The sequence below is a fragment of the Equus caballus genome, chromosome 6, assembly GCF_041296265.1.
Source record: "Equus caballus isolate H_3958 breed thoroughbred chromosome 6, TB-T2T, whole genome shotgun sequence".
NCBI classification, from domain to species: Eukaryota; Metazoa; Chordata; class Mammalia; order Perissodactyla; family Equidae; genus Equus; species Equus caballus.
The window spans coordinates 50,400,078-50,472,166 of record NC_091689.1 but is presented as its reverse complement, the minus strand read 5'-3'; the positions used below and the strand labels follow the sequence as shown (position 1 = coordinate 50,472,166).

General features: G+C 34.2%; 2 protein-coding genes across 5 annotated transcripts in view; both read left to right on the top strand.

Annotated features, from left to right (window-relative positions):
- The window catches only part of LOC100062618 (NKG2-A/NKG2-B type II integral membrane protein-like), a 13,152-nt gene extending 8,175 nt beyond the window's left edge, over positions 1–4,977 (top strand). For 2 of the 4 annotated variants that reach the window (XM_070269868.1, XM_070269867.1), the window contains exons 5-6: positions 3,042–3,145; positions 3,374–4,977. In XM_070269868.1, the coding sequence (XP_070125969.1) occupies positions 3,042–3,145; positions 3,374–3,494 (225 nt within the window). In that variant the 3' untranslated portion in view covers positions 3,495–4,977. The remainder of the gene's footprint in view (positions 1–3,041; positions 3,146–3,373) is intronic. The other 2 variants (XM_070269870.1, XM_070269869.1) reach the window with 2 other exon arrangements.
- A 21,278-nt stretch (positions 4,978–26,255) lies between these two features.
- LOC106783293 (NKG2-A/NKG2-B type II integral membrane protein) lies at positions 26,256–38,852 on the top strand. Its single transcript, XM_014740734.3, has 6 exons — positions 26,256–26,460; positions 26,970–27,068; positions 27,574–27,627; positions 28,147–28,298; positions 36,866–36,969; positions 37,201–38,852. The coding sequence occupies exons 1-6, from the start codon at positions 26,391–26,393 to the stop codon at positions 37,319–37,321; spliced, it is 600 nt and encodes a 199-aa protein (XP_014596220.1). The 5' UTR covers positions 26,256–26,390; the 3' UTR covers positions 37,322–38,852.
- Positions 38,853–72,089: the final 33,237 nt, after the last annotated feature.

Genomic DNA, 72,089 nt, shown 5'->3' with positions numbered 1-72,089 from the left:
GCAGTGTAAAAGGGTTCCTTTTTTTCCACCTTCTGAGCAATACTGGATACTTTCTGTTTGTTTTTTTAATAGTAGCCATAATAATGGATATAAGCTGATATCGCATTGTGATTTTGATTTGCATTTCTCTAATAATTAGTAGTATTGAACATCTTTTCATATGCCTGTGGACCATTTATATGTCTTCGTTGGAAAATTGTCTATTCACTTCCCTTGACAATTTTTAAGTGGGTTATTTGATTTTTTGTTGTTGAAGTGTAGGAGTTTCTTATATATTTTGGATATTAAGTCCTTATCAGACATACTTTGGAAATATACTCTTCTGTTCTATACCTTGTCTTTTCAATCTTGATTGTGTCCTTTGATGCACAGAGTGTTTTAGTTTGATGCACTCCCATTTGTCTATTTTCACTTTTGTTGCCTGTGCTTTCAGTGCATATCCAAGAAATCATTGCCAAATACAGTGTCATTTACATTCCCCTCATGTTTTCTTTCAGGAATTTTAGGTCTTACGTTTAGGTCTTTAATCCATTTTGAGTTACCTTTTGTATATGGTGTAATGTAAACTTCCAGCTTCGTTATTTTGCACGAAAATAGCTAGTTTTCCCAGCACCATTTGTGGAAGATGCTGTTCTTTCCCCATTGATTGGTCTTGACGCCTTGTAGAAAATCATTAGACCTTGTAGAAAATCATTATAAATGGGTTTATTTCTGGATATATTGTTGAGTTGCTGTTTCTGTGAGGGAATGAGGGCCTGTGGCTTCCTGTTCCTCGATCTTGCTAATGTCACCCCCCTCCAATGTGGAATAGTTTTCAGGAAAATGTGGATTTTGTGTGAGGTAATTTGACCTATGTGTTGCTAGAGATGGGAGATATCTCATTCATTCTCTGATTGGCACATTGACTCAAGTCATCTAACAATCCTGCCTGTTCCCTCAAGGTTATTTCTTTGTCTTTGTCTTCAAATGTTCTTCAGTCATTTGATTGTGCTGTTTTGAGATGTGGATTTCAATGTGCTGAGTCTATTAGTATTTGCTGAGCCCCTTGGGTCTATAAATATTTTTAAACTCAAAATTAGGAATTTGTTCATTCATTGTCTTATAATTGTTTTTCTGTCCTTTTCTGTCTCTCTTCTTCTCAGACTATATTTACTCCTATCTGGGTTTTCTTAATACTGTTTCAATAGTCTCTGAATTGTGTTAATTCTTCTCGCTCATCTTCTGAGATGAATAATTTCTATTATTCTGTCCTCAATCTCATCAGTTCTTATTCTACATCTCAGATTTTCTGTAGAATCAATTTAGTGAATTGTTCATTTCAGGTAATGTATTTTTCAACTCAGAATTTCTATTTGGTCCATTTATATAGTTTTTATTTCTCTATTGATATTTCCTACTTGTTTTGTCACTACCATCATGTTTTCATATAATTATTTGAACAGTTTTCTTTATAATTTACGTATATTTGTAATAATTACTATATATATATTTTCTAATAAATCTAACATCTTATCCCAGTAAAAGATTCCATTGTCTGATTTTGTCCCTAAGTATGGCAAACAATTTTTGTTTCTTTGCATGCATTCTATATTTTAAGTAGAGATTTTTGATAATATACTGTAGTAAACATGGATTTTGCTTCAATTTCCTTATATTCATTATTACTGTTGTCATTAAATTTGGTGAGGAAGATTGGCCCTGAGCTAATATCTGTTACCAATCTTCTTCTTTTTTTGTTTGAGGAAGATTGGCCCTGAGCTACCATCTTTGTCAATCTTCCTCTATTTGTGTGTCACTCCCACAGCATGGCTTGATGAGCGATGTGTAGGTCTGTGACTGGGATCTGGACCCACAACCCTCAGGGTGCCAAAGTGAAGCACAGGAACGTAACCATTATTCCACTGGGCCAGCCCCACCTTACACTTATTACTTTTTGTAACTTGTGTAAACTTTTGCTGCATCATCTTCTCTAAAGTGTGCCTGGATATTTCTGCTCAATTTTTTAAAGTTCTTATTGTTTTTTTTTTTTCTTTTTAGCCTGACCTCTTAGGGATTGCCCTTGTGATTGCATAGCTTAGTTGTCAACCAATGATTTTTTTAAAGGCTTCATTCAAATACCATAAGTCAGTAGAGCTTCCATCTTCTCCCATTTGATGTATATGTGTTTGTGTGTGTGTGTGTATGTGTGTGTGTCTGTGTGTGTCTCTGTTTGGAGAATGCTGAAAACTTTGCAATCAGATCTCAAATCTCCCTTCATTTTTACTTTTTACTAGTACCATTTTCTTCTCTTCTCCACGTGTATACAGTTTTTCCATCATCCAAGAATGTGTAGATCTGATGTCATCTCTTCTATTGTACTCTGATTTTTAGTACCTTCCCATTATATTTGTGGTGGCACTATGTTTGACACAAAGGAGACCACAAACTTGGACTTAAAAAAGGATGGTTTCCCTCATTAATTACCAAGGAAATTCGACACCTTGAAGTGAAATATTAGTGGGCTATTTAATGATCCATTCCCCTCTGCTAATCAAATCTGCCCTGTATCAGCAACATCATTGATTTCTTTCAGCCTTATGCAAATTGTAAAAACTACAATTCTTCTTGCTCTCTGAGCTGGCCTGGGCAGGAGTCCAGGTGTGAGATCAGTCCTAGGCAAAAAGATTAGAAGTTTCCTCCATTTTCACTTGAACACTAGAAATCTAATTTGGGTCTTTTTTATATATTTCTTGTCTCTACATAATTTTTGAACATACATAAAATATTTAGCATAACTATTTTAATGCTCATTTTTCCAATAATAAATAATTCACAAATTATTAACCTTTGATAAGTTTTCAGAGCCCTGAAATTGTTATTGTTTCAATGTATCCTCCTCATTTTGTCATAATGCATTTTTATAACATGTCCAGTGTGTAACATTATGTTGTAAATTGAAAGACTCTATAAAATAGGAAAGAATTAACTTTATTTGTTATTACAAAATCCAAAATAGTATAAAAGTTTTTATTTGAATTCTAGTAAAATTTCTTTCCTCATAGAACTTTTTGATCTCCTTGAGTGTTTTTTCATGGATTGCACTCTCCCACAGAACCAGTAATAATTCATGGGTTTGGTCAAATGGCTCAACTTTCTCTTCCAAACTGTAAGTTTCTTAAGAACTCATATTTTGCCTTGAAGGAATTAATCTTAGAAGGAAAAGAAGAAATATATCAACAATTATATAAACACAATTATTTAACTGTTTCCATAGAAATATATATGGGAAATCTTCAGATTTAGATATGAGACTATTGGCCTAAATATATTTGTTGATCAAAATAGGAAGTTATTGATTATCAATATTAATAATGTATTATTCTTTGTATTTCAGGTTCCCAGTATCTTTAGAGAGAGACAATAACTGTGCATATTTTAATTATCAGAAAAACACACTTTCTTCTGCATCCTGTTTGGAAATAAAAATATATGTTTGTAAGCACCAGGCAATTTAGCTTACCTAAATTTGGTATAATGTTACTCTCACCATCAATAATGAACATATTTGTAGTTTCTTCAAAAGCCATACAATTATTTTCTTGTAATTATTTAAGATACTATATTTTAGAGCAGGTTTAGGTTCATAACAAAATTAAGAGGAAGATACAGAGATTTCCCATATCCTTTTGGGTCCACACATGCATAGCATTCCCCATTATCAATATCACTCATCAGAATGGATATTTGTTACCAACAATGAATCTATATTATTGCATCATAAGCACCTAGTGTCCATAGTTTGTGTGAGGCTTTACCCTTCATATTGGAATTATTTTGAAATATTTGTGTATATTAATTCTTAAAATATATACTCAGGTACATATTATACAATTCTTAAGCTTCTGTTATTTATTAAAGTAAATCATGTATAAATTGTAAATCATAATATCAAGAAATGTTATTTCTATCTACAATAAGTTGAATAATTCCCCTCATGTTTTCAAATTAAATAATTTGTCCTAGTCTTTGAAGATGCTGAAAAGAGAACACAACAACCTGGAGTGGTAGGGTATATAAGTAAGAATCGAGTCAGGAGACAGAAATCAGGGAAAGTTTGATGTAAAGAATTATTAGCTGTTTATAGGGGGTAGCCTAGTAAGAGGAGGCAAAAGAAAATTACAAAGAATACTTTAGGATTAATGGAGAGTATCCACAGAAGGAATCACTCTGCACCAAGGTTACTCCCTGAGGATGGGTTTCAGATATCATTGAAAAGAGTGTGGCTGCAGATAACTCCATGGCAGACATGTTCACTGGATTGCCCTGGGACACAGTGGTTCCTCAGTCAGCAGGCTGAAATTGGTGAAGATAGATCTCAGGCTGTGACTGACAAGCAGGAACACCCCATTGCCAGAGTGTCAGCAGGTAGGAGCTGGAAGACAGGGAACTATGAATGAGACTGCACACAAAAACTTGCTGGAGGGTGGATACCACAGGACTTCCTGCATACATACTGCTGGTAGCCACACCACAGTAACTAAAGGAGAGAAAACAGCATAAAGCCATGAGGAAGAGCCCGATCTCCTGCAATGTCTCTTCAGTGCCTTTCACTGACAAAACTTAACATCATACAAGCTGACAAAGGAGAAAAGTTTACAGGATCCAGCTCCATTATCTCAGGACAGGCAGTGAAGGATAGATTTGGACATGAGAGTATTAAATTGTTAATTGGCAGTCAAGGTTACTATGCAACAACCACAAGGTTGCTGTAACAAGAGACATTTGGATCTGCCCCACTTCCTGGGACCAACGTGTATCTTCTGAATCTGTTTTAGTGCAGCAGTATCAATGAGTAGATTTATTTTTGGTGGAGATTAGTATTTTCATTGGGTGATAATCAGTGTCCTTTGATATTTTTTACATGTATGATTTTTTCCCTACTGTATTTCAGATATTTTAGAAGGTATCTTGTTTTATTAAATTTTCTATCTTCCTCCATCTGTGACTCTTTATTATCATGCTTAGAAAATACTTTGATGAAAAACTAAAATGTTAAATAATGAAGAAAACAAGAATTGAAATGATAAAAATATTTGGGTGGGTCAAACAGCTAATTATTGAGAGAATTTGAGATACAGCTTAGTAATTTGACAATGATTTAGAGATATTTCTACCACAATTCAATTACAAGAGGGAGAGAGCTTGTATCTGATTATTATTTGGAGAATAAATTAATATTTCATATTCATTTATCTCTTGAATATATACATATTATTTATATTTTCTATTCTCTTTCCTTATATTCATATAAAGAAAATATATAAATACTCAAATTAATTATATATATATATATATATGTGATATGTAAATGGCAGCTGTAACGAATTCCTACAGTTGTGTTACAAAAACCCAGGTTGGCAATGACATTTAAAAATAAGCATTCATTTCTCATTCACTCATTTGGCATCTGGCTGGGTTTTAGGTGATGTAGTCTGGGAGTATATAAGCTTGACTCCAGACCATAGTTTAAGCTCAGACCTTTTTTATATATTTTATTTTCAGAATACTCTGGGTTACTTGGTACATGACCTTCTATCTAACGATGAGCAGGTCTGTGAGCGGCAAGTAGAATGTACCTCTTAATGCTCCCACTGACATTGTATTGTCAGAAGAAGTCTCGTTGCCAGACCTATCACTGATTGTCTGAAAATATACTCTTCTCATAGTGGTTAGAGGAAGAAAATGTAGATTCACTGATAAATAATTTATCATAATACCCATAGGAATATTTTCCTCATTATATTTCATGAGATAGATAAGTTTGTAAAAGAAATATATTAGGAGATAGAACAAAAATTGGGGGTTTCCAAGATGGAAGGTATCAAGATGGCAATGTATGCAGACTCTGATCTCTCCTCCTCCCATGAACACAACCAAGTTACAGATATTTTTGGAACAATTACCCCTCAGACAGAATTGAAAACTGGATAAAAAGAAACCCCTACAACAAGAGACGGTCCTAACTGAGGTAGAAGAGGCAGACATTCCTGTCTAGAAAGAAAAAAGCCAACTTGATGAGCTACCAAGCACCACAGCAGGCTGGCTGGGAGCAATCCTACAGTTTAAAGCCTTCCCTGGAGGATTGGGGGACCTGAGCAGGGGAGTGTTACCAATATAAGCATCCTTTGGACTCAGGACAACTGAAATGAGAGTCATAATATCTGGACTTTGCTGGCTTTTAACTGTGATGGGGAATATCCCTAAGAAAGCTAGCAGACATAAGCAGAAAAAAGCCAGCTCTTAAAGGACTCATACACAAACTCAGCCATTTCAGAAAGCAACCTAAAATCACCAGAGAGAAAGGGGCACGGCCCTTTGGTAAAAAGGAGACTCACCCAATTGGCTCTGGGTGCATCTCAGTGAGAGGTGAGACCTCACCAGGGACTGAGACACTGGCATCAGCCATTATTGTGACCTATTACAGGCAGGCTGTCACAGATGCTGGAAGATCCCATTGGAGTTCTCCCCTGCTATATTAGCCCAGGGCCTGCTCCATCTACTAGAGTGCTGATTTAATCAAGCTCAGCAAAGGCAGGCAGCCCACCCTAGGGACTACCCCCACCCAACAGCAAGCCCTAAGGCAACTTTTTGGCCTGCATAGACTGGGTGCTTGGATCCTTTGCAGGTGGGCAAGTGGGGCAAGGGATGCATGAAGAGAGGGTGGAGGTTGTGGGGGCATCATCAGTGTAGTGGCAGGGTCCACTCCAAGGGGTCAGAATGTGTGCATGAACCAGGACTGTATTGATGGTGAGTGTGGACCTGTGGGCCATGGGGCATATCAACCAGAAGACCTGTATTTCTCAAACAGCCACATAGGGGATTGGCTCCACCTTCCAAAGCCTGAAACAATTGGGTACTCTTGTGCCTGGGACAAGCCCCACTCAGCTGCAATCCTGATAGAGCTGAGAACAACCTTGCAGGCCAGATGCCTACAGCAATTGTAAGCCATTGAGCCTAGGAACTGGGTATGCTGAGGGCCTACTCACTTAACAGAAAAACCACAACAGGAATGTGCTATGAGACCTTGAAGCCAACTGTGCTGGGGCTCATCAAACCCAATAAACTGACTGAAGGGTCCATAGAAGCCAAATGCAGCTGAACACTAGCACCAGCTAGTCAGGAGGACAACCTACACTCTCTTGGCACCTGCAGCAAGAGCAACCCTGCCCTCAATATAAGGACACATGTACCTGACACAGGGGTCACTCTCGGAACTCTTGGAACTGAGAATGAAGAGGAAGCACAATGCTGGACCTCAAAAGATGTCTCCTACATAAGGATCAGGAGACATAGCTGACTGATCTAATATGTAGATATAAGCACAGAGAAAGGCAAAATGAGGAGGCAAAGGAATATGTTTCAAGCAAAGGAACATGACAAAACCCCAGAAAAAGAACTAAACAATCTACATAACAAAGAGTTCAAGCAAAAAGTCATAAGGATGCTCACTGCTCTTGGGACAAGAATGAATGAACAAAGTGATTACATCAACAAAGAAATGGAAACTATAAAAAAGAACCCATCAGAACTGAAGAATACAATAATGGAAATGAAAAAGTCACTAGTGGGACTTAGTAGCAAATTAGATGATGCAGAAGAATGGATCAACGAGCTGGATGAAAGACTCGAGAAAAATCACCCAAGCTGAACAGATAAAAGAAAAATAATTAAAAGGAATGAGAACAGTCTAAGGGAACTGTGGGACAACATCAAGCACACTAACAACCCTATTATAGGTGTCCCAGAAGGAGAAGAGAGAGACAAACTGGCAGAGAATCTATTTGAAGAAAAAATAGCTGAAGACTTTCCTACCTTAAAGAAGAAAACAGATGGCCAAGTACAGGAAGCACAGAGAGCATCAAATAAGATAATCCCAAAGAGAACCATGCCAAGACATATTATAATTAAAATTTCAAAAATTAAGTATAGGGGCTGGCCCCGTGGCCGAGTGGTTAAGTTTGCGCGCTCCACTGCAGGCGAGCCAGTGTTTCGTTGGTTCGAATCCTGGGCGCAGACATGGCACTGATCATCAAACCACGCTGAGGCAGCGTCCCACGTGCCACAACTAGAAGGATCCACAATGAAGAATATACAACTATGTACCCGGGGGCTTTGGGGAGAAAAAGGAAAAAATAAAATCTATATAAAAAAATATTAAAAAAAAATTAAGTATAAAGACAGAATCCTAAAAGCTGCAAGAGAAAGGCAAAAGGTGATGTACAAATGAAAGCCTATAAGGCTATCAGCTGACTACACAGCTCAAACTTTATAGGCTAGAAGGGAGTGGGATGATATATACATAAAGTTCTGAGAAAAAAAATAACTACCATCAAGAATAGTCTTCTTGGCAAGGTTATCATTCAGTATAGGAGAGATAAAGAGTTTCCCAGACAAGCAAAATTAAAAGAGTTTATCACCAAGAAACCAGTTTTACAAGAAATGCTAAAAGGACTTAATTAAGTGGGAAAGAGAAGACCACAAACAGGAATCAGAATATTATCAACAACAAAAAAAGGCAATAAAATCACTGGTACAACAAAAAAGAAAGTAAAGGTAGCAGATCTACCACCTATGAAAATAATATGAAGATCAAAAAGCAAAAGTACTAAAATTACCTATTTCAATGATAAGAGGGAAATGGATACACACAAGGTAAAAGGTTAAATATGATATCAAAATCATAAAATGTTGGAGAAAAGAAGTAAAAGAGTAGAAATTTTACAAAGAGGTCAAACTAAGGAGGTCATCAATTCAATATACAATTCTATATACATAGATTATTATATATGAACCTCATGGTAATCACAAACCAGAAACCTATAACCAATACACAAACAATTAAGAGAAAGGAGCCCCAACATAATATTAATGAAAACCATCAACCACAAGAGAAGAGGTCAAGAGAAAAAGAAAGGAAGAGAGAAGAACTACTAAGATATCCAGGAAAAAAGTAACAAAATGGCAATAAGTACATATTTATAAATAGCTACCTTAAATGTCAATGGACTAAATGCTCCAATCAAAAGGCATAGGGTGGTTGATTGGATGAAAAAACAAGACCCATATATATGCTGCATTCAAGAGACACACTTCAGACTTAAAGGCACTCACAAACTGAAAGTGAAGGGATGGAAAAAGATATTCCATGCAAATGGAAAATAAAAGAAATCAGGGATAGCAATACTTATCTCAGACCAAATAGACTTTAAAACAAACACTGTAATAAGAGACAAAGGACACTTCATAATGATAAAAGGAACAATCCAATAAGAGGATATAACACTTGTAAATACCTATGTACCCAAGATAGGAGCATCTAAATATATAAAGCAATTATTAACAGATATAAAAGGAGAAATAGACAGTAACACAATAATAGTAGGGGACTTTAACACTCCACTTACACCAATGGATAAAACATCCAAACAGGAGATCAATAAGGAAACATTGGCCTTAAATGACACATTAGACCAGATGGACTTAGTAGATATATATACAACATTCCATCCAAAAAACGCAGAATACACATTCTTTTCAAATGCACATGGAAAATTCTCCAGGATTGATCAGATGTTAGGCCACAAAACGAATCTCAATACATTTAAGAAATTGAAATAATACCAAGAATCTTTTTTGATCACAAAAGTATGAAACTAGAAATCAACTACAGGAAGAAAATTAGAAAAGCCACAAATATGTAGAGATTAAACAAAGTATAAGTGAACAACTATTGAATCAATGAAGAAATCAAAGGATAAATCAAAAAGAATACTTAGAGACAAACGAAAATGAAAATACAACATGCCAAAATCTATGGGATACAACAAAACCAGTTCTAAGAGGGAAGTTTATAGCAATACAGGCATACCTCAACAAACAAGAACAATCTCAAATAAAAATCTAATACACTTAAAGGAACTGGAAACAGTAGAACAAGCAAAGCCCAAAATCAGTAGAAGGAAGGAAATAATAAAATTCAGAGCAGTAATAAATGAAATAGAGACAAAAAAAAATCAATGAAACTTAAAGCTGGTTCTTTGAAAACGGAAACAAAATTGACAAACCTTTAGCTAGAATAACCAAGGAAAAAAAGAAAGAAGGCTCAAATAAATAAAATGAGAAATGAAAGAGGAGAAATTGCAGTAAACACCTCAGAAATACAAAAGGTTATAAGAGACTACTACAAAAATCTATACACCAACAAACTGGATAATCTTGAAGACATGGACAAATTCTTTGAATCATCCAACCTTCCAAAACTGAATCAAGATGAAATACCGAATTTCAATCAATCAGAGTAAAGAGATCAAAACAATAATCAAAAACCACACAAATAATAAAAATCTAGGGCCAGATGGCTTCCTAGTGAATTCTACCAAACATTCAAAGAAGACTTAATACCAATGCTTCTCAAACTCTTCCAAAAATTTGAAGAGGAAGGGAAGATTCCAAACTCATTCTACAAAGGCAACATTAGCCTGATACCAAAACCAGACAAGCCCAACACAAGAAAAGAAGACTAGAACCCAATATCACTGATGAATATGAATGCAAAAATCCTCAACAAAATACTAGCAAATTGAATACAACAATCCATTAAAAAGATCATACAACATGATCAAGTGGGATTTATTCCAGGGATGCAGGGATGGTTCAACATCTGTAAATCTATCAACGTGATACACCACATCAACAAAATGAAGAATAAAAATCATATGATCATCTTAATAGACACGGAGAAAGCATTTGACAAGACTCAGTATCCATTTATGACAAAAACTCCGAATAAAATTAGTATAGAAGGAATGTACCTCAACAAAATAAAGGCCATATATGATGAACCCACAGGTAATATAATACTCAATGTAGAAACACTGAAAGCTATCCTTTTAAGAATAGGAATGAAACAAGTATACTCACTCATTTAAAATAGTGATGGAAGTCTTAGCCAGAGCAATCAAGCAAGAAAAAGAAACAAAATAGATCCACATTGGAAAGGAAGAAGTGCAGCTGTCACTATTTGCAGATGATGTGATTTTATATTTAAAAAACTCTAGAGAATCCACTAAAAACTTTTAGAAATAATATATAAAGACAGTCAAGTTGCATGATGCAAAATCACCATTAAAAAAATCAGTTGTGTTTCTATACACCAAACAAAGAAGCAGAAAGAGAAATTAAGAATACAACCTCACTTACAATTGCACAAAAAGAATAAAATGCCTAGGAATAAAAACCAAAAAAGTGACAGATCTGTACACCAAAGGCTATAAAACATTCTTGAAAGAAATCAAAGAAGACACATAGAAATGGAAAGATATTCCATGCTCTTGGATTGGAAGAATTAACATAGTTAAAATGTCTGTACTTTCTAAAGGAATCTACATATTCAATGCAATCCCTATCAAAGTTCCAATGACATTTTGCACAGAAATAGAACAAAGAATCCTAAAATTTATAGGGAACAACAAAGGGCCCCAAATCGGCAAAGGGTTCCTGAGAAAAAAGAACAAAGCTGGAGATATCACACTCCCTGATTTCAAAATATACTACAATGCCATAGTAACCAAAACAGCATAGTACTGATACAAAAACAGACACACAGGTCAATGGAACAGAATTGAGAGGCCAGAAGTAAACCCACACATGAATGGAGAACTAATATTCGACAAGGGAGCCAAGAGCATACAATGGAGAAAGGAGAGTCTCTTCAATAGATGGTGTTGGGAAAACTGGACAGTCACATGCAAAAGAATGAAAGTAGAACATTATTTTACACCATACACAAAAATTAACTCAAAATGGATTAAAGGCTTGAATGTAAGACATGTAACCATAAAAACCTTCTAGAAGAAAATATAGGCAGTGCGGTTTTTGGCATTAGTCTTAGGAGCATACTTTCAAGTACCATGTCTGGCCAGTTAAGGCAAACAATAAAGAGTATAAACAAGTGTGGCTATGTCAATCTAAAAAGCTTCTTCACAGCAAAGGAAATCATCAATAAAATTAAAAGACAACCTAACAACAGGTAGAAGATATTTGCAAACCGTATATCTGATAAGCAGTTAATATCCAAAATATACAAAGAGCTCATAAATCTCAACAACAAAAAACTAACAACTCAATTAAAAAATGGGCAGAAGGTGTGAACAGACATTTCTCCAAAGAAGATGCACAGATGGCCAACAAGCACATTAAAGGATCTTCAACGTCATTGACTATCAGGGAAATGCAAATAAAAACTACTATGAGACATCAACTCACTCCCATCAGAATGGCTATAATTAAAAAGACAGGAAACAATAAGTGTTGGAGAGAGTGTGGAGAGAACAGAAGCCTCATAAACTGCTGGTAGGAGTGCAAACTTGTGCAGCCATTATGGAAAACAGTATGGAGATTCCTCAAAAAATTAAAAATAGATCTACCATATGATCCAGCTATTCCATTGATGGGTATCTAGCCAAAAACATGAAAACACAAATGCACAAAAATATATGCACCCCTATGTTCATCACACTATTATTCACAATAGCCAAGACTTAGAAGCAAGCTCGCTGTCCACCAAAGGCCTAATGGATAGAGAAATGTGGTATACATACACAGTGGAATACTACTCAGCCATAAGAAATGATGAAATCCAGCCATTTGTAACAACATGGATGGGCTTTGAGGGCATTATGCTAAGTGAAATAAGTCAGAGGGAGAATGTCAAATAGCATATGATCTCACTCATAAGTAGAAAATTAAAACAACGACAAACAAACACACAGAAACAGAGATTGGATTGGTGGTTGTGAGTGGGGAAGTGGGGAGGGAAAATGTCCGATGGGGTGATTAGGCATATGTGTGCAGTGATGGATTGTAATTAGTCTTTGGGGAGTGAACATGCAACCTACACAGAAGTCAAAACTTATAACAATGTTCACCTGAACTTTATATAATGTTATAAATCACTGTTACCACAATTAAAAAAAAAGAATTAATTCTCTTTTTAAATTGGTACTTTCTTAAATTCCTGTCGAGTTTCTTTTCCTCTCCCTAATTCTGATAGCTTGGTACAGTGGTAAAGATTGTCATATGGAGGCTTTCACCAAGGTCCTTGATCCGTGTACAAATAAGGAGTAAGCAATACGGAATAAAGTTTAAGGACATGGCCAATGAAACCAGGTCACTTGTGTGTAAATCCTACACGCACCCTATTAACCCTGTGACCTAGTTACAGAATCGTTCTGGCTCAGTTTTCTCTTCTGTAAAATCTGATAGAAATAGTATCTTATTTGTAAAGTTACTAGAAGATTATTTGAAAGGCACTTCCTGGCACATAACTATTCACTAAATATTAGTCATTGTTACTCAAAAACTTCATGCTTCAATTCCTTCACCTGTGATACAATGACCGTAAATATAGCCACCTAATAGAGTTGCTCAGAGGAATAAATAATATAATGCCTGAAGATCCTTAAAATAAATCCTAACTACATTGTGTTTGCAATATGTGATCTTTTAATATTTTGCTTCCCCAAACACTCAATAAAGTCTTATTTCCAAGAGAACTCAACCTCCAAAACTTTGTCTTCTTTCTTTCACCTATCAAAATCTCTTGTTTCAATAAATTCATTTTATCCAGGCATCACAAATATAATCTTTTTACTGGAAATGGATTTCCATTATGGAAATTAAGTTACGATTACTGTTATTTTTCTTATTGGTTAAGAACCCGATTCTCCTTCCCAAGTGTGATATTTTGGACATATATAAATGCTATCTTTTTTTGGAATTGCATAAATTTTGAAAGGAATTGTCAAGTTTTGGCAAGATAACCTCTAACACTTCCTAGACTTTGGAGAAGATGAAAGTTTTACAGGGTCCTGGGGAAGAAGAGACTGAAATGTCCTTTTCCTTCCAAAGTTGGAGCATCTCATTCGCATATGTGCACCTCTTACAGTTGAGAATGGAGAAAAGTAATAGAGAAGCTTCTTAACACATTCTGATGAGGAAAACCTCACAATTTTCTCCAAAACTATTTTTTACATATTTAAATCTTGCACAGAAAAGATGCCTGAAGTTTTACATGGGTCCATAATAAAGCCATGGGAATTACTTTGTGGGGTGAGCTTAGATCATAGCCCCCAAAAAACCACTCTTTTTTTCCCTGATGAGTCTAGCTAAAGGTCTGTCAATTATGTTTATCTTTTCAAAGAATCAACTCTTACTTCATTGATGTTTTCTATTTTTTTGTCATCTCTATTTCATTTATTCTTATTTTTATTATTTCCTTCCTTCTACTGATTTGGGATTTTTTCTTCTTTTTCTAGTTCCTTTAGGTGCAATTTTAGATTGTTTATTTGAGATTTTTCTTGTTTGTTGAGACAGGCCTGTATTGCTATCTACTTCCCTCTTAGAATCACTTTTGCTGTATCCCATAGATTTTGGTATGTCCTATTTTCATTTTCATTTGTCTCCAGGTATTTTTTGATTTCTCTTTTCATTTCTTCATTGACTCAATTGTTATTCAGTTATATTTTGTTTAATCTCTACATATTTGTGGCTTTTCTGATTTTCTTCCTGTATTTGATTTCTAGTTTCATAACTTTGTATTCATAAAAGATTGTTGGCATTATTTCCATCCTCTTAAATGTTGTGAGACATTTTTGTGGGCTAATATCTAATCTATCCTGTAGAATGTTCCATTTGCTTTCTAAAAGAATATGTATTATGTGGTTTTTGAATGGAGTGTTCTATATTTATCTAAGTCCATCTTTTCTAATGTGTTATATAAGGCCAATGTTTCATAATTGATCTTTTGTTTGAGTGCTTTATCCATTGATGTAGGTAGAGTATTGAAATCTGCTACTATCATTGTGTTAGTGCCTGTTTCTCCACTTATGTCTGTTAATAATTGCTTTATATATTTAGGTGCTTTTATGTTGAGTGCATAGACATTTACAGTATTATATCCTCTTGGTGGATTGTTCATTTTATCTCTATGTAGTGCCCTTCTTTATGTGTTGTTATAGTTTTTGTCTTAAAGTCTATTTTCTCTGACATAAGTATTGCTACCCTAGCTTTCTTTTCATTGCCAGTTGCATGGTGTATCTTTTCCTATCCCTTCACTTTCAGTTTGTGAGTGTCGTTATGTCTGAAGTATGCCTTTTGTATGCAGCATATAGATGGATCTTGTTTTTTCATCTGATCAGCTTCCCTATGTCTTTCAATTGGAACACTTACTCCATTGACATTTAAAGTAGCTATTGATAAGTATGTACTTATTGCAATTTTGTTACTTTATTTTCTTGATGTTTTAGATGTTTTTCTCTGTTCCTTTCTTCCTGTGCTCTCTCCCCTTGTGGTTTCATGGCTTGCTTTAGTATTATGTTTGGGTTCCTTTCTCTTAATTTTATTGTGTATTTATTATTGGTGTCTAGTTTGTGATTACCATGAGGTTCATATATAATAAGCTACACAAATAGCAATCTATATATTTTTTCTATTTTTTTTTAGGAAGATTAACCCTGAGCTAACTGATGCCAATCCTCCTCTTTTTGCTGAGGAAGACTGGCCCTGAGCTAACATCTATGCCCATCTTCCTCTACGTTATATGTGGGATGTCTACCACAGCATAGCTTGCCAAGCAGTGCCATGTCTGAACCTGGGATCCAAACTGTTTGTTTAGTTCTTTTTCTGGGGATTTCTCCTATTCCCTTATTTAGAACATCTTCCATTGTCTCCTCATTTTACCTATTTCTCTGTGCTTATATGTATATTTTAGATAGGTCAGCTGCATCTCCTTATCTTGAAGAGGTGGCCTTATGTAAGAGACTCTTTATAAGTCTCAGCAATGTGCTTTCCTCTCATCACCAGTTCCAAATGTTCCAGGAGTTTCCCCTGTGTGGGCTATGTGTGTCTTTTTATTATTGTAGGGTTGCTCTTACTGCAGGTGCACAAGAATGCTAGGATGTCTCCCTGGCCAGCAGGTTTCAAGGCTCAGCTGTGTGCTGCTGCTACAGCCCCAGTAGAGTTAGCTGCAAGGTCTAACAGCACATTCCTGCTGCAGTTTTCCTGTTAAGTGAGTGGGCCCCCAGCATAGCTTGTTGTCAGGCTCAGGGACTTACAATTGCTGTAGGCCTCTGCCCTGCAAGGCTGTTGTCAGCTTTCCCAGTAATGCAGCTTTGTGGGGCTGGCCACAAGTGTGACAGTCTTTCTCTGTGCACACACCCCACCCCACTGAAACAGACCTACTCACCCTGCCCCACCCACACACTCCGCCAACACTTGTCCAGCTCTAGCATACTCTCTGTCCTGCAAATATGGACCCATTCACCTCATTGCAGTGGTCCCACACACCTTACCTATGCAGGCCTACAAGTTTCCTGAAGGCTTTCTGGTCAGTAGAGCCCATCTCTAGGGCAGGCTGCCTGCCCTGGGTGAGCTGGATTAAATGACTGTTCTGCTGGATAGGGCAAACTCCTGTGCTAAGAGATCAGGGAAAGAACTCCAATGACGTCTTCCAATGTGTGTGTCAGCATGCCTGACTAGGTCATATTAATGGCTGTGGCTAATGTCTTAGTCCCTGGGGAGGTGGTCCCAGCCACATCCTGCCTCACTGAGAGGTGCCCAGAGCCTATCAAGTGAGTCTCTTTTCACCAAAGGACTCTGCACCTTTCTTTCTGGTGATATTTTGTTGCTTTCCAACATGGGTAAATTTGAGCATGGGTCCTTTAAGAACAGGCTTTCCTTTCTTTTATGTTCAACAGCTTTTCTGGGGGTATTCCCCTTTGTTGTTGATAATAGCCAGCAGAGCCAGTTATGACACTCATCTTGGTTGTGCTGAATTCAAAAGCTGCTTATTGTGGCATAGCTCTCCCACTCAGATCCCCTCTCCTCCAGGGAATGCTTTGTACCTTAAGATTGCTCCTAGTCATGAAGTGCTGTGGCTAGAATGTGGCTTTTTCCTCTCCAGAAAGATATTTCTGCCTCTTCCACCTCAGTCAGCATTGTCCTTTGTTGTGGTTGTTCTTTTTATCTAGTTTCTGGTTCTTTCTCAGGGGTAACTGTCCCAAGGGTAGTTGCAAATTTGCTGTGTCTGTGGGAGGAGGTGAGTTCACAGTCCTCCCACACCATCATCTTGCCTGCAATCTCTTTTTGAACCTTTAAAAATAAAAAGCAAGAGACTTTTCCCTGTTACTGTGGCTCTGAGGCAAAGGCTTTCTGCAATGTGATTTTTGGCTTAGGAGGTACCAGATTTTGTGCTAAGTTGGGTGAAGAGAGTAGCATGCCACCAGCTATGACCACCTGCAGGAGGTATGAAAATCCCAGAAGTCAGAATATAAGATATCCACATAGCCTGTCCAGCTACATAGTTTTTCCCATGATTTTAATATTGTCAGAGATAAGCTTCTTTGCATAGTACCTGAGTTAGTTAACAAATTAAAGAAATACTATTCCATGATAGAAAAACATTGCCTAGATTTAAAGTGCCAGTTATTAACATGAATAGACAAATAAGAATCACCAAACTTTTTGAGGAAAAAATCACCAACTAGAAGTATAGGAGAATAAGTCTAAACAGGAAATTAAAGGATCAAAGACAAGATTTCCAAACAAAAGTAACTAGGGTTCCTGGGAGTATATTGGGGAAATGATGGTTTTTGTGTGTATTGTTAAATCTGTCTTCATCTCAACAGCTGCTATTCTGGTATAATACAGCAACTAGAACAAGCAGCATGTAATGATTGAAGAGTTTGAGTCTGAACCCTTCTCCTCTTCTTAGATATTCAGCATAAATAACAAATAGAAAAATAAGAAACAAGGCATGAGGGATGGGGAATCCCCTATAAACCATCAGGAAGATTGAAATTTTGTGAAGATTGGTGGCAAAATATAAATACAATACTATAAATATAAGTTATAATTATAATATGTGAATAAAAAATAGAAATAGAAAACTTCTAGAGATATTCTCAAACCAGCTGTGTAGGATTTGGAAGCCACAATTGAAAATTGCAAGTCATGTTAAAAAATAAAAGATACTGAATGATGTAATTATTGAATACAGATTATAAACTATAATTATTTAAAGTGAATAAAATATAAGAGATAGAAATAAACACATTGAAAAAGAAGTTAGTGTCTAAGAGTCGAGGTTGGGAGGAGGCAGAGAAATTTGGAAAAGTCACAAATAGGAATTCTAGAAATTAAAGCAAAATCTTTCTAGTGAAAATCAGTGGAGTGATTGAAGAACAAGGTTAAAAATGTTTACAAAGAAAGTAAGTGAATTGAAAGAACAATCGAAGAAAAGAGAAATTGTAGAAACTACAAAAGATACTAAGACATGAAGGTTAAAATTTCCAGGATGGAAAGACAGGAAAAATGAGGACAAGTAATAGAAGAGACCACAACTGATTTTATTCAGGATTGATAATGCATATGATACTCAGATTCAAGAAGCACAATTCACCACTATCAGAAAACAAACATTTACAAAACATCTGGCTGCATTATAGTAAAACTGCTTCAAATTCCTCTCCTATTTTCTTTTAAATCTGTCACATCAGATTGTTGCCCCAATGGCATGCTGAAACTATTTCACATTTTGTAAATCCATTAACAAATTCTCATAGTAGTTGAATTAGCAGCAGCTTTAGACACGGTGGATCACTCCTGCCTCAGGGAAAACTTTTCTTCACTTGGCACCCAAGGCAATACATTTTCTTAGGATATTTATTCTTATCTTGTTGCTATGCCTTTCAGCCTTACTGCTGATTTCCACTCTTCTTACCTCTGAGTGTCACAGGACTCAGTCCTTGGACTTTCTCTTTTTTGCATCTACATTAATTTCCTTGGTGACATTATCAATCCCTTTGCTTTAAGCACAATATATAATCTGAAAAGCCCAATTTTTTACTTTCTAGCCGAAATCTCACCATTTAACTCAGAACTTAGATATCTGAGCTCTTATTCAACAGTTCCACTTATATGTTTAATAGATAATTCCTACTTGACATGTCCAACCTAAAAACAAACTCCTAATCTCTCTATCCCACCCTCACTTCATGCATATTCTTTCCCAACTCATTTAAGAGAAACACATTTCCACTTCCTCAAAGCAAAAATCGTACTTCTTGACTCCTTTTTCTTTCTTTCTCAGACAACATTTTACATAAAAGAGTTCTGCTAACTCGAACTTCAAAATATGCCAGGCTCTGATCACTTCTCACCATTTCCACCGTTTACCCTGGTCCAAGCCACCGTCATCTCTTGCTGGAGTTATTTTAAGGACCTCCCTATTTCATACTTTAATCTCTGTATTTCATGTCTGTAGCCAAATTGACACCATTAAAGTAAGTCAGATCATGTCACTCATCTGTTCAAACCTAGGAGTTGCTCTCCATGCTTCTCCATGAAGAAGATAAAGCCTTACAAAAGTCTGGATGATCTGAGCCCTGTCACCTCTTACATCTTATCCTCTAGTACAGTGTTTTCAACATTTTTTTCATTACCACCCCCAACCTCAACTCACTAAGTAGCCTTTACAGACATATTTTCTTAACCCATTCCCATGAAAATTCAAAACCACAAATATACTACACCATTCTTTATGTACTTTACATATATCTGTGCTTTATACATTAAAATTAAGGATCTTTTCAATACCTTCAAGAATCAATTTTTGTCCCCTTGTCAGTGATATCACCTCTATTGAGAATGCATGCTCTAGCGCTATTCCCTTCGTTCACTCTGCTCCAACCATATCAGCCTCCTTGCTGGTTCTTAGGTATGTCAGGCATGCTTCTTCAATAGGAAATTTTATTAGTTATTTGCTCTATGAGACATGTTCTCCATTTATCTACATTACTAATTTCCTCACCTAATTCATGTGTTTGTCTTAGTGTTACCTCCTCAGGGAGTCACACTTGAGTAGCAGTTCCCTCTCACAGGTGGCTCCCACAATTCCTCTTACTCTTTACATCTGCAAAGACTCTATTTCCAAATAAACTCATGTTCACAGGCTCTGAGTGGACATTAATTTGCTGGGGAAAGGGAGCATGACCTTGTTGAGTACAGTGTGAAAACCAGAAAATGACCAAAAATAGCAGGTCAATGTGCAAGTCTTTCATTTTAGTATCATTGTAACTGGAAATACTATTTGCTTTGGTGTTTGTGAAAACTTGATTTCAACATATATATATTAAATGTTGTCAGAGTGATGTGAAGGCTCTCAGAAGAGAGAGGGAAAAGTGTCCAGAACATGAAATCAGAAGCAACAGTTCACCTAGTATTCATCTCTCCATGGCATTTCAAATCTTTAAACATTCTTAACTCTTTGAAATATAACAACCAGAAAACCAAATATGCTAATTTTAGTAGATAGTAATGATAAATATTTTGGAATAATTACTTCATACACATGTACACATATATCACATTTTGTATGACACATTTCTGAATTTTATTAACATTGTATGTTTTCTTCTTTCTACAGATTAAACTCTTCTCTCATTTTAGGGGTCAATAAAACATAGTATACAAAATTCAAATGACACAGACCAATATATGAGTATAGCAAAAGATGAAAGATAATAGACATCAGTCAACTAGAATTTCTTCCATAAAGGGGTGGGTAAATCCACAAGATATGGATCTGATGATGTAAAATTACAGGATTTCATCTGTGTAGAAATTATTTAGCTGTTTTATGGCTAATACAAAATAATGCAATATGATTTTCCTTAACTAGACTATGATTTCTCTGATAGTCAATTTCTGTTTAGAAATTGTCAAAATATTAATTTGATTTAGAGATAAATCGTATTTGTAATATACTTCATTCTTCTAAGAATTAGGTTTATAATTTATACCATTTACAATGTGTTTCTTTCATTACCTGCTGAAGCTGTTCATCTGTTCTTCTAAGTCATCACTTGTCAATACTGATTTATTTGAGTTACATTTAAACTAACCTGATCCAAAGCAGAGAGACTTGACTGAATTGTAATTTTTTGCCGATTTGTGTTTGCGAGTTTTAGAAGACCATGTTTACGTTATCCTATAACATTTAATGATTCTGATAGCTTAGGGACAAAGAGAAAAGGCAGAGGAGAGAAAACATAACTAGAAAAAGAATGGCAAAAAACCACAATGATGGGCCGGCCTGGTGGCGCAGCAGTTAAGTTCTCAAATTCTGGGGTTCAGATCCCAGGTGCGGACCTACTACTGCTTGGCAAGCCATGCTGTGGCAGCCACCCCACATATAAAGTAGAGGAAGATGGGCACAGATGTTAGCTCAGGGCCAGTCATTCTCAGCAAAAAGAGGAGGATTGGCAGCAGATTTTAGCTCAGGGCTAATCTTCCTCAAAAAAAAAAATACATAAAAATTTTAAAAAGATTTTTTAAATCATGATGAGTAAACATGATACCTGAGGTTACGTAATTTTCTTTTTTAGTGAATATTTCCCACATAAGTCATTTTAGACTAACTACACAGCAAGGCCAATTGGTTAAAAAGTAAACACATCGATCAGATTTTTTCTCTGTCAAATGATGTAATGGAAATAATTTCCTTGGTGCCACAAACACATTTCTTCATTTTATTAGTTTAAAAAATTAGTCATGGCATTAAGATCAAACTTATAACTCAAAATAACTCAGCCTTTTTGTCTTATAATAGGATAACTTCTGCTAACCTTTTTTCCTAATGAGCAAGCATATTATTCACTTAGGGAAAGTTGATCATGTTAGCTTTTTTGTTCTTTTGTGTTGATGAATTGCAGATTTTTAAGACCCTGTTACAGAACCTGAAGTAAGTTTGCTCACCCATTGTGCAGCAAGCCAATCTCTGACAGCGGGTGTGGTGGAAGAAAGTAGGAATTTTATTTTTGCACAGCACTGAGCAAGGAGACAGGGCAGCTAATGCTTAAATCCCAAACTCTCCGAAGAGCTAAAAGGAAGGGTTTTTATTTGGGGTTTTAGGTAAGGGAGGGGAAGTCTATGGCCTTGCTGGTCGGAGCTTTCCCACCAGCCTGTCTTTGGCCTTGAGACCGTTTGCAGAGAGGAGGAAGCCTGTGACTTTGCCGGTCAGCAGCTTTCCCATGAGCCTGTATCTCTCTGCCTGGAGGAGATAATCCAGGTGCTTGTCCTTGACGGTGTCTGTCTCCATGGAGGATAGTGGATTCTGGAGCCAGGAAGCCAGAGAGTAAGCAGGGAATGAGTGTTTTGGTTTTAACCCCATATATTCTGGGTTTAATGTGGGGAAACTGATATCCGCGTCAGTATCAACCCCGTACTTTTATGACATAATTTTCTGACCTCGATTTTACTTCTCAGAATACAACACGGTAATAAGTAATGGAATCATTTGTAAGGCTTTTATAAGGTACACTTAAAGAATGAGATAAAACATATTATGTGATTTTCTACTAGAGCTTTGTATTCAGTAGGATTGCATATCAATTGGATTGTTTTTAATCTGTGAATTATGTCTTTACCTTTTTGTGGGTGAAAATATTTAAGTTCTACTCTTTTAGTAAATTTCAGTTATGAACAATACAGTATCATTGACTATAGCGACCATGTTATACACTAGATCCACAAACTTTATTCATCTTATAACTGAAAATTTGTACTCTTTTACTAGCCTCTTCACTATTTTCTCCACCCCCAGTCCCTGGCAACCATTTTTCTACTCTTTGTTTCTATGAGTTGGATTTTTTTTTTTTTTTTTTTTAGATTTTATATATAAATGTTACCATGTAGTTTTTGTCTTTCTTCGTCTGGCTTATTCACTTCACATAATGCCTTCTCAGTTCATCCTTGTCACAAATGACAACAGTTCCTTTTTCTTATGGTTGAATAACAATCCATTGTATACATAGCCACATTTTCTTTATCCATTCATCCATTGATAGACACTTAGGTTGTTTCCATACCTCGTTATTGTGAATAATGCTGCAATGAACATGGGAGTACAGGTATCTCTTGGAGATAATGGAGTCATTTCCTTGGGATATATGCCCACAAGTTGGATTGTTGGATCATAAGGTACTTTCCATTTTTAATTTCTTTAAGAATTATAGGTAAACATTCCCTCTTTCCTTGATACAAGATGAGGAATGATAAAAATAATTCTATTTGATACAAACTAGGTCATGTAGATATAATGTTTTCTTTCTTTTGATGTTCATGTGTCATTTAAGATTTTTTTTGAGGAAGATTAGCCCTGAGCTAACTGATGCCAATCCTTTTTTCTTTTTTTTGCTGAGGAAGACTGGCCCTGAGCTAACATCCATGCCCATCTTCCTCTACGTTATATGTGGGATGCCTACCACAGCATGGTGTGCCAAGCAGTGCCATGTCCGCACCTGGGATCTGAACCTGCGAACCCCAGGCTGCCGAAGCGGAACATGCAAACTTAACCGCTGCGCCACTGGGCTGGCCCAAGATGTTCTTTTAAAAGCCTACTTTTTCGGCCACTCCCACTTTTTGGTTAACTTAGATTTTCAAAAATTATCTTTCTCTTCCCCCTACATAGTTAGACTTGGGCTTTTGTCATTTACCACAAATATTACTATTAAAATACAGACAATTAATTATAATTGGAGGATGAATCAATGAATAATATTTCAATCTCTGCCATGGTGATATAGTTCAATATTGTTTAACCTGTTAGCCTTCCCAGAGACATTTTTTTTTCAGGGGATATCTAAATAACTTATTTATGAATAATCAAATTGAATGCAGGAATTTTAAATACTAACGCAGAGAAATTGAGACAAAGATGTTTGGGAATTGATGATCATTGTGACAGTTACAATAAGGTTGAAAATGGAGTCATTCTTCTGAATAATTAGTGACAAATATCATTAAATATCTATTGTTAATGGGATTATTATTTTAGAATTTTTTCCACTATAATAGAAATGACATTGAGAGTAAAGGAAAAAGAGTATGAAATCCCAAAATTTAGCAATCTTGTTTAAAAGTAGAACTTAAACATCTAAGATACTCTCAACAAGGTCTAAGTTTTTAGTGTTTGTGATTGAGATGGAAGCAAGTTAATACCACAAATGATGAAGGCTGTCCCTTGATATCTTTTAGAATATAAAAACCATTTCTCAGAGGCACTTGCTGATGGACTCACTACAAGCTCCGTCTCCTCTATTCTGACAGTGTGTGAGGAGATAAAATGCCTTCAAAATAGCCCAAGTGTAAGAATTTCCTGTTCAAACCATAAGTACCACATTGATGAGAAATCTACTTTGTCCACTGTCTCCACTCTGAGCCTTCACAGGGCAGTCTGTGAAGACCACAGCTATCGTTTGCTTGAAAGTGTAACCTCGTCTCCAACTAGAGAATGCACGACTCTCTGGCCAACAGAGGTATGTGACATTACTCTCCTTTCTCTCTACTAGCCCTTTCTCATTTAGTGAGAGGTTACAAATGCTACATATGATGCCACAATTAATATGTAATCAAATCAAAAAGAAAATCAATATCTTTATTTGAATAATTCAGGGCCAAAAACAAGCATAAAATATGAAATATTTTGAAGGATTTCATAAATATTGAAATTCTTGCCTGCAGAGAACTAGTCAAGTGCATACACATATGCATAATTAGATTTATAAATCAATATAATTTAAGGAAGAATCCCATAAGGATCATGACAATGAATAGCTAATGTATATCTTATAATCAGTATAGATATTATTTTATATTTAGCCAGCTTTTAAAAATAGATTCTTAAGATGCTCTCATCCTAAGGTGAAACATAATCCTCCATACACTTATTTAGAAACAATAAAAGTAGTGCGATTTTTAATAAAAATCAGAATGAAGTATTTCCAGAAAATGCTGATTTAAACTAATTATAAAAAATCAAAAGACTTTAAAAAATTGACCGAAACATTGCAAAAAAAAAAAAGGGTACCACACTGATAAAGAGACTCCTGTCTAATGAATTGTTATATTGTCTAACTGATACGGTTCAGAAATAATAAATTGGTAACTGTTAAAACAATAATTAAAATAACTAACATATTATTGAGACGTTATAATGCCAGACTATTAAGTGTTTTACATGCATTATATCATACATATATTTATTCTCATTTTAGGTTATAAAACTAGGTTTCTAGTTTTATAGCAACTTTTTCTTTTTAAAGATTTTATCTTTTTCCTTTTTTCTCCCCAAAGCCCCCTGGTATATAGTTGTGTATTCTTAGTTGTGGGTCCTTCTAGTTGTGGCATGTGGGATGCCGCCTCAGCATGGTTTGATGAGCAGTGCCATGTCTGCGCCCAGGATTCGTAACAACGAAACACTGGGCCGCCTGCAGCAGAGCGAGGGAACTTAACCACTCGGCCATGGGGCCAGCCCCCTAAGCAACTTTTTAAAGATCACATGTTGTAAGTTTCAAACCCAGAATTAATTCCAGATCTAACTGACTACAGAGCTCATTAACTGAATTATTAAATTGCGTTATCTGATTTATTACAATTGCTTGCACAACTTAAGCTGCACTTACTGACTTTGACAGCTGTAGAATCTTTCTGCAAGTTTGCACAAACTGTGTTCTTCCATAAATATCTACACTTTTATCATTTTATGGTTTCATATCTTCGCTGTTAAATCAATTGCCAATTACTTGTGCAAAATAATATTTTTCTAAATTCCTTTTTATATTGTTTTGTTTTCCTTATTTATTAGGTTTTGGATAAGTTTAGCGTGTCATGTATAAGTGTTAAACATATAAAATATTTCTTTAAAATCGTAATGGTTCCTCAAAAATACACAATTATTCAAAATAAAACATCACTTGGTAACACCTCATCCACTTTTAATAAAGAAATGTAAGTCACTAAATAAAAGTAATTTAGTGCAGGAATTACTGTATATGCTAACACTACTATTCCCGCAACTTTAGAACACTCAATCTTTAACCATTAACATGTTTAAAAATTGGTGCTTTTTTTTCCCAATGCAGCATTTTAATTTTAACAGTTATTCTAATACTGTTAAAGTGTTTCTGTGGAATCCGACTTTAAATTAATAAGGATATTATTATGCATCAACTTCTTTATTCCTCTCTAATTTATTGCTCTTCATTACTCGAACCAAGAATATTGTGTCAAATATAGTATATCATTTTAAAAACTATCTGAGCAACCCTATCATGAAACACTTATGTAAACCCTAAGGAAATTAGAACGAGACTTTTACATTGTTCAACTGCAGAATGAGTACTATTACTCACCCCACACTCATTTGACGATACTAGAGATCTCGTCATTGTATACATCATCTATTAACTAAAGTTATCATTGAGGACAGCCTTTGTCATTAGTCAGCTGCAGAGATGGATAACCAAAGAGAAAACTGTTCAGAACTGAAACCGGTTATGGACTCAAGGAGATATCAAATGAAAGGTAAGAACACTAAGATCCATTTCAGTAACTGAACAGGAAATAACTTATGTGGAATTAAACCTTCAAAATGTTTCTAGGATCTTCAAGAGAAAGACAAGAATGACCACTACAAAGGTAAAACATTTGATAGACACACAGTATAACTGTTCTAGGATGTGCAGCTGGGGTGCAGAGGTTTGGGAAAAGGGTAGAGAATAAGCTCAGGTAGTTTTTATTTGTGAGGATCAGAGCTTGAAGCAGGAACACAATATTCTAAGATGAAATCTGAGGACTAATTTTTTTCAAGCATTGTTGTAATTTGTAGTCTTTGACCAACAATTCCTGGAGGATTACATTTGCTGAAAATGCTGTAGAATATTCTGAAAGAAAGATTACAATGGTAGATATGGGTTTTGGATCCAAGTTTTCTGTATGTGATCCCCTGTGAATGTGGGTTCTCTTGTATGTAAACTGTCTAAACAAATGCCTCCCTCTCTCCTTTCTCAGTGTTTTGATTTCTCTCCCTGTAGATTTACCACCATCTCCAGAGAAGCTAATTGCTGGGATCTTGGGAATCATCTGCCTTGTCTTAATGTACACTGTAGTACAAATGATACTCTTTAGTCACTGTAAGTAAATTTTGAAAAATTATACGAAGATTTTTCACTTTATTGATGGTCAGTGCCTCTATCCATTTCATAATATTGTGATATAGAATTCTCATTTTAATGTATGCATTTAGACTAAGTGTAGAATGAATATTCTGAATTTGTCAAATTATAAATAACAGGATGGTTGCAGAGAGTATTATACATAAATATATATATATATATCTGATTTCTTAACTCAAAGACATGCTTTAGGAGACTGAACAACCTTATTGAGAAACGTAAATTAATTCTTGAGATTGGTTAAACCAAGTAATGCAAAAGATGGTGAAGTTGGTCCTTTAGGATTTTGAAATATTTTTCCCCCAATCTTCGTTACTTCATTAGTTTTTTGGTAAAGTCATATTTTTCCAGATTATTCTAATTCTAAACAATACATCAATTTCAAGGTAAGAAACTAAAATTATTATGAGTTATTTAGATCAATCAATATTAATTTTTGTAATAATTACTTTAATATTTCTAGCTACTGTAATCTTGGAGCGGAATAATTCATCCCTGATAACAAGGAGCCAGAAAGGTATACAATAATTTTCAAAGTTCTGATATTAGTATAGTTTTTATTTTGTCTCTATCTTACGCTAGTGAAGAGTGATAATAGATTTTTTGGGGACAGTGAATTGTCAGGTAACAAATATTCATAAAAATGATGAGAGTAGAGTATTCCTTCTTATGCAACAATATGAAGATATATTCATTTAAAATCACAATACCCATTGTTTTAGATTGGCCTAAATTTTCTACTGATAAGAGATAACACTACTACTCTAAAAAGTGGTTTTGTTTATTGAATTTCAGGACATATGTAGAGTGAATATTTTTGTGCATTTACTTTTTATGAGCATATAAATTAGGGGATGAGAGGCTGACCCTTCTCTGTACGTGTGTGTATGAGTGTGATCTGTTTTATATATACAAGCCTGTGAGTTTGAATAGGTGTTATGTACATATATGTTTCTACCTATGGAAATATGTAAGTTAATTTTCATTTATTAAAATTCAAATTGTTTTTAGATAATAATTCATAACCTTTCTTCAGCACATCATTGTCGTCGTTGTCCAGAGGAGTGGTTAACCTATTCCAACAATTGCTATTTCATTAGTATTGAAAGAAAAGCATGGAATGAGAGTCTGATGGCCTGTACTTCTAAGAACTCTAATCTGCTTTATATAGATAATGAAGAAGAAATGGTAAGGTTGTTAATGTTTTTAACATTTTATTAAAAGCAAATTTCAGTTAATGTGGTATTTGTAGGTCATCCATAACTTTGTACATATTTGTAGTTTTTATTTTAAAGTCCGTTACTATTCCATAGTTGGACTTAATAATATTTTACTTATATGTTTATATCACTAATGTGCATTTAATAATTTCCAGGTCTCACTTTTCATAGAAAAGCTGTTTTGAAAAATGCCTTTTGTTCTAAAATAAATTTTACTGTTCAATTTTACCATACATCAAGGAAACTCAACATATCACAATTGTTCAGGTTGATTACAAAGTGAATAGAACCATGTAATTACAAATAAGGTCATGAAATAGATGTCCAGACCTCCAGCAGCCCCACCCCTGAGTACTGTCATCACTTCTCTTCCCTCCTCACTTAGCCACTATTCTGATTTTTAATATTATAAATTATCGTTGCTTATTTTTAAACTTTATATAAATGGGACATTCAGTATACATTTTTATATGTGTCTCCTTTTACTCCCACATGATATATAGCAATTCATTCATATTATTACATTTATCTTAGTTCATTAATTTTCACTTCTGTATTATGTTATATTAATGTGACATTTTTAATCTATTCTGCCGAGATAGAAATTTAGTTGCTTTTTAATATCTAGCTATTATAAATGCCTATATAATGAAAATCCTCGTGTATGTATTTTCCCATGTATATTGTTTTTGTAATTTATGTATTATATACAAATGAATCAGATATAATAAACTATATTATAGAATATAAATATACTTACAATAATATAATAATAATTTACAAATACACTTACATTATTTAATTGTATTTCTGTATAGTTATAATATATTATCCTCTGCACCATAGTGAAATTGCAGGGTCATAAATATATGTATATGTCAAATTTATTAAATTATTTCCAAATTTTTCTAGTTTGTTGTGTAAATACACATTTTACTCAATGGTCCCTTGATCCAAAAACTTAGTACTCTCAGAAATTCATATTGTAAGTTCTGATTGTTATATAATTATCTTGATCACTTTAAAAAGCATTTTCCTGAGAACTGTTAAATTCAACACATTTTTCTGGACTCTTAATCACTAGGATAGTCTCTTTTGTGAGAATGAGAAGTGCCTGTTCGTGTCTCTTGCCCATTTCTCCTATGTGGTGTCCATCTTTTTCCTTCTTAGAACTTCTTGTTATACTTTGGATATGAGCTCTTTTTTGATTTTATGAGATGTAAATAGCTTTTTTGACTCTGTGACTTACAGTTTTACCCTCATATTGGAGTCTTTTAATGGCCAGAATTTTTTTAACGTTATAAAATATTATTCCTGGGAAGAATAGGGAAAAGTAGTATCCACTCCTCTTTTCAGAACAGGAAGTCTGATCTGTACCAGTTTTAATTTGAATTTTCCTGAGACTAATAGTGTTGAACATGTTTTCATGTATTTATTTATTTGCAATCCATGTATCTTTTTTGGTGAAGTATCTATTGAAATATTTTCTTTTTTGGTTTGTATTTTGAGAGTTCTTTATGTGTCCTTGTTCAAATCTTTTATCAGATATCTGGTTTGCAAATATTTTCTCCAAGTTTACTACTTGAAATCTCCACCTAACCCAAGGTTGTGTAGGTTTTTCTAATATATCTTTTTGAAGTTTTGTTGTTTACACTTTAGTTTATGACCGCTTTTCAGCTTATTTTTGTATATAGTGTGAGGTATGAATAAAATTATTATTTATTTTTTATTTTGCATATCAACAGCCAATTGTTTCTGCAACATTTGTTGAAAAGACTTTAATTTCCTCATTGAATAATTTTGCATCTTTGTTGAAGTCTGCTTTCTATAAATGTGTGGGTATAGTATCGCAATTTCTAACTTCTTTCATTAATCTAGTTATCTGTTTTTATGCCAAATCCATACTTTAAATGCTGTGCTTTTTTTTTTTACAGTAGGTGTATATTAGTTCTTCTTTTTAAAAGCCATCTTGTCTATTCTAAATCTTGCATGATGTTTCCTTTTTTATTCCTATCTTTCTAAAAGATTCTATTGCTTCTTCTCAATGCAAGTATGAATGTCAATTTTATTAAATGCCTTCTGTAACAAAGTAATCATATTTTTTCTTCTTTATTCTGTTAATGTATTGGATTAATTTTATGGAATTTCAAATGTAAATCCAACCTAATACTGCCTCAATAAATCCACTTATGTCATAGTCTGTTATTTTTATATATTGCTGGAATTCTTAATAACTATGTATAATTGCTGCTGGTATGTAATTTCCTTTTTTGTGTGTGATATGCCCATCAAAATGCATGTACCACACACATTTTATTAGCCTCATTCATCTTCGTGGATGTGTTTTCACTCTTCTCTACCCTACAAGAGATTTTGTAGTATTAGAATTATATTTCTCATTGTAAATATTGCTTACATCAACATTGAATTGATCTGCAACTGAGTGTGGAAATTTTTTTGATATTTATAGATAAAATTCTATTAGAAGTTGTAAGACAATTCTGGTATCTTTATTTCTTTTTGTTTTAGTTTTCACAAGCTGTATTTGTTAGGATTTTTTCCATTTTATGTTTATTTTAAGATGTGTTTACATATTTTTATAACATTCTCTTAGGATAGTGGTATTGAGTATAATATACATACAAATGGATGCGCTTGTTATATATACCAACAGACTGCAGAATTTTCATCAAGTGTAACTATAATCTAGAATGAGAAAATGAGTTTTGCAAGCACTAAAAAATGACCCCCTCCTGTTCTTTTCTGCAAAAAATAATAATTTATAGATATGGAATCATGTAGTATATATTCTTTATTTTTGGCATTTTCAGGAAAGCTAAACTTGTGAGATTCACCCATATTTTTGCACGAAATTGTAGATGGTCCATACCTCCTTGGTGCCATTGTCTAATTATACTATAATGCACTTATCCATTCTATTGCTGATGCTCAAGGGTATTTTGAACATTGTTGCATTTGGAGCTACCATGAGTTATTCTACTGTACAGATTTCAGCGTAAACTTTTGACTAAAAATATATTTATCATTTCTTCCTTCTATAACTTTAATTGACTCTTCCTTTTATAGCTTCTTGAGAGGGAAGCTTCTCAGATCATTCATTTTAGAATGTTCTTCCTTTTGAACATGAGACAGAGATATGAATTGTCTCTAAGTACTACTTTAGTTCCAACCTAAAATTTTTATATATTCTCATTTTATTATCATTCATATCTGTGCCCATCTTCTAACATCTGTGCCAATCTTCCTCTATTTTGTATATGGGATGCTGCCACAGCATGGCTTGATGAGTGGTGTGTAGGTCCACACCTGGGACCCGAATCTGGGAATCCCCAAGCCACCAAAGCAGAGTGCACGAACTTAACCACTATGCCACCAGGCCAGCCCCATCACCTATTTCTGCCTTTGAATCTGAAGTCTGTTTGTTATAGAAAACATATAGATGGATCTTACTTTTTTATTCAGTATGACAATTTCTATCTTTTGATTGGAATGTTTATTCATTCACATTTAATGTAATTATTGGTATAGTTGGATTTAGGTCTGCTGTTTTATTATTTATTCTATGTTTATATCTCTTGTTCTTTCTTCCACCTTTCCTGACATCTTTTGTGTTAAATACATATTATTTTAGTGTTCCAATTTAATTCCTTTATTGATAGTTTGACTATATTTTTTTAATTATTTTCCTAGTAGTTGCTGAGGATGTTACAATTATATCTTTAACTGTTCACCATCTACTCAAGTTAATTCTGACTAAATTCCAGTAAAATATAGAAACTTAGCATCAACATAGCTCCATTTTGTCTCTGCCTCCTTTGTTATCTTACGATTGCTTCTAACAGTGCTGTACTGAAGCCAGCTAGCACAGGTTTGTGAACACTAATTATACACATCCTTTCTAGCACTGCATTCATTATTTCACATTCGTCAGTTGAAATGAACCATTCTAGGTGTCTTTGCAAGACAGAAATCTACAAATGTTAAAAAATAAGGTTTTACTCCCCTCACCCAAAGGCATCCACTTACCAGCACAAAGTATCACCCATATATGTTATAGACCCAATCATACAGTATTATAATGATTACTTTAAATAATCTTATTTTTAGAAGAAATTCAGAGAAGAAAACACACATACACAAAAACCCTTATTTACCCACATATTTACCATTTCTGCTACTCTTCATCCCTTCTTATGGATATGAGTTATCCTCCAGTATCATTTACTTTTAGCCCGAAGAATATTTTTGGAGGGCAGGTCAGTTAACAAGAAAATCTGTTTTGTGTATGCTGTAAGATCCTATTTCATCTTCTTTATTGAAGGATTCTTTTGCTGAATTTAGAATTCTTGTTTGACAAAGCTTTTTTTTTCTTTGCAGTACATTCAGCTCTTTGAGTATGTCATTCCCCGCCTTCTATTCTTCATTGCTTCTAATGAGAACGCATCTGCTAATTGTATTGTTATTTTCTTATATGTAATGGATGGTTTTTCTCTTGCTGATTTTAAGATTACCTCTTTCATGTTTTTTTTGCTTTTTATTTTATTTTTCAAATTTTGTAGTAAAAAAAGAACACATAACATAAAATTTACCTTACGACCCATTTAAAAAAAATAACTATATTTTCTAAGAGCAGTTTTAGGTTTCCAACTAAGTTGAGACAAGGTACAGAGATTTCCCATACACTCCTACTGTCTACACATGCATAGCTTCTCCCATTATCAATATCTCCCACCAGAGTGGTACATATGCTACAATTGATGTACCTATGTTGATACATTTTTATCACCCAAAGATTGTAATATACATTAAGGTTGACTCTTGGTGGTGTACATTTCATGAGTTTGAACAAAAATATAATGACATGTATGCACCATTATAGAATTATAGAGAATACTTTCACTGCCCTAAAAATCCTCTTTGCTCTACCTATTAATTGTTCCCTTCCCTCTAACCCTGATAATCACTGATCTTTTTACTGTCTCCATGCTATTGCCTTTTTTAGAATGTCATAAAGTTTACTCATACAATATCTTTCATGTTATCCATTACATTTTAACTATATCATACATCTTAACCATTTTTAAGTGTACCGTTTATCATTGTTGACTATATTTGCCTTGCTGTGCAACAGTTCTCTAGAACTTTTTCTCCTCATAAAACTGAAACTCTGTACACATTGACCAATAATTCCCCTTGGTCCACTAAACCCCCAACCCTTAGCAGTAACCATTCTACTTTCTGTTTCCTTGAGTTTGTCTACTTTAGACACCTCATATTATTGGAATCATTTGGATTTTTTTGTGACTGGCTTATTTCACTTAGCTTAATAGCCTGGAGTTTCATCCATGTTGTATTATGTGACTAGATTTCCTTCTTTTTAAGGCTGAATAATATTGCATTATATATATATATATACTATATTTTCTTCATCCATTCATCCATCAGTGGAAATTTGGTTGCTTGTACATCTTGGTTATGGTGAATAATTCTGCAATGAACATAAGTGTGCAAATATCTCTTTGAGATCTTGCTTTTGATTCCTTTGGATATATTTTCACTTGTGGGATTGCTGATTCATATGGTAATTCTATTTTTAATTTTTTGAGAATATTCCATGCTGTTTTCCATAATGGCTGACCAATTTACATTCCTACCAACAGTATACAAAGGTTCTTTTTTCTCCACATTCTCCTCAGTACTTGTTATTTTCTGAGTTTTTTATAGTAGCTGTCCTAATGGGTATAAGGTGATATTTAATTGTGGTTTTGATTTTCATTTCTCTAGTAATTAATGATATTGAGCATATTTTCATGTTTGGTCATTTGCACATCTTCTTTGGAAAATTCTCTGAATTTGCCCAATTTATAATTGGGTTATTTGGTTTTAAATTGCTGCACTACAGAGGTTCCTTATATATTTTGGATATTAACTCCTTATCAGATATGATGTTTAAATATTTTCTCCTATTCTGGACCTTGTCTTTTCACTCGTGATTGTGTCCTGTGATGCAGAGTGTTTCAGTTTGATGTAGTCCCATTTGTCTACTTTTACTTTTGTTGCCTGTGCTTTTATTGTGCATCCAAGAAATCATTGCCAAATACAGTGTCATTACCTTTCCCAGCATGTTTTCTTCCAGGAATTTTAGGTCTTATGTTTAGGTCTTTAATCCATTTTGAGTTACCTTTTGTATATGGTGTAATGTAAACTTCCAGCTTCATTATTTTGCATGAAAATAGTCAGCTTTCCCAGCACCATTTATGGAACATGCTGTCCTTTCTCCATTGAATGTTCTTGACACCCTTGTAGAAAATCATTAGACCTTAGAAAATCATTATAAATGGGTTTATTTCTGGATATATTGTTGAGTTGTTGTTTCTGTGAGGGAATGAGGGCCTGCGGCTTCCTGTTCCTCGATCTTGCTAATGTCACCCCCCTCCAATGTGGAATAGTTTTCAGGAAAATGTGGATTTTGTGTGAGGTAATTTGACCTATGTGTTGCTAGAGGTGGGAAATATCTCACTCATTCTCTGATTGGCACATTGACTGAAGTCATAACAATCCTGCCTGTTCCCTCAAGATTACTTCTTTGTCTTTGTCTTCAAATGTTCTTCATTCATTTGATTGTGCTGTCTTGAGATGTGGATTTCAATATGCTGAGTCTATTAGTATTTGCTGAGCCCTTTGGGTCTATAAATATTTTTAAATTCAAAATTAAGAAGTTATTCATTCATTGTCTTATAATTATTTTTCTGTCCTTTTCTGTCTTTCTTCTTCTTCTCAGTCTATATTTACACCCATATGGGTTTTCTTAATACTGTTTCAAAAGTCTCTGAACTGTGTTAATTCTTCTCAGTCACCTTCTGGGATGAATAATTTCTATTACTCGATCCTCAATTTCATCAGTTCTTTTTTCTGCATCTCAAATTTTCTGTAGAATCAATTTAGTGAATTGTTCATTTCAGGTAATGTATTTTTCAACTAAGCATTTCTGTTTGGTCCATTTATAGTTTGTATTTCTCTATTGACATTTCCTACTGGTTTTGTCACTGCCATCGTATTTTCATATAATTATTTGAACACAATTTTCTTTATAATTTACGTGTATTTATAATAATTCCTCTATATATTTTTTCTAATAAATCTAACATTTTATCCCAGTGAAGGATTCCATTGTCTGATTTTTTCCCTGAGTATGTCAAACAATTTTTAGTTTATTTGCATGCTTTCTATGTTTTAAGTAGACATTTTTGATAATATACTGTAGTAAACATGGATTCTGCTTCAGTTTCCTTATATTTGTTATTATTATTATTATCATAATCATATTTGGTGAGGAAGATTGTCCCTGAGCTAACATCTATTCCAATCTTCCTCTACTTTGTATGTGGGGCCGTGCCACAGCATGACTTGATGAGTGATGTGTAAGTCTGCACCCGGGATCTGAACCCACAAACCCCATGCTGCCGAAGTGGAGCACATGAACTTAACAGTTATTCCACTGGGCCAGTCCCACCTTACACTTATTACTTTTTGTAACTTGCATAAACTTTTGCTGCAGCATCTTCTCTAAAGTGTGCCTGTGATATTTCTGCTCAGTTTTTAAAAATTCTTACTGTTTATTTTTACTTTTTAGCCTGACTTCTTAGGGATTGCCCTTGTGATTGCATAGCTTAGTTGTGAAACAATGATTTTTCAATGGGCTTTATTCAAATGCTGTAAGTCAGTAGAGCTTCCATCTTCTACCATTTGGGGTGTGTGTGTGTCTGTTTTGGAGAATGCTCAAAACTTTGAAATCAGATCTCAAGTCTCCCTTCGTTTTTACCTTTTACTAGTATCATTTTTGTCTCTTCTACACATCTACACATTTTTTCCATCATCCAAGAATGCGTAGATCTAATGTCATTTCTTTCATCGTAGTCTTGGTTTCAGTACCTTCCCATTATATACAGCTGGCACTGTGCTTGACACAAAGGAGATCACAACCTTGGACTAAAAAAGGATGGTTTTCCTCATTAATTACCTAGGAAGTTTGACACATTGAACTGAAATACTAGTGGGCTATTTAGTGACCCATTCCCATCTGCTAATCAAGTCTGCCCCGTATCAGCAACATCGTTGATTTCTTTCAGCCTTATCCATATTGTACAAATTGCAATTCTTCTTGCTCTCTGGGCTGGGCTGGGCAGGAGGGCAGATGTGGGAGCAGTCCTAGGCAAGAAGATTAGAAGTTGGCTCCATTTTTACTTGAATCTCTAGTCAGTTTTCCAATAATAAATACTTCACAAATTATCGTTAACCTTCGATCAGTTTTCAGAGCCCTGAAACTGTCATTGTTTCAATGTGCCCTCTTCATTTAGTCATAATACATTTTTATAATGTATCCCGTGTGTAACGTTATATTGTAAATTGAAAGACTCTATAAAATAAGAAAGAATTAACTTCATTTGTTGTTACCAAATCCTAATTAGTATAAAAGTTTTTAATTGACTTCTAGTAAAATGTCTTTTCTCATAGAATTTTTTGAACTCCTTGAGTGTTTTTTCATGGATTGGACTCTCCCAAAGAACCAATAATAATTCATGGGTGTGGTCAAATGGCTCAACTTTCTCTTCCAAACTGTAAGTTTCTTGAAAACTCATATTTTACCTTGAAGGAATTAATCTTAGAAAGAAAAAAAGAAATACACAAGTAATTATATAAACACAATTATTTAAGTGTTTCCACAGAAAAATATATGGGAAATATTCAGATTTAGCTATGGGGCTATTGGTCTAAATGTGTTGTTTATTGATTAAAATAGAAAGTTATAGATTACCAATATTAATGATGTATTATTCTTTGTATTTCAGGTTCCCAATATCTTTAGATAGGGACAATAACTGTACATATTTGAATTATCAGAAAAACACACTTTCTTCTGCATCATGTTTGGAAATAAGAATGTATGTTTGTAAGCACCAGGCAGTTTAGCTTACCTAAATTTGATATACTGCTCTTTCACCATCAATAAGGAGCATATTTGTAGTTTCTTCAAAAGCCATAAATTATTTTCTTAGAATTATTTAAGATACTATATTTTAGAGCAGGTTTGGGTTCATAGCAAAATTAAGAGGAAGGTACAGAGATTTCCCTTATCCCTCCTGGCCCCACACATACATAGCCTCCCCCATTATCAACATCACTGACCAGAGTGGACAGTTGTTACCAAGGATGAATCCACATTAATGCATCAAAATCACCTAAAGTCCATAGTTTGCCTGAGGCTTCACTTTTGGATTTGTAGAATTATTTTTAAATCTTTGTGTATATTAATTTTTAAAATATATACCCAGGTACATATTATCAATTTCTTAAGCTTTTGCAATTTATTAAAATAAATCATGTATAAATTGCAAATAATAACATCAAGAACTGTTATTTCTATCTTCAGTAAGTTGAGTAATTCCACTCATATTTTCAAATTAATTGATTTATTCTACCTTACCTGAGGGTGCAAGGTAAGGTGTATAAGTCACAGTCAAGGAGACAGAAATCAAAGGAAGATTTATGTAAATAATTATTTACTATTTGTAAGAAATTACCTACTAAGAGAGGATAAAAGAAAATTACAAAGAATACCTTCAGGTTAAAGGAGAGCACCCAAGGAAGGAGTCACTTTGCAGCCAGATCTATTCCCTGAGGATGGGTTTTAGACATCACTGAAGACGTTGTGGCTGCAGGCAACTTCATGGCAGACACGTTCACTGGAGCGCCCTGGAACAGAGTAGTTCCTCAGTCAGCAGGCTGAAATTGGTGAGGATGGATCTCAGTCTGTGACAGGCAAGCAAGATGACCTCCTTGCCAGATTGTCAGCAGGCAGAGACTGGAGGGCAGGGAATTATGAATGGGACTGGACACAAAAACTTGCTGGAGAGTGAATATCACAGGACTTCCTGCGTGCATGCAGCTGGCAACCACACTGTAGTAGCCAAAGTAGAGAAAATTCCATGAAACCATGAAGAAGAGCTGTTTCTCCTGCAGTGCCTGTCCAGTGCCTTTTACTGACAAAACTTAACATCACGCGAGCTGACAAGGGAGAAGAGTTTATAAGATATACTCTATTATCTCAAAAAAGGGCAATGAAGGATAGATTTGGAGCTGAGTTTAATAAATTAATTGGCCCTCAAGGTTACTACGCAACAACCGCAAGCTTGCTGTATAAGAGCCATTTGGATCTGCCCAACTTCCTCAGAGAATGGAACCAACATCTATCTTCTGAATCTGTTTTAGTATAGCATTCTCAATGATAGATTCATATTTTTGGTGGAAACTGGTATTTTCATTGGATAATAATAGTGTTCCTTGATTTTTTAATGTTTTCTTTTCCTCTACTGGATTTCAGATATTTTGGAAGGTATCTTGTTTTATTGAATTTTCTATCTCCCACCTTCTGTCAACGTTTATTACCATGCTTAGAAAAATAGTTTGAGGAAAAAAATAAAATGTTAAATAATTTTAAAAATCAAAAGTGTAAAAATATTTGTGGGGCTCAGACAAATATTCATTGAGAGAACTCAGAATAAACTTTAGTTATTTGACAATATTCAGACACAATTCCGCCATCATTCAATTACAAGAGGGAGAGATCCTATACATGATGATCATTTGCAAAATAAATTAACATTTCATATACATTTATCTCTTTGAATATGGACATTTTCTTTAGTTCTCTATATTTATTCCCATATTCATATTGAGAAAATATATAAATGTTAAAAATTAATATTATTCAATATGTAAATTGTAGCTATATGTAATTGCTAAAGTTGTGTTATAAACAAAGCAAGATGGCATTGACACTTAAAAATAATCATTTATTTCTCATTCTCCCATTTATCTTTTGGCTGGGTTTCAGTTGATGTAGGCTAGGTATACATGGGCTAACCTCCAGACCACAGATTCAGCTCAGATCCTTTTTATATATATTATTCTCAGAACAATGGGCTACCTTGTACATGATCTTCTATGGCAGAGATTAGTAGCTTTCAGGGGGCCAAGCAGAAATGTACTTCTTTATGCCTGGGTTCAGAACTCATAAGCCATCACTTTCCCACTCACATTGTCTTGTCAAAACAAGTCACAGGGCCAAACCTATCATTAATTCTCTACAAAATATACTCTTCTCATAGTGGTCAGAAGGAGAAAATGTAAGTTCACTGAAAAATAATCTAATGTACCATAACAGCTATGAGGACGTTTTTCCCATTATATTTTGTGAAATGTTTTTTTGTGAAAGGAAAATATTGGGAAATAGAAAAAATGTTAATATTTTCTTAACTTCTCATCTATGTTTTTGTTTCCTTTGTGCCAAAAGTTATTATGAGATAATTTTGTATAGTGGTAATAATTGTCATGTAGATACTTTCACCAGGGTCTTGGATAAATGCACATATGGGGAGCAAGCAGTATGGTATAAATTTCAAGGACATGGGCAATCAAGCCGGATGAGTGAGCATAAATTCTAATACAGCACATTCGCCCTGTGGTAAAAAGGACTGTTTTGTTCATGTCCAAGCTTGTGTGCCAAAGTTACTAATCTGAATATTTTGTTTACTGGTAATTAATGTTATGGATAAAATAAGACATTAACATTTAAAAAGTGTTGTTCTGCTCTACATTTTATGAGTCTCCTCCATTAATTACAACCATTATTTCTTTGTGGTTCCTCCCAAGACAACACGCAAAAATTTACATTTTCTTCCCCCAAAGACTGAATTGGGTAATGACCACACACTAATTGAATGAATCCAATGTTTTTCTCTACCTAAGGTTTATATTTTCCTTTTCTATTTCACTTTTTGTTCCAAACTACATATGTTAATGTTATCTAAGATTCCCTATCAAAGATTCTGGAATAAAATTCATAAACAACATTTGGTTACCACAGTAGCAAAATGCATAAATATCTACCAATAATAAAATGCCAGCAACAAATAGTGCGTCAAATTTTAGTAAGTACTATAGAGATCATGAGGTCCTCAGACATAAAACAACTGAAGATGTTTTCAAACTAAAGAAAAAAACACTTAAATCCAAAGGAATTTGAGCTTCTGTTTCTGGTATGTCTAAGCAAGCTGTTGAGGGACCCTACCACTGATAACAATTATAACCTCTGGACAAAGCACACACATGCATACACACATCAACCTGGAGGTTGAAGGCGGGGAAAGTCAGAGTTTTGGAAAAGTAGTTTGGACTTGGAAGAAGAAAATGACACAAAAAGAGTTACCTGCTATTACCATTTTTAGCCTGAAGGCAGACCAAGTTCAACTTCATTTATTTATCTAAAACTCCAATGAACACCTTGCAGTCTTTCCTCTCTAAAAAAAAGTAGAGGATAGAGCTCAGGACAACAACAGGGCTAAAAAATGACGGCAGGATCCCAGAAAGGAGAGTGCCAAAAAGTGGCAGTAATAAACGCAGTGTCCAAACTCTGCCCCAAATTCTGACACCAAAACAATCCTTGTGTGAACAAGACTGCACCTAAAGACAAATTATAGAGCTGAGACATGATTTGAGTTGTCAACCAAGAGATAGTTTTCAGTGCTAGTTCAGCTAATTTAATTGCCTTCTAAATAATAACACCAACACTCTTTAGAGAAATATAATCGAATCCAGAGTCTTCTCAAGAGTGTCGAGATTTAAAGTAACATAAAAAAAAAAAAACAGAAAAATGTGACCTGTCTCAAGAAAAATGACAATAAAATAAGATCACTCTGAAGATGACCCAGATTTGTAAATTATCAGACAAATTTGTTTTGGAGAAAGATTAGCCCTGAGCTAACGTCTATGCCCATCTTCCTCTACTTTATATGTGGGATGCCTGCCACAGCATGGCTTCACAATCAGTGCTTAGGTCCACGCCCAGGATCCAAACCAGCAAACCCCAGGTCACTGAATCATAGCATGTCAACTTAACTGCTTCACCACTGGGCCAGTCCCCAGAGAAATGTTTTTAAAGTAGTATTTAAATGATGCTCAAGTATGTATAAGAAAATATGCTTACAATATACAAAATGCTAAATCTCAGCAAATGATATAAAACAGAACATTCGCAACAAAATGTAGGATGTGTAAAACACGCAATCCACTTTATAGGTTTCACAGCACAATGCATATGACAAAGAGCCATTTAACTTTGACAGAAATCAATAGAAATAATTCAATCTGAGGAAAAGGGCAAAAATACTTTTTAAAAAAGAGACCAATGTGATAACATCAAAAGTTATAGCACATGTAATTAGAATCTTACAAGGAGAGGAAAACACTTGGCAGAAAAATATTTGAAGAAATAATGGCTGAAACCATTCCAAATTTGTTGAAAAACAGAAAGTTAGATTCAGAAAGCCCAGTAATACCCAAACAAGATAAATAAAAACTAAGTAATAATGGATACATTATGGTCAAACTTCTGAAAGTGATAGAAAATCTTGAAAGCAACTAGAGAATAATGACACTTTATATGGCCATAAATTTATTAGAAATAATGAAAACAAGATAATAGAATATTCATCTCAAGAAAAAAAATAAAACCTGTCAACCCAGAATTCTATGTCAATGATATCTTTCAAGAATGGAAATAAATTAAAACATTTTAAAAAAATTACTAGGAACATCTATCACCAGCAGTCCTGCATTACAAGAAATGCTAAATGAAGGAAATTCTTCAGGCTTATGAATAATAGTACCCAAAGGAAAACTGGGTATTTGAGAAGGTAAGAAGATCATGAAAAATTGTAAATATCTGGATAAATATTAAAGACTACTTTCTGTTGATTTCCTTACAGTATATATGACTATTTAAAGCAAAAATTGTAACATTGTCAGGGTTGACCCAGTGGTGTAGTGATCAAGCTCGTGTGCTCCACTTCGGTGGCCCAGGGTTCGCAGGTTCAGATCCTAGGTGCAGACCCATGCAGCACTCATCAAGCCATGCTGTTGTGGTGTCCCACATACAAAATAGAGGAAGGAGGGCACAGGTGTTAGCTCAGGGCCAGTCTTCCTCAAAAAAAAAAAAAATTTAACATCGTCTTCCAGTGTTTCCAATGCCCATAAGATGTAATACATATGAAACTATACCATAATGGATAGGGTATGTGTTAAATAAAGCTGTATGGTACAAGATTTTTAAGTTGTACAAAATTAGCTTTAACCAGACTGAGAAAATTTAAGGGTGTATACTGTAATTTTTAGAACAACCACTGAAAATATAATGCAAACAGGTAATGCCTAGAAGGCAATATATTAATTGAATGGAGTGGCAAAAAATTCAGATAACCTCAAGAAAGCAGGAACAGAGGGCACTAAGATAAAACAAATTATAGGTCTCAAAGTAGCTAACTTTGGAATTAACACTTGTGTGATATAAAAGGATAAAATTAATTAAGAAAAGAGTTCATCCATTCCCAAATTCTTATTCTGTTTATTCTTCAGCTTAAAATATGTATCGCCATGATTAAGCTAATGTTCCTCCAACAGATTCAGCTTAAGGTTGCCTTCCCCTGAAATGGATGTAGATGTCCAGACCACAAAAAATTGCATTTTTAAAAATCTCATGTTACATATTTTTAAATCTCCAAATATTCATTAGCACATAAAGAATTATCAAAATACTAGTCTCTCATCCACATCATCATCATCATCATCATCATCAAACAAAAATTTCTCACCCTTGGAGTTTATCTTAGGCAAAATTATTTTCCCAGAGCTCAGGGATCATTGTTGCAAAGATAATGGCAGACCAAATGATATCTGAACAAAGGAAAACATTCGGACAACATTTTCTGGGTCACTGCTTTTTTTGTTTTGTTTTGTTTTTGAATGCTAATTGTCCACTTTGCCTGATAGATGAGATTATACATCTTGGGAAAATCTCCTTTAGACAATTACATATGACAGTATATTTATAGCAGGAATAAAATTAAACTTCTACAATTGTCTCCTCTTAGATATGTTGCCTCTTTACAAAGTTTAGAAATGTGAAATGTCTTCAATTCAATTAACCAGGTTTTATTTGAAGTACCTTACTTGTACTTTCAAAATCCATGAATTTTCCTGCTCCCTTTTATCTCTGTGTGTCTGGAACTCTGATAGTACATTGACTGTGGCTCATTTCTACCTTCGCTCTGAATTGGCAATTTTAGTCCTATCTGACATTGGCTGCTTTGATTGCCCTTTGTCTTGGAATATTTGGGTCTAAGAAATCTGTGTTCTAACGAAGGTTTTCACACCTCTTTCATAATTTTTGTAACTGGAAAAGTCATATTTACCATATTCCTAAACTGAAACCAACACTGATGCTTATAATGTACTCTAGAAACATGATTTGGTAGCCTAATAGCTAAGATTCGGTGCTCTCAACTCCACAGTCCAGGTTTCTTTTCCTGTGGCACTAACAAAAAGAATGTATCATCAGGCATGACTCCACCATGTGTTCCTCATACTGTCCTTTCACACCTTTTGAATTGTCTATGCCTTGTTAGCAATTATTTCTGGGATATGTATATAGTTGGACAGTTCAGACATGAAATAGTAAGAGGCACGTTCATGGTTTTTTGTAGTCTGTTTCTCTCTGATACAAGAAGCCGCAATGTTCCACACAGAAGCTACTCCATGAAACTTTGTCCAGGAGTGAAGGTGATGTGGGTGAAGATTTCTACGGCACAAGTTGAAATAAAGCTTTCTTGCTGTAGATATAGATTTTTGTTGTTCTAAGCCTTCAATATTTTAAGATTATTTGTTACTGCAGGATAACCTCACCCATCTTGACTAATATAATGGTTTTGAGAGCTTTATTTGCTTCTTATTTCTTTTTGCTTCCTGGCCAAGATAACTGAGTTTCCCTAATGGAATTTCTCAATAGCTTTCCATGCAGTAATTTTTAATTTACTATAGTACCCCCAATTTTCGCACAGGACCTCCACATGGCTTTTAAAGATAAAGGCATAGCCAGGCTGGTAGGACATTATAATATGGGCACATTTTGGCTATTTGAATATAAAAATTAAAAATAAATTATTAAATAAAATTTTTCCACTTAAAAATATTACTCCTTTATTGGATCAAGTTAAACAGATTTAGCATATATGGCTATATCACTTACTATGCCAAATCAATTGAAATAATAGGAAAAATACCTATAAAATAATCAATTCTTACCAGACCCTGAAAATAGTATCAAATGAATAAAAAAAAAATTGTGAAATTATTTGCATGATAAAACAAATGCAATGGGGTTCACAGAAAATTAGGTTATAAATTAAAAAGAAGTTATCAATTATATCATTTAAAGAGCAAATATAGCAAATAAAACAAAATAAGAGATATAAGATCAGCTTAAAGGTAACAGGTAATAAGAGTAGTTGGATGCTTAGGGCCACTGTCAGAGCACCAAAATTAAAGACTTTCGTTAAATTCTTCAATTTTCCATAAAGATGATCTATGAAGCCTACTTTGAACCTCAAAAAATAAAAAGCAATAGATTTTTTCCCCGTTATTATGACTTAGAAAAAGGCACTCTGGAATGTAATTTTTGGCTTAAGAGATACTGGATTGTATGGTAAGTGTGGACAAGAGGATAGTGTACCACCAGTCATGACCACATGCAGGAGGTATGGAAATCCCAGAAGTCAGAATATAAGATATCCACATACATTGTCCAGCTACATGATTCCTCCCACAATTTCAACATTGCCAGAGATAAGCTTCTTTAAATATTATCTAAATTAGTTAACAAATTAATAGAACTACTATTTCATGATTGGAAACATTGCATAAATTTAAGCTCCAGTGATCAATAATAACAGACAAATAAAAATCACCAAACTTTTGATGAGAAAATCACTAACTAGAGGAACAAGAGAGTAAGTCTAAACAAAATTAATAGATCAAAGACGAGATTTCCAAACAAAAGTAATCAGAGTTCCCGGGATTATATTGGGGGAAATGGTGGTTTTGTGTATATAGTTAAATCTCTTTTCTTCTCAACAGCTGCTACTCAGGTATAAAATAACTAGAATAAGCAGTATGGTAATGAGTTAAGAGATTAGATCTTAACCTGTCTCCTCTTCAGCAACATTCAGCATAAATAACAAATAGAGAAATAAGAAATAAGGCTTGAGGGATGGGCATTCTCTTTAAAATAATCAGGAAGATTGATATTTTGTGATGACTGGGGGCAAAATATAAAATGAAACTACAAATATAAAATATAATTATGATTAAAAAATATAAATAGAAAACTTCAAGAGATGTTCTCAACCTAGGCCACATAGGGTTTGGAAGCCACAATCTAAAATATCAAGTCATGCAAAAAAAAAAAATTAGGAAAGACATCAAATGATGTAATTCTTGAATATTGGATTATAAAGTATAAATATTTTAAATGAACAGAAATTTAAGAACTAGAAATGAACACACCAAAAGGAAGTTAGTGTCTTAGTGTTGGGTGATGGGAAGAAGCCAGAGAAATTGGAAAAAGTCACAACAGAAATTCTCGGAATAGAAACAAAATCACTTAAATGAAAAATCAGTGGAGGAACAAGATTAGAAATGTAGGGATTTCTTGCTTCACTGATGTAAGTGAATTGAAAGAAAAACTGAAGAAAAGAGACAGGAAGACAGAAACTATAAAAGACATTAAGAAGTGAGGGAAAAAATTTCCAGGATGGAAAGAGGGAAAAACAGGACAAGTAATATTTCAAGAGACCACAATTGATTGCATTCAGGTTTGAGTATGATACCAGACTCAAGAAGGACAATTCATCACTATTAGAAAAAATGCATTTAATAAACATTTAACTGCATCATGCTAAAAGCATTTCAAATTAATTTCCTTATGTTTTCTTTTTCTTTTTCTCCAAGTAATTTCATTGATATCATAATGGTTTATAACATTGTGCAGTTTCTGGTGTACACTTTAACTTATCAATGTCTGAATTCACTTCATCATGCTCACCCCCAGCAGTCTAATTTTCATCCGTCAGCATATATATGTGCCCCCTTACTCTTTTTGCCCACCCGCCAGCCCTCTTCCCCTCTGGTCACCACTAATCTCTTCTCTTTAACCATATATTTGTTATCTTCCACGTATAAGTGAAATCATGCAGTATTTATCTTTCTCTGTCTGGCTTATTTTGCTTAACATCATACTCTCAAGGTCCATCCATGTTTTTGCAAATGGGACGATTTTGTCTTTTTTATGGCTGAGTATTATTCTATTGTATGTATATCCCACATCTTCTTTATGCATTTATCTGTAGAAGGGTACTTGGACTGCTCCCATGTCTTGGCTATTGTGACTAATGCAGCAATGAACATAGGGGTGCATAATCTCCTTAGATCATTGATTGCAAATTCTTTGGATAAATACCCAGTAGTGGGATAGCTAGATCGTATGGTAGATCTATTATTAATTTTTTGAGAAATCTCCATACTGTTTTCCATAGTGGCTGCACCAGTTTGCATTCACACAAGCAGTGTATGAGGGTTCCCCTCTCTCCATATCCTCTCCGACAATTGTTGTTATCTGTCTTGGTAATTATAGCCACTTTGAGAAGTGTAAGCTGATATTTCATTGTAGTTTTGATTTGCATTTTCCTAATAAATAGTGATATTGAACATCGTTTCATGTGGCTGTTGGCCATCTGTATATCATCCTTGGAAAAATGCCTGTTCATATCCTCTGCCAATTTTTTGATCAGGTTGTTTGCTTTTTCAGTTGTTGAGTTGTATGAGATTTTTATCTATTTGGAAATGAATCCCTTGTTGGATAAATGATATGCAAATATTTTCTCTCAGTTGGTGGGTTGTCTTTTCATTGTGTTCGTGGTTTCTTTTGCTTTGGAGAAGATTTTAGTCTGATGTAATACCAGTTGTTAACTTTTTCTTTTGTTTCCCTTGCCTGAGAAGACATGGTATTTGAAAAGACATTTCTAAAACCAACGTCAAAGAGTGTACTGCCTATATTTTCTTCCAGGAGTTTTATGGTTTCAGGTCTTACATTCAAATCATTAATCCATGTTGAGTTAATTTTGGGGTATGATGTAAGATACTGGTCTACCTTCATTTTTTGCATGTGGCTGTCCAGTTTTCCCAACACCATTTATTGAAGAGACTTTCCTTTCTCTATTGTGTATTTTTGGTTCCTTTGTTGAAGATCAGCTGTCCATAAATTTGTGGTTTTATTTCTCAGCTTTCAATTGTGTTCCACCGATCTGTGTGTCTGTTTTTGTGTCAGTACCATGCTGTTTAGTTAACTATAGCTTTGTAATATATTTTGAAGTCAGAGATTGTGATGCCTCCAGCTTTGTACTTTTTTCTCCAGATTGCTTTGGCTATTCGGTATCTTTTGTCATTCCATATAAATTTTAAGATTATTTGTTCTCTTTCTGTGAAAAATGTCATTGGGATTCTGATTAGGATTGCATTGAATCTGTAGATTGCTTAGGTACTATGGATATTTTAACAACGTTTATTCTTCTGACCCATGAGTACAGAATATCTTTCCATTTCGTTATGTCTTCCTCCATTTATTTCAATAATATCTCATAGTTTTATGTATACAGGTCTTTCACTTCTTTGGTTAAATTTATTCTAGATACTTTATTCTTTTTGTTGTGATGGTAAATGGGATTATATTCTTGATTTCTCTTTCTTCTAGTTCATTGTAGTGTATAGAAATGCAACTGATGTCCTTAAGTTGATTTTGTACTCTAAAATTGTGCTGTAGTTGTTGATTATTTCTGACAGTTTTCTGATGGAATCTTTAGGGTTTTCTATAGATAGAATCATGTCATCTGCAAAAAGTGAGAGTTTCACTTCTTCCTTTCCAGTTTGGACTCCTTTTATTTCTTTTTCTTGCCTAATTTCTCTGGCCAAAACTCCAATATTATGTTGAATAGGCGAGAGCATCCTTGCCATATCCCTGTTCTCAGAGGGTTGGCTTTCAGATTTTCACCATTAGGTATGATGTTGGCTGTGGGTTTGTCATATATGGCCTTTATTATGTTGAAGTATTTTCCTTCTTGGTCATTTTATTGACAGTTTTTATCATAAATGGATGCTGGATCTTATCAAATGCTTTCTCTGCATCTATTAAGATGATCATGCGATTCTTATTTCTCATTTTGTTATTGTGGTGTATCACATGGATTGATTTATGGAGGCTGAACCATCCCTGCTTCCCTGGAATAAATTCCACTTGATCGTGGTATTTGCTCCTTTTAATGTATTGCTGTGTTTGGTTTGCCAATATTTTGTTGAGGATTTTTGCATCAAAGTTCATCAGTGATATTGGCCTTTAATATTGCTTCTTTGTGTTGTCCTTGTCTGGTTTTGGTATCAGGGTAATGTTGACCTCATAGAATGAGTTAGGAAGTGTTCCATCTTCTTCCATTTTTTGGAATAGTTTGAGAAGGAAAAGTATTAAATCTTTGAATGTTTGGTAGAGTTCTCTAAAGAAGCCTTCTGGTCCTGGACTTTTGTTCTTTGGAAGGTTTTTTATTTCTCTTTCAGTCTCTGTACCTGTGATTTGTCTATCCAATTCTCTACTTCTTTTTGATTCAGTTTTGAGAGGTTGCATAAGTCTAAGAATTTATCCATTTCTTCTAGGTTATCCAATTTGTAGGTATATAGTTTTTCATAGTATTCTCTTATAATTCTTTGTATTTCTGCAGTATCTGTTGTAATTTCTCTTTCATTTCTAATTTTATTTATTTGAGCCTTATCTTTTTTTTCTTGGTGATTTAGGCTAAGAGTTTGTCAATCTTACTTATCTTCTCAAAGAACTAGCTCTTAGTTTCATTAATCCTGTCTGCGTTATTTTTTATTCTCTATGTCATTTATTTCTGCATGATTTTTAATTTCCCTCCTTCTGCTGACTTTGGACTTTGTTCTTTTTCTAATTCTGTTAGGTGCTTTCTAAGATTGGTTTTTTGAGATTTTTCTTGCTTGTTGAGGTGGGCCTGTATGGCTGTGAATTTCCCTCTTATGATCACATTTACTGTGTTCCATAAGAGTTGGTATGTTGTCTTTTCATTTTCATTTGTTTCCAGGTGTTTTTAAACTTCCCCTTTGATTTCTTCATTGATACAATGGTTGTTCAGTAGCATGTTGTTTAGTCTCCACATATTTATAACTTCTCCAGTCTTTTTCTTTCAGTGCATTTCTAGATTCATAACATTGCAGTCATAAAAGAGGGTTGGGATGATTTCAATTCTCTTAAATTTATTGAGGCTTGCCTTGTTTCCCAGTATGGTCTATCTTTGAAAATGATCCATGTGCACTTGAGAAGAATGTGTATTCTACTGTTCTTGGATGGAATTCTTTATATATATCTATTAAATCCACCTGATCTACAGTTTCATTTAAATCTACTATTTCCTTGTTGACTTTTTGTTTGGATGATCTGTCAATTGATGTAAGTGGGGTGTTGAGTTCCTCTACTATTATTGTGTTGCTATTAATTTCTCCCTTTAGGTCTGTTAATGTTGCTTTATGTACTTTGATGCCCCTGTGTTATGTGCATATATATTAATAAATGTCATGTTCTCTTGGTGGGATGCCCCCTTTTCATTATATACTGCCCTATTTGTCTCTCATTGTCTTTTCAAACTTGAAGTCTGCTTTGTCTGATATAAGTTTGGCAATACCTAGAGGCAGTGTATTGTCAGGCCTTGTTTTTTAATCCATAAACCTACTTAGTGACTTTTTATTGGAGATTTCAATACATTTATATTTAGAGTGATTATTGATATATGAGGGCTTAATCTTGCCATTTTATCTCTTGTTTTCTAGTTGTTCTCTGTTTCCATTGTTTTTCTTCCTTTGTATTTCTGCCGGCCATTTCATTTTGGTGGTTTTCTGAGGAAGTTTTCTCCCTTTTTGTGAATTGTGGCTCTGTTCTGATTTTTTGTTTAGTTGTTACTGTGATGATTGTGTAAAAGATCTTGTAGATGAGATAGTGTTTTCTCATAGTCTTTTATCTCCATTAACCTAAGCAAATTCCTTCCCTTTCCTCACCCCTTCTGAATAATTGCTGCTGCAAACTGTTCTGTTTTTAATTTTCTGAGTTGGTGGCTAAGTTGGAGTGTTTATCATAACATTTGATGCTTTCTTTCCCTTTATCCTTTAAGTCGTAATTGAGTCTTTGCCTCCCTATTATGGTAGTGAGCTACAGTTTTCTGAATACATCTGTCTGTTTATCGCCTTGCTCAGAGCTTTGTAGACCTCTCCGTTTGTTTCTGGTGTGAGGGCATCTTTAGTTATTTCTGGTAGGGGAGATGTAGTGGTGATGAACTCCCTCAGTTTTTGTTTATCTGGGAAAGCTTTTATTTCTCCATTGTATCTGAAGGAAAGTTTTGTTGGATAGAGTATTCTTGGCTGAAAGTGTTTGTCTTTCAGTATTTTGAATATACCATTCTGTTCTCTCCTAGCCTGAAGACTTTCTGCTGAGAAATCCACTGAAAGCCTGATAGGGTTTCCTTTGTAGGTTATTTTGTGCTGCCTTGCTACTCTTAATCTTTTTTCTTTGTCATTGACTTTTGACATTTTTACTATTCTATGCCTTGGGGAAGTTCTTTTAGCACTGACGTCATTAGGTGTTTTGTTTTTTTTAAAGAAGAATTTCTTCCCTTTTTCTCCCCAAAGCCCCCCAGTACATGGTTGTATATTCCTAGTTGTGGGTCCTTCTAGTTGTGGCATGTGGGATGCTGCCTCAGCATGGCTTAATGAGTGGTGCCATGTCCATGTCCAGGATTCGAACTGGCGAAACCCTGGGCAACTGCAGCAGAGCACGCAAACTTAACCACTCAGCCACAGGGCCGGCCCCTAGGTGTTCTATTAACTTTGTGTATTTGTAAATCCAGCATTATCCCCAGGTTTGGGAAGTTCTCAGCTATTATTTCATTGAACAAGCTCTCTGCTCCTATCTCCCCCGCTTCTCCCTCTTGAATACCTATAATCCTTATGTTGCTTTTCCTAATTGAGTCAGATATTTCCTGAAGAATTCCTTCATTTTTTTAAATTTTACTTCTATCCCCTCCTCCACCTGTAGAATTTCTGTAGTTTCATCCTCTAAATCACTAATTCTTTCCTCTATAATATGAGCTCTAGTTCTTAAGGATTCTAAATTATTTTTTATTTCATTAAGTGTGTTTTCTATATCCAGAATTTCTGCTTGATTTTTTTTATAGTTTCAGTCTCTTTGGTGAAGAGATTCATTTTATTGCTGAGCTCCTTTCATTGTCTTTCCATGTTCTCTTTTATGTCATTGAGTTTCATTATGACGGCTATTTTGAATTCTCTGCCATTTAGGTTGAACACTTCTGCATCTTCAGGGTTGCTTTCTGGATAATTGTCATTTTCCTTGTGGTCTGAATTGTTGCTGCAGTTTCTCATGGTGTTCATTGAGCTGGTCTTTTGTCAGGAGATTTGTGGTTGTATTATGTCACAGATCCCACCAATTACCGCTAGAGGGAAACAGGAACAGAGTTTCTGGCCCCACCCCATCTTCTGGAAGCTGTGGGGGTGCTATGAGTCCCTGCCTTTTCCTGGGGTGCATTCAGATGCTTGTGTGGACTGTGGTTGGTAGGCAGGGCTTCCTTGCTGGATTGAGGAGCTAAGGTCACTCTTTGGCACTGCAAGGGCCCTATGGGCTCCCACTCCCTGCCAGGAAAGTAATCACAAGCCGGCTCAAAGCTGTTGTTGCCTCTTCCCACAGCTGCTTAGGACATGCTCCCTCTTTGGGGGCTCAGCAGCACTATTAGTGCTCACATGAGTCTGGGGTGATTTTGCCCCAGCACATAGATCTGCTGTGGTCTCTGCTTGCAGTCTGTGGGGCTGCTGAGTTTGCTGGGCAGGGCTTCCTCACTGGAATGGGTTAAGGCTGCTCCTTGGCATCACAGGGGCATGGTGTGCTCCCCCTCCCTGCTGTAAAAGTGGTCATGAGCATGGGATAAGGGCTGCCATCACTTCCCCCTACTGTCACCCTGGTACATGTTCCCACTTTTAAGCCACTTGTGCAGGGCTGGAATGAATTCATGTGCGTGCACAGGACTGCTGAGGGAGAGCAGGGTGTGTTCACCTATTTTTGCCACTTCCCAGAGGGCCAGTCTATCCACCTTCAGCTGTATAGCTGCATGTGTCTCTCACTCATCCTTTTGTGCTGTGTGGGCTTCCTCTATTGGTCAGTGAATGTCCATTTAGTTGTAATTCAAAAGGCAGTGAGAAAAAGGGAACAGCTCACTCTGCCATGTCTGGAAGACACTGCTTCTGTTTTCTTTTAAATCTCTCAAAAATTAGACTTTTGCTGAGTAATACATGGCAACTATTTCCTATTTTGTAAATCCAATTATAAATTATCATCATACTTGAGTAAGTAGCAGTATTAGACACTGATAATCTTCACTTATGTCTCATGGAAATTTTCATCACTTGGCACCCAGGGCAATGCATTTTCTTGATTTTTATTCCTACCTCATTGCTACTCCTTTCAGTCTTATTTGCTGATTTCACCTCTTCTCCTTTATTTCTTAACCTCTGTGTGCCACAGGGCTCAGTCTTTGGACTTCTTTTCTTTTATATTTATATTAATTTCCTTGGTGATATTATCAGTGCCTTTGTTTTAAACATCACGTATAAGCTGAACAGCCCAATTTTATACTTTCCAGCCCAAATCTCACCATTTAACTCAGGACTTAGATATATGAGTTGCTATTAAACAGCTCCACTTGTAAGTTTAATAGATAATTGATACTTTCCATGTCCAATCCAGAAACAAACTCCTGATCTCTCTCACACGTACTTCATATATAATCTCTCTCAACTCAGTTAATGAAAAACACAATGTTTCCAGATTTTCCAGGCAAAAATCATACTTCATCCTTAGCTTCTCTCTTTCTTTCTCAGGCCACATGTTACGTTAGACAGTCTTGTTAACCCTAACTTCAAAATATGTCAGAATTCAATCACTTTTCACCATTTCAACTGTTTACCACCATCATCTCTTGCTTGAATTATTTTAAGGATCTCCCTATTTCTGACCTTATTCTGTATTTCATTTCAAAAGCCAAATGATGCCCTTCAGATTTAGTCAGATCATGTGGCTCATCTGTTCAAACCTAAGAGTGGCTTTCCATGCTTCTCCATGAAGAAGCTAAAACTTTACAAAGACCTGGATGATCTCAGCCCTGTTACCTCTTGCATCTTATCCTGTTAACAGTGTTTCTCAACCATTTTTTCATTATCCCCAGAAACTCAACCCATTAAGGAGTTTCACAGACATATTTTCTTAATGCATCCCCATAAAAATTCAAAACCACAAATATGCTACCCCTCTCTTTATTTACTTTATGTATGTTTGTGCTTTATACATAAAATGAATAAGATTTTTTTCGCTACCCTGAAGGATCCATTTTTGTCCCCTTGTCAGTGATATCATCTCAATTGAGAGTGCACGCTCTAACATTATTCCCCTCACTCACTCTGCTCCAGTTGTATCAGCCTCCTTGCTGATCCTCAGATATGCTAGGCATGCCTTATCAATAGGAAATGTTATTAGTTATTTGCTGTATGAGAAACTTTCTTCTCCATTAATCTGAATTGCTATTTCCTCACCTATGTCATGTCTTTGTCCTAATATTACCTCCTCAATGAATGCCATTTGAGTTGCAGCTCCCTCTCATAGATGGCACTCCCAATTCCTCATACTCTTTTCAAAGATATTTTTGTAGAACATTTACCATATCCTAATATATTTTAATTTTTTTGGCTTAAACAGCAAATGTTTATTCTATCATAGTTCTGGAGGGTAGAAGCCTGAAATGAAGGCATTGACAGGGCTAGGCTCACTTTGAAGACTCTTGGGGAGACCCTGTTCCATGTTTTTCTTTTAGTTTTTTGTTGGCCAGCAGTCCTTGGTATTCCTTAGCTCATAGATACATTATTCCAATCTCTGCCTCTGTCATCACATGGACTTCTCCCTGTGTATCTCTATCTCCTTCTCCAAATTTCCCTCTTCTTTAAGGGTATTATATGTATTAAGGATCCACCATACTCCAGGATGACCTCCTCTTAACTTTATTACATATGTAAACACTCTATTTCCAACTAAAGTCATAGGCGCAGGCCTGGAGGAATATGAATTTGGTGATGGAGGCAGGGGGTTAGTGTGACACTGTTGAGTAAAATGGGAAAACCAAAAATGGTTAAAAATAGCAGATCAATATCAAAATCTTTTATCTGGGTGTCATTAAAACTAGAAATTGTGTTTGATTTGATGTTTGTGAAAATTTGATTTCAACCAGGTATATGTTACATATTATCAGAACTATGTGACAAGCTCTCAGAAGAAGAAGGGAAAAAATGTCCTGGGTATAAAAATTAGAAGCAACAGTTCACTTAGTATTCATCTCTCTATGACATTTCAAATCTTTAAACATGCCTAAAATTTTAAAATGTAACAACCAAAAATACCAGATAAAGTGTTTAGTTTTAGTAAATAGGAATGATAGTTTTTTGAAATAATTACATCATACACGCCTACACATATGTCACATTTTGTATGACAGTTAAATTTCTGGATTTTATTAAACTTGTATTTTATTCTTTCTTCAAATTAAACTCTTCCATTCTTTTAGGAGTCAACAACACAGAGTATGATGAAATTCAAATGACACAGAAAATATATGAGTTAGAAAAAATGAATAGTAATAGAGACTAGTTAACTAGAATATCTTCAATAAATGGGTGAGAAAATCCACAAGATAAGGACCTAGTGAGGTAAAATTACAGGATCTCATCTTCATAGAGATTATCCAGCTACCCTATAGTTAATACGAAAGAATCCAATATGAATTTCTTTAACCAGACTGTAATTTGCTTAACCTGAGTCAATTTCAATTTAAAAACTGTCAAAATTTTAATTTTGTTATGAGACAAATATTATTTGCAATATACCTCAACTTTCTAAGAATTAGGTTTACAATTTGGGTAGCTTACAATGTATTTGTTTCAGTACCTGCTTAAGCTGCTCATCTACTCTTTCCATAGTTCCTTTATAATATTCATCACTTGCCAATGATAAGATTTATTTTTTGCTTTTGAAAGTAACTCCATAAGAAGCAGAGACCAGACAGAATGGTGATTCTTTCCCTATTTATGCTTCAAAGTTTAGAAGGCTATGTTTACATTACCCTATAACATTTAATGAGTCTGACAGTTTAAGGGCAGAGTGAAAAAGCAGAGGAGAGAAAAAATAACTAGAAAAAGAATGACCAAAAAATGTTATAAATAAACATGATATCTGAGACTACATGATTTTCTTTTTAGTGAGTACTTCTTAGATAACTCATTTTAGACTAATTACACAGCTAAACCAATTGGTTAAAAGCAAAGCTAGGGAGCTGGCCCCATAGCCAACTGGTTAAATTCGTGCACTTAGCTTCAGCAGCCTGGAGTTTTGCCAGTTCAGATCCTGGGCGCACACTTAACACCGCTCGTCAAGCCGTGCTGAGGCAGCATCCCACATAGCAAACTCAGAAGGATCTACAACTAGAATATAAATTAGGTACTGGGGGGCTTTGGGGAGCAGAAAAAAAAAAGGAGATTGGCAACAGATGTTAGCTCAGGTGTCAATCTTACAAAAAAATAAAGTAAAATCAGGGGCTGGCCCAGTGACATAATGGTTAAGGTTGTGCGCTCCACTTCAGTGGCCTGGGGTTCACATGTTCAGATTCCAGGTGCAGACCTACACACCTCTCATCAAGCCATGCTGTGGCAGCATTCCACATACAAAACAGAGGAAGATTGGCACAGCTGTTAGCTCAGTGACAATCTTCCTCAAGAAAAAAGAAAGATTGGTCACAGGTGATAGCTCAGGGTCAATCTTCCTCATCAAAAAAAAAAAGTAAAATCATCAGTCAGATTATTATTTCCCTTTCCAATGATGTAATGGAAATAATTTTCTTAGTGCCATAAACACATTTCTTCATTTTACTAATTTAGAAAATTAAAAACTTATGGAAAGAAAATCAAGCTTATAATTTTAAATAATTCAGCCTTTTTTTCTTAAAATAAGAAAGATTTTTTCCTAATGAACAAGCATATTATTCACTTAGGGAAAGTTGTTTGTGTTAGCTTTTCTGTTCTTTGGTGCTGATGAATTGAAGGGTTTTTAAAATTTTTGTGGGTTTTTTTTTTTTGAGGAAGATTAGCCCTGAGCTAATATCTGCTGCCAATCCTCCTCTTTTTGCTGAGGAAGACTGGCCCTGAGCTAACATTCATGCCCATCTTCCTCTACTTTATATGCAGAATGCCTACCACAGCATGGCTTGCCAAGCAGTGCCATGTCTGCACCGGGGATCCAGACCAGCGAACCCCAGGCCACGGAAACAGAATGTGAGAATTTAACCGCTGCACCACTGGCCAGCCCCATGAATTGCAGATTTTTAAGACCCCATACTTTCATCACATAATTTTCTGACCTCGATTATTTTTCTCAGAGTAGAAAAGGTACTAAGTAACGGCATTGCTCACACAGCTTTTAAAAGTAGCACTTACAGAATGAAATACAAACATATTATAGAATTTTCTTCCAGAAATTCTTATATCCAGCAGGGTTGCATATTAACCAGAATTTTTAAAATCTGTGCTTTATTTTGCTATCTGCTTTTTGATGAAAACATTTAAGTTCTACTTTCTTAGTAAATTAAAATTATACAGTATAGTATTATTGACTATAGTCACCATGTAAAATGTTAGATCCTCAGGACTTTATTGATCTAATAACTGAAAGTTTATACCTTTTTACCAACCTTTCCCTATTTCCTCTACCCTTTAGCCCCTGGCAACCACTTTTCCACTACCTGTTTCTATGAGTTTGACTTTTTTTATTCCACAAAAAGTCATACATGCCGTATTTGTCTTTCTCTGGCTAATTTATCTCACTTAGCATATTAATCCAGAATCATCCTTGTCACAGATGACAGGATTTCCTCTTTCTCGTGGATGAATAATAGTCCGTTGTATTCATTTACCACATTTCTTCATCCATTCATCCATTGATAGACACTTAGGTTGTTCCCATACCTTGATTATTGTGAATTATGCTGCAATGAACGTGGGAGTACAGATATCACTTTGAGATAATGCTGTCATTTCCTTTGGATACACACCCAGAAGTGGAACTGCTGGATTATATGGTACTTCCATTTTTTAACTTCCCTAGAAATGACAGATAAAAATCCTCCTTTTCCTCTTTCAAGATAAGGAACAATGAAAAGAATTCCATTCGATGCAAACTAGATCATTTAGTTTTAATGTTGTATTTCTTTTGATTTTCGTGTGTCTTTTAACTTGTACTTTAAAAGTGTACTTTTCCTGCCATCCCCATTTTTTGGTTAAGTGAAATTTTTAAAAGTTACCTTTTTCCCCCCTACAGTTAACTTGAGCTTTTGTGATTTAAAATATATATTCCTATTGAATTACAGATAATTAGTTAGGATTGGAAGATGAGTCAATGAATAATATAATGGGTAGTTATTTAATATTTCAATCTCTGCCATGGTGACGTATTTCAATGTTGTATAATGTTTTATCCTTCCCAGAGGCATTTATTTTTATCAGGGGGGATCTAAATAACTTATTTATGAATAATAAAATCGAATGCAAGAATTTTAAGAACTAAGGCAGAGAAATTGAGAAAAAAAGTTTGGGAATTGATGATTTTTGTGACAGTTACAATAAAGTTGAAAATGGAGTCTTTCAGAATAATTAGTGAAAAATATTATTAAATATCTATTGTTGATGTGATTATGCTTTTAGAATTTTTTCCATTATAATAGAAATAACATAATAAGAGTATAAGGAAAAGAAGTACGCAATGCCAGGATTTAGCAACTTGTCTACAAGTCGAACTTAAACATCTAAGATACTCTCAACAATACCTAAGTTTTCAGTGTTTGTGATTGAGACAGAAGCAAGCTAACTGCATAACTGGTCAAATATCTCTCCCCTGATATCTTTTAGAATATGAAAACAATTTCTCAGAGGCACTTACCAACGGACAAATCAAACAACACACTACAAACTCAAAGTCTCCTATATTATAGAGGTGTGTGATAAACTATCTTCAAAATAGCCCAAGTGTAAGAATTTCCTGTTCAAACTTTAAGTGACACATTGACGGAAATGTACTTTGTCCATTATTGCTTTACTCTGCCTCTTCACAGGGTAGTCTGTGAAGACCACAGATACTGCTTGTTACAAGAGGAACTGGATCTCCCACTATAGGATGAATGACTCTCTGACCAAGAGAAGGTATGTGACATTACTCTCCTGTCTCTCTACCAGTCCATCTCATTTAGTGGGAGATTGCAAATGCTAGATATCATGCAACAATTAGTATACGATCAAATCAAAGAGAACATTGGTATCTTTATTTGTACAATTTATGGTAGAAAAAAGTATTAACCATGAAATATGTTGGAGTATTTCTTAAATTATTCAAATTCTTGCCTGTGGAGAATTAGTCAAGTGCATACACACATGCACATGCATGACTGATGTTAAATCAATTGTCAATTACTAGTGTAAAATAATCATTTCTAAAATTTCTTTTTATATTGTTATATTTTCATTATTCATTAGTTTTGGGATAAGTTTAGTACATCATGTGACATTTTTCAACATATAAAATATTTCTTTAAAATTTTAATAATTTCTATTGTAAATCAATATAATTTAAAGTGAAATCTCATAAGCATCACGACAATAAACACTTAATTTTGGATTTTGTAATCAATATAGATATAATTTTATATATTAGTTTATATTTAGCCCAGGCTTTAAAAATAGATTATTAAGATGAATTCATCAGATCATAAAGGTCAGATGTAATTCCTCAAACATGTGCTAAAATATTTCTTTAAAATTTTAGTGATTCCTCAAAAATGCACAATCATTCAAAATAAAACATCATTTGATAACACTTCGTCCCCTTTTAATAAATATATGTAAGTCACTAAATAAAAGTAATTTAGTGCGGGAAATTACTACACATGGTAACACTACTATTCCCCACCAACTTTAGACCACTTGATCTTTAACCATTAACGGATTTAAAACTTGTCATAAAAATTGGCACATCTTTTTTTTTCCAGCACAGCATTTTAATTTTAACACAGTTATTCTAATAGTGTTCAAATGTTTCTGTGGAATCTGACTTTAATAAGGATATTATTATTCATGAACTACTTTTTTCCTCATTAATTTATTGCTCCAACCAATAACATGGTGTCAAACATAGAATATCATTTTAAAAACTATCTATCTAAACTATTCTACCATGAAACACTTATTTAAAGTTCTAAGGAAATTAGAATCAGACTTTACAATGTTCACGCAAAATGGGTCCCGTTACTCACCTCATGCTCCACCCATTTGACTATACTACGGATCTTGTCATTATATACACCATTGATTAACTACTTAACTACAGTTATCATAGAGCACAGTCCCTGTTATTACTTAGCTACAGAGATGAATAACGAAAGAGAAATCTATTCAGAACTAAATTTGGTTAAGGGCTCAAGGAGACAGAAAATGAAAGGTAAGGGCACTAAAGCTCCATTTCAGTAAAAGAACTGGAATCACTTAAGTGGAATTAAACCTTCAGAATGCCTCTCAGGATCTCCAATGGATTGAAGGGAACAAAAGCTGCAAATGTAAAGCATTTAATGGAGACACAGTATAACTTTCTAGGATGTGCAGCTGAGGTGCCAAGGTATGGGGAAAGAGTGGGAAATAAGCTCACATATTTTTATTTGTGGGGACCAGAGCTTGAAGTTGAAATACAGTATTCTAGTATGAAATCTGAGAACTAATTTTATTCAGACCCTTTTGTAATTTGTAGTCTTTGACCAACAACTCATAGAGGATTATATTTACTGAAAATGCAATAGCATATTCTGTGAGAAAGATTACAATGGTAGATATGGGTTTGGGGTCCAGGGTTATATATGATTCCTGGTGCATGTGGGTTCTCCTGTATGTAAACTGTATGAACGATTATCTCCATCTCTCCTTCCTCAGTGTTTACAATTCTCTCCCTGTAGATTTACTATCATCATCAGAGAAGCTCATTGCTGGGATCCTTGGAATCTTCTGCCTTGTCTTGATGTACATTGTAGTAAAAATGATATATTTTAGTCCATGTAAGTAAATTTTTGAAAGATTATAAGGGAGCTTTCACTTTAATGATCATAAGTACCTCTAAAAATTTCCTAATATTATGGAATAGAATTCTCATTTTAGTGTATGTGTTTAGGCTAAATGTGGAATGGTCATTCTGAATTTGTCAAAAATATAAATAGAATGATTGTAGAGTGTTTTATATATATATGTATATATATTCAGATTTCATAATTCAAAGACCTGCTTTAGTTGACTGGAAGATCTTATTGAGAAATGCAAATTAATTCTTGAGACTCCTTAAGCCAAATACTGTAAGAGATTGTGAAGTTTGGTCCATCAGGCTTTTGAAACATTTTCATTACTTTATTAATTTTTCTTGGTAAAATAATTTTGTTCATTTAATCTTAAAGAATACATCAAATTTCCAACTAAGAAACTAAAGTGATAAGGATTTATTTAGATCAATATCTATTTTGTAATAGGATTACTTTAATTTTTTCTAGATACTGTAATACCAGAGCAGCACAATTCCTCCCTAATAACAAGGATCCAGAAAGGTGCATTATGATTTTCAAAGTTCAAATACTAGTACAATTTATATTTTGTCTCTATCTGAGGCTAGGCAAAAATGATAAAGGTTTTGGGGGAGAACATAAATTATAAAATCAGGTAATAAAAATCCATAAATAATGATTATAAGAGAATGTTCCCTCTTAAACAACAATATGATGAAATATTTGTTTATCATCATACCTATTGTTGCTAATTGGCTCAAATTTTCTACTACTCTAATATGATATGAGATAAATAACATTACTATTCTAAAAAAGTGGTTTCATTCATTGACTTTCAGGACATGTATAGACCAGATATTTTTGGTGGTTTTTTTTTTGCTTTATATGCGCACTTAAATTAGGAGAGGAGAGGCTGACCCTTCTCTGTACATGTGTGTATGAGGGTATTCTGTTTTATATGTACTAGCCTGTAGGTCACATAGTATGTTATGTATATATATGTTTATACCTACACAAATATGTAAGTTAATTTTCATTTTTTTAGATTCAAATTGTTTTTGGATAATAATTTGTAATCTTTCTACAGCATATCATTGCCGTCATTGTCCAAAGAGGTGGTTCACTTATTCCAACAACTGCTATTACATTAGTATTGAAAAAAAAGCATGGAATGAGAGTTTGATGGCCTGTGCTTCTAAGAAATCTAATCTGCTTTGTATAGATGATGAGGAAGAAATGGTAAGATTTTAAATGTTTCATACACTTTATTAAAACCTTATTTCAGTTGATTATACTTATAGAATTTATCCACATTTTTGTACATATTTGTAGTTTATTTCTTTAAAGCTTATAATATTCCACTGTTTGACTTTATTTTTATTTATGTTTTATGTCACTAATGTACTTTTGATAACTTCCAATTCTTCCTTTTCATGGAAAATTGTGTTTCTATAAATGTTTATTTTTAAAATAAACTTTGCTATTTGATTTTACCACACATCAAGGAAAGTAAACATATCATGGTTGTGCAGGTTGATCACAAAATGAATAGAACCCTGTAATTACAACTCAGGTCACAAAATAGAAGTTTCCAGTCCCTAGCTTTCCTGTTCCTGTGTATTCTCTCATCAGTTTTTTCTCCTGATTTATCCATTCTCCTGATTTTTAATATTATAGAATCTCCTTGCTTAGTTTGAACTTAATATTAATGGAATCATACAGTGTGCATTTTTCTTCCTCTTTTCACTCCCATAATTACTGAATTATGTGAATGCAACATTTTCAAATCCATTCTATCCAAAGTGTCTGGTTGGGAACATGGGTCTCATGCCCTCAGGAATAAAAAGGCTTCCTAATTAGAGAACGTTTATTCGTAGTATCTCTTTTGCTGGTCCCACGTCCATGCTTCCTATCCTTATGTCTCTTGGTTAGGGAAGGAGAAGTGCTTCCTCTGGCTTCTTGTTGTTTTCTGATGGGCTTGCCTGGTGTTGCTGGACAGGATTCCCTTCAACACAGAGGAGGAATGGCTTCCCTGAGCCATCTCTTATTTCTAGGTTGGGTATTGGGTAGCAGCAGCCTAGGTCACTTTCTTCTGTTGGGTGGGGGATATAAGATGCCCTGTCACTCTGTTTTCCCCTAATCCTAGGGTCCCAAACCTTTTCTCCTTTCTCTTCCACCTTTCAAAGTTCTTCTTGACTTGTGTCTTTCATTAGTTGCGGAATTTATATCGTACTTAACAGGGAGTAGCAGAGAGAAATTAATCTATGACACTTTGTCTTGCCATTGGACTCCACCAATATAGAAACAGATGGATTAGGGGTTTACCTAGTTAAAGAATGGTGTGGGACCCAGAAAGTCAAATTTTTGGCTCCCATGCCATTTATTTTCCCAAAGGCAATCCCTTAGTTTCCTTCTAAAACCCATACTCTGAGAAATGCAATAGAAAAATACATTGATATAGTCACTATCTGGAAACTTATTTAAATCCTTGCTATGTTAGTTTTGTCAACGTGGGTAACTACTAAATTACATGAATAAGAATTTTCCTTATTAACGTAAGAAGAGGAATGAAACTACTCACGATAAATGTTTGAGTGAATTTTAAATCAAAACTATAAACATTGGTGAAAATTTTTACAATACAAAAAGCAGTTTTCAACTTTAATATATCTCTAGTGTTAGGTTAGAATTTAATGCTCTCATTTTGTTCTTAAAATTAAGGACCCTATGAAAGAATACACTACTTACATTTTTAAAACTAATAAAATCTTTCATATTTAAATGAAAACTCTTTATTTTTCATAGAAATTTCTGAATTCCCTATCACTTCCTTCATGGGTTAGAGTCTTTCATAACAGCAGTGACAATCCACGGATGTCGATAAATGGCTCAACTTTCACATTAAAGCAAGACTTTTTTTAAATAATGCTGTATAGAAGAAGAAAATTTAAAAAAGAAAAGTTCAGAAGAATTATATTAATACATTTAATTATAGATGTGAAGAAAGATGTTGAAAGTTAATGAAATAATGAAATGTCGATGTAAGTATTAAAGATTAGACTATTCAGTTCATAATAACCAACTCTTAATAATATTATATGAAAAACGTCGTTACTCATTTTCAAAACATTCTTTTATTACAGTTACATGGAAAATGCTATTTTTTCACAGATTCTTGCATACATAACAACAGAATTATGCATTTTTCTCCATTACAAGATAACAGAATCATCATCTGGTAAACATAACTGCGCTATACTACACTCATCTGACCTCAGAACAGACAGTTGTGGATCTCCCAACACATATAATTGCAAGCGTAAGCTTTAGAATTGACACACCTGAGTTTGCATTCTGTTGGGTAATGTTCCATTTCATAAAGTGGAAATAATATTACAGTTACGTAAGTCTTAAAGTGAATTATATTATTTGTTCTAATGAAAATTATTTTCCAAAACAATTATTTAAATACAATATACCCACCAAAAATTACAGAGATCATTACTTTTGTGTCTGCTTTTTTATGTTCAACATTGTATTTGTGGCATTCAACCTTTAAAAAAGATTGCATGTTTTGTGAGTTCATTTGTATGAAATATCAAGAATAGGCAAACCCATAGAAACAGAGAGTGGGTTAGTGGCTGCAAGAGTTGAATGAAGGGGGAATAGGAAATGACTGCTAATGAGTAGTGTTTCTTTTGGGGATGATGAATACTTTCTAAATTTTGATCATGCTGATGGCTGCATACTCTGTGAACATGCCAAAAACTTCTGATTTGTACACTTTAAATTGATGAATTTTATGCTATTTAAATTACACCTCAACAAAGCTTTCCAAAAACCTCCTGGGATTATGTTTGAGTCTGCATTTAATCTTGAAAGTAATTTGTAAAGGTTAGTCATCTTTACAATATTGACTCTTTTAATCAACATCATACTTTATCCTTCCATCTATTAGGTTTTCTTTAATTTGTCTATTATATTTTGTATTTATCTAGATTGAAATCTTACAGAAATATGGGTATTTCAGTCACGCTTTTGTAAATGACATCCTTATTTTTAAATTTCCTTAGGGAATTTTTGTTGCTTTAAACGGAAATATAATTTAGGTTTACATGTTGATCTTATATTCAATGACTTCACTGGCGAATCTCAGGCCACCGAAGCAGAACATGAGAACTTAACCACTGTGTCACCCGGCTGGCCCCATTTTAAGGGTGTTTAAAATCATTGCTTTCTCATATTAAGGTAATTCTGTAGTATTCTTATTTTTCTAATAGATTTTATATGTAATTGGTGTTACATTTTTATTATTTTTTCTTCAATTGAAATAATAAATGTTTTCTCCATATAATGTTTGTGAAGCAAATTATCCTTCTTTCTTTCAAATGTTGAATTAGTCTTGCATTTGTAAAATAAAACCACAATGATCGTTTTCTATTGTCTTTTTTAAAAAATCAGTGCATACATTATATTAGATTAAGTAGTTTTTCTTCATTCATGTTCACAATGAAATTAGACTGAGTTTTCACTTATAACTACATATTTGACAGGTTTTGTTATCAAGGCTATTTTGGAAAGCATTCGTCTGTTTCCATTACCTGCAAGCCTTTGTGTAAGAGTATTGTTATAATTTCAAGTGTTATTATTCACTACTGGTACCATCTGAGCTCGTAGAATATTTTTGTAGGAAGGTTTATACAATGAACTCAATTGCTTTAAAACATATTAGGTTTACTCAGGTTTCTATTTGTTGTATTGCATTTTGGTAATTTGCATTTCTAGGAATTTTCTATTTCATATAGATATTAAGATGTATTCATAATGTGGCTTTATTATCTGTTTAATATCTGTAAAAAACCATAATAATATTCCCTTGTTTAATCTAGATATAAAAGATGTGTCTTGTCAATTTTTTTCTTCAACAGTCTTTTATCAATTTTATTAAGTGTTTTCAATGAGAATGACTTTGACCTCCTTGATCCTCTCTACAGTAATTTTGTTTTGTCTTGATTTTATACTGTTTATTGGTTTCTTACTTCTACTTCATTTGGATTTAATTCCACCTAATTTTAGTTTTTCAATTTTTAGTTTCTTGTGATGTATGCATCAATTTCTGCTTTTTTTGGTAAGATATGCATTTAAGGCAACCAATATTTCACAAGACAGTCTTTTGTTATATTTGCCTTGTAATTCACATAAAAATTGTAAACATTCATTGTAATCATTTCTTTGGCTCATATGCTGTTTAGAAATTTACAACTGAATCTAAAACCATACAAGGATTTTCAAATTTGTAGTTATTGACTACTATTTTTGGTAAACTGTAGTTAGAGAATTTTCTGTGAAGCTGGAACTGTTCTACATCTCTGTTTGAGTGTGGCTAGTGTGACTGAGGAACCAATCATAAAATTTTCTTTGTTTTTTATTAATTTAAATTAAATTTGAATACCTGCATTTCAAGTGCCCACTTGCGAAACTTGGCTAGCAGCTACTGCAGTGACACCACTACATTTTATATATTATATGTATATATATATATATAATAAAACATATATTTAAATATATAGTTCTATATATTTTATATTAAAAAGCCTGGGAATAAGAATTTCCATGTGAACTCAAAATATGAGTATTCTATACTAGTATGTAGTATGTGTGTGTGTTGTGCATATATATATTGGTTAATTGTCTAGTTTAAATCTATCTAAAGCCTTACTGATATATCTGCTTTTTTGATAAGTAGTGAAAAAATTGTTAAAACTCCATTTATTATTGTTTACTTCACTTTTTTCAAATCTATGTTGAATTTGTATTATTGAGTACATACAAATTCAAAAATCATATTCAAATGGTTTGAATAATCAATCAATCCTTCTGAAACATGCTTCATCATTTCCAACAATGGTTCTTGCTTTATGTTGTGACAGTATGTGAACTATAGTAATTTTCTACTCCCTAGTGTTGTGTAGTATAATTTTTCATCTTTTTGCTTTTAACTTTCTTTATGCTTATCTTAAAGGAGTGCCTCATTAAGATGGCAGTCATTTTAAATATCAACATTCTTTGAATTTAAATTGAAAATTATATGCTTAATATAATTATTAAATTATTATACAAGATAGTATTGTTTATATTTTACTTGTATGTATAAATATTTAGAAATAATTAACTGTTAAATATAATATAGTTATCATTTAATTTGGGATGAATATTACCATATCTTTGGACTCTATTTTTTCTTTTTCTTATGTTTTACAATAAATATTTTTATTTTAATTTTCCTTTAAGAACTTCTTAATTTAATATGTTTTAAACATTCTTTTATTAGTGCCCTACATTTTACAGCATACAGTCTTTACTCATTAAAGTCTAACAAATTCGTACTTTTAACCTTTCCCAAACAGTGAAAAGATTTAACTAACCTCTATTTTTATTTACTATTTATGCCCTATTTGCTTTATGAATTCTAATGCAAATATATATTTTAAAATTAGAAACTTTATCATTAACATTTTATCCATTCAATATCCATTTAGATATATCTGCATAATTTCTTCAACGCTTCTTTTCTTTCTGCATATCCAAGTTTTCACTTAGAATAAGCGTTCCATCTTTAGAGGATCCTTAAATATTTCCTTTAGTTAGAGAAATGGGGTAATTAATTATCCCTGTTTTTAAAAAATCCTTCAAAATGAATTAACTTTGCCATCATATTTAAAGGATATTTTAACTTGTATTGACTTCCAAATATAACTAGAAAAATAATAGCAAAAACGCGATGAGTAAACATGATACCTGAGACTACATAATTTTCTTTTTAGTGAATTTTCCCTGATAACTCATTTTAGACTAATTTACACAGCTCAGTCAACTGGTTAAAAGTAAAAACATTAATCAGATTATTATTTCTCTCTCCATTGTTGTAATGGCAGTCATCTTCTGGATGCCGTAAACACATCTCTTTATTTTACTAGTTTAGAAGACTAAAAACTTATGGCATGAGAATCAAGCTTCTACCTTTAAATAATTCAGCATTTTTCTCTCAAGATAGGAAAACTTTTGATAATCTTTTTCCTAATGAACAAGCCTATCATTCACTTAGGGAACGTTGTTTGTGTTGGCTTTTCTGTTCTTTTGTGTTGATGCATTGCAGGTTTAAAAGACACTATACTTTCATTACATAACTTTCTGATCTCAATTATTCTTCTCAGAATGCACCAGATGATGAGTGATGCAATTGTTCACAGGGCTTTTATGAGAGGGGTCCAGTTTCATTGTTTTGCATATAACTATCCAGTTTCCTAGACCATTTAGGAAGAGACTATTCTTTCCTCAATGAATATTCTTGGCTCCTTTATTGAAAATTAATTGATCATATATGCATGAGTTTATTTCTGAGCTCTCTATTCTGTTCCATTAATCTGTTTCTGTTATGCCAGCACTAAAATGTTTTGATTAATTTAGCTTTGTAATATAGTTTGAAATCAGGAAGTGTGATGCCTTCAGGTTGGTTCCTCATCCTCAAGATTGCTTTATTTATTCGAATCTTTTGTGATTACATACAAATTTTAGAGTTGTTTGTTCTATTTCTGTGAAAAATTTTCTTGGAACTTTGGTAGAGATTGCATTGAATCTATAGATTGCTTTGGGTAATATGGACATTTTAATAATAAAAATTCTTTCAATTCATGAGCATGGGATATCTTTCCTTTTATTTATGTTTTCTTCAATTTCTTTCATCAGTGTCTTGTAGTTTTCAATTTGTAGATCTTTCACTTTCTTGGTTAAATGTATTCTGAGATATTATGTTTATGCAATTGTAAATGGGATTCTCTTTTTTCCTTTTTTTTTTTGAGGAAGATTAGCCCTGAGCTAACTGCTGCCAATCCTCCTCTATTTGCTGTGGAAGACTGGCCCTGAGCTAACATCCATGCCCATCTTCTTCTACTTTTTTTTAATACGTGGGATGCCAACCACAGCATGGCGTGCCAAGCCCGCACCAAAGATCTGAACCGGTGAACCCCGGGCTGCCGAAGTGGAATGTGCGCACTTAATCAGTGTGCCGCCAGGCCTGCCCCTGGGATTATTTTCTTAATTTCTATGTCCAATAGTTCATTTTTTATGTGTTGATTTTTTATCCTGCAACTTTATTTAACTCATTGATTAATTCTATCAGTTTTTTGGTGGAGGCTTTAGGTATTTCTATATATAGTACCATGTCATCTGCAAATAGAGACAATTTTACTTCTTCCTTTCCAAATTTTGATGACTTTTATTTCTTTTTCTTGCCTAATTGATCTGTTTAGGACTTCCAGTACTATGTTGAAAAAAAGTTGTGAGAATGATCATTCTGGTCTTGTTCCTGATCTTAGAGGAAAAGCTTTCAACCTTTCACCATTGAATATGATGTTAGCTGTGGGCTTGTCTTATATGGGCTTAATTATTTTGAGGTGTATTCCCTCATTACCCACTTTGATGAAAGTTTTTGTCATGAATCGATGTTGAATTTTGTCAGATTCTTTTACTACATCTATTGATATGATCATATGATTTTTATCCTTCATTTTGTAAATGTGGTGTATCACATTGATTGATTTGTGGATCTTGAGCCATCCTTGCATCCCAGGAATAAATCCCACCGGATTATGGTGCATAACCCTTTTAAAGTATTGTTGAAATTTTTTTGCTAATATTTTCTTGAGGATTTTTGCATCTATTATTATCAGGAATATTGGCCTGTTGTTTTCGTTTCTTGGAGTGTTTGTCTGGCTTTGGTATCAGTATAATGCTGGCCCCATAAAATGAGGTGTTTCCTCCTCTTTGATTTTTTTAAAGAGTTTGAGAAGGATTGGAATTAATTCATCTTTAAGTGTTTGGCAGAATTTATCATGAAGCCTCCGATAGACTGTTCTTTCTTGGTCAGTTTTTGATGACTGATTCAATATCCTTACTAGTAATTAGTCTATTCAGATTTTCTATTTCTTCATGATCCAGTCTTGGTAAGTTGTGTGTTTGTAGAAATTTTTTCATTTTTCTATCTTTTCTCATTTGATGTCATGTAATTATTTATTGAGTCTCTTATGGTCCTTTGTACTTGTGTGGTATCAGTTGAACGTCTCTTCTTTCATCTATAGTTGTATTTATTTGAGTTCTCTTTCTTCTTTTCCTTGGTTAGTCTACTGAGTGTATTGTCTGTTTTATTTATCTTTTAAAAAATAGCTGTTAGTTTTATTGATCTTTTCCATTGTTTTTATGTTCTCTATTTTATTTATTTCCCCTCTTATCTTTGTTGTTTCCTTCTTTCCACTAACTTTGGGCTTAGTTTGTTCTACTTTTTCTAGTTCTGTAACTGTAAAGTTAGGTTGCTTATTTCAGCTCTTCTTTTTTTTCCCTTGACGTTGGTATTTATTGCTATAAACTTCCCTCTTAAAACTGCCTTTGCTGCATCCCATACTTTTGATATGTTCTGTTTCCATTTTCTTTTGTCTCAAAGTATCTTTTGATTTCTCCTTTTAGCCATTGGTTGCTCAGGAGCATGCTATTTAATCTCCACATAACTGTGAATTTTCCTGTTTTCTTCCTGTAATTGATTGCTGGTTTCATACCATTGCAGTCAGAAAACATACTTGATGTGATTTCAATCATCTTAAATCTGATAAGATTTACTTTGTGATCTATATATGATCTATCCTGGAGAATGATCTAGATGTATTTGAGAAGAATGTGTATTCTGCCTCTGTTGGCTGCAGTGTTCTCTGTATCTCTATTAGGTCCATTTGGTATAATGTATAGTTCAAGCTCAACATTTCCTCACTGATTTTCTGTCTCTACCATTTGATGAAAGTGGGTATCATAGCCCCTACTATTGTTGCATTGTTGTCTATTTCTCCCACCACATTTGTTAGTATTTGCTTAACATATTTAGGTGCTCCAATTTTGGGTAAATATATATTTACAATTGTTTTGTCTTCTTGATGAATGACTCCTTTATCATATGTAATGACTTTCTTTATCTCTTGGTAGCATTTTTGGTTAAAGTCTATTTTGTCTTCTGTAAGTATAGTTACTCCTTCTCTGTTTTGTTTTCCACTTCTGTGGAATATATTTTTTATCCCTTCACTTTAAGCCTATGTGTGTCTTTAAAACTAAAGTGAGTCCCTAAAGGCACATATAGTTGAGTCTCAACTTTTTAATCCATCTAGCTACTCTTGCCTTTTGATTGGATAATTCAATCCATGTACATTTAGAGTAATTGTTGGTAGCTAAGGACTTACCCATGCCATTTATTGTTTTCTGGATGCTTCACAGTTTTCTTGTTCTTTTCTTTCTTTCTGCCTTTTTTGTGAATTGATGATTTCCCAAATGATATCTTTTGATTCCTTTCTCTTTATTTTTTGTGAATCTACTGTAGGTTTTTACTTTGTGATTATCATGAGGCTTACATAGTACATACTATAGATATAACAGTCTACTTTATGCTGATAACAACTTAACTTCAGTTTCATTCCAAACTTTATCCTTTTACTCCCCCCTTTTAAGTTTTTGATGTCACATTTACCTCTTTTTATACTGTGTATTCTAAAGCAATTATTCTAGCTATGGTTTTGTTTTTGTTTTTTTACTGAAGAAGGTTAGCACTGAGCTAACATCTGTGCCAGTCCTCCCCCACTTTATATGTGGGTGGCAGCAACAGCATGGCTGACAAGCAGTGTAGATCTGTGCCCAGGATCTGAACCTGGGCTGCTGAAACAGAGTGTGCTGAACTTAACTACTATGCCACAGGGCTGGCCCCTACCTACAGTTATTTTTAATACTCTTGTCCTTTAACCTTTACGCTAGAGTTAAGTGCTTAGCACACCACCTTATTACAGTACTAGAATATTCTGAATTTGAATATATATTTACCTTTACCAGTGTACTGCATATTTTCCATGTTCTCATGTTACTGATTAGCATCCTTTCATTTCAGCTTGAAGTACTGCTTTCAGCATTTCTTCTAAGGCAAGTATAGTGGTAATGAATTCCCTCAGCTTTTGTCTGTCTAAGAAAGTCTTTATCTCTCTTTCAGTTCTGAAGGATAACTGCCAGATAGCATCTTCTTGCTTGGCAGGGTTTTTTCTTTCAGCACTTTGAGTATATCATCCCACTTTCTCCCAGCTTGTAAAGTTTTGCTTGGAAATCTGCTGATAGACCTAGTGGTATTCTCTTGTAAGTTACTAGCTTCTTTTCCTTTTGCTGTTTTTGAGATTCTCCCTTTGTCTTTGATTTTTGAGAATTTTAGTATAATTTATCTTGGAGAGGATCCCTTTAAGTTGATTTTGATTGTTGACCTATGGGCTTCATGAACTTAGATATGCAAATTTCTCACAGGATTTGGGAGATTTGGGAAGTTCTCAGCCGTTACTTTTTGAAGTAAGCTTTTTGCCCTTTATTTCGTTCTTCTCCTTCTAGAACTCCAGTAATTTGCAAATTGGTTCTTTTGATGATTTCCA

What these genes read in the sequence shown, in the direction of transcription:
- LOC106783293 (XM_014740734.3), top strand. Translation starts at nt 26,391, where the DNA reads ATGGATAACCAAAGAGAAAACTGTTCAGAACTGAAACCGGTTATGGAC. An exon ending in AAGGAGATATCAAATGAAAG is followed by an intron (nt 26,461 to 26,969) that starts GTAAGAACACTA and finishes CTCTCCCTGTAG; the next exon opens with ATTTACCACCATCTCCAGAG. An exon ending in TCAACTTTCTCTTCCAAACT is followed by an intron (nt 36,970 to 37,200) that starts GTAAGTTTCTTG and finishes TTTGTATTTCAG; the next exon opens with GTTCCCAATATCTTTAGATA.